Here is a 72089-nt window from a genome sequence, read left to right on the forward strand (position 1 = left end):
CCCAGGCAAAGGAAAGAAAAACAAAAACAAATAATTGCGATTACATCAAACTAAGAAGTTTTTGCACAGTGAAGGAAACCATCAACAAAACACAATGACAACCTACTGAACGGGAAAGGATATTTGCAAATAATATATCCAATAAGGAGTTCATATCCAAAATCCATAAAGAATTCATACAACTCAACACCAAAAAAATAGTAATAATAATATGATTAAAAATGGTCAGAGGAGCTGAATAAAATAGAGGTAGCCAACAGAGACATTAAAAGGTGTTCCACATCACTAATCATCATGGAAATGCAAATCAAAACCACAATGAGATAGGACCTTACACCTGTTAAAATGGCTAGTATCAAAATGACAATGAGTGTTGGTAAGGATGTGGAGAAAAGGGAACCCACAAGTGAATGTGAATTGGTGGAGTCACTATTGAAAACAGTATGGAATTTGCTCAAAAATTAAAAATAGGGGTGCCTGGGTGGCTCCAGTTAGTTGTGTCCAACTCTCGGTTTATGCTCAGGTCATGATCTCACAGTTCGTGAGTTCAGGCTCTGTCTTGGGTTCTGTGCTGCCGGTGTAAAGCCTGTTTGGAATTCTCTGTCTCTCCCTCTCTCTCTCTCTGACCCTCCCCTGTTCTCTCTCTCTTTCTCTCTCTCTCCCTCTCTCAGAAAAATAAACTTAAAAAAATAACAAAAATTAAAATACCATATGAACCAGTAATACTTCTGGTATTTACCCAAAGAAAACAAACACACTAACTTAAAAAAAAATCCATATATATATTCGTATATATATTCACCCATATGTTTATTGTAGCATTATTTACAAAAGCCAAGATATGAAAACAACATAAGTGCCTGTTGAGAGATTAATGGATAAAGAAAATATGGTATATACACACAGCATAAAAAAATGAATGAAATCTTGCCATTTGTGACAACATGGATGGATCTAGAGAGCATTATGTTCAAAGAAACACAAATACCATATGATTTCATTTATATCTGGAATCTGAAAAATAAAACAAACAACAGAAAGAGACACATAAATATAGGAAAAAAGCTTCTGGTTGCCAGAGGGGAGGGAGTGGGGGATGGGTGAGATAAGTGAAGAGGATTAAGAGGTACAAACTTCCAGTTGTAAAATAAATAAGACATAGAAATGAAAATTACAGCATGGAGGATATAGTCGGTAATGTAATAACTATGTATGGTGACAGGTGGTAACTATACTTACTGTGGTAAGAATTTCATAATGTATATAACTGTCAAATCATTATATTACACTACTGAAACTAACATAATATTATATGTCCACTATACTTCAATTTAAAAAAAAAAGAAAAAATAGTGTTCTAACAGATAAAAGAGACTGCTCAAAACACAAGGCAAAAACATAAAGTAAATGAGTCTATGAGAATAAAAATATGTATTTCTGAATAGGGATTATGAAAAATAAAGATAACTTTGGTAAAATAATTTACAAATCATTAAAATAAAATTTTCCTGTGTTTTAATTGGGATTCTAATTGAAAATGTCACTTAGAAAGTTAATTCTCCCCATTTAGTTATCCATACCCTTTGTGACAAGACTCTGAATGACCTCTTATTAAATGCTATATATTTCCAGTTTTAAACTGAGCTAGACTTCTGATTTGCTTTGGGCAGTGGAACAGTAGTAAATACTATATGAGAAAAGACTTCAAAAGTCCCTCTTCCAGGTCATGTTAAAATTCTGTCATCAGGTGGATAACTCCAAACTATCCTTTTGGAAGTGAGAGAACACAGGTCGGAGAACACCGTGCAAGCTGTGACCCCTGAAGATTAAACCTGTTCTCCAATGAACCTGAATCTGTCAGCAACTACATGAGTAAGTCCATCCAGACTGGCAGAATCACCCAACTGTGCCCAAACAAAATTCCTGATCCACATATTAAATACATGATTATTTACTTAAGTGACAAAATTTTAGAGTAGTTTGTTTGGCGTCAAAGACTGGCAATCAGTATCTTCCTCGTTTTGTCATATAAAATGCTTTTCCTTCATTTCTTTATTATAAAAAAATGTTGTAGACATTTTATATTCTGTCCCTGAGAAGTGTACAATTCCCTATCTAAATTCTTTTTTTTTACTGTGATAAAGCTGTTAACTTTATTTTTTAATATGAAATTTATTGTCACATTGGTTTCCATACAACACCTAGTGCTCATCCCAACAGATGACCTCCTCAATGCCCATCACCCACCCTCTCACCCTCCATCAACCCTCAGTTTAGTCTCAGTTTTTAAGAGTCTCTTGTGATTTGGCTCGCTCCCTCTCTTTTTTTTTTCCCCTTCCCCTCCCCCATGGTCTTCTGTTAAGTTTCTCAGGACCTACATAAGAGTGAAAGCGTATGGTATCTGTCTTTCCCTGTATGACTTTTTTCACTTAGCATAACACTCTCCAGTTCCATCCATGTTGCTACAAAAGGCCATATTTCATTCTCTCTCATTGTCAAGTAGTATTCCATCGCATATAAACCACAATTTCTTTATCCATTTGTCGGTTGATGGACATTTAGGCTCTTTCCATAATTTGGCTATTGTTGAGAGTGCTGCTATAAACATTGGGGTGCAAGTGTCCCTATGATTCAGCACTCCTGTATCCCTTGGGTAAATTCCTAGCAGTGCTATTGCTGGGTCATAGGGTAGATCTATTTTTAATTTTTTGAGGAACTTCCACACTGTTTTCCAGAGCGGCTGCACCAGTTTGCATTCCCACCAACAGTGCAAGAGGGTTCCTGTTTCTCCACATCCTCGCCAGCATCTAGAGTCTCCTGATTTGTTCATTTTAGCCACTCTGACTGGAGTGAGGTGATATCTTAGTGTGGTTTTGATTTGTATTTCCCGAATGAGGAGTGACATTGAGCATCTTTTCATATGCCTCTTGGCCATCTGGATGCCTTCTTTAGAGAAGTGTCTATTCATGTTTTCTGCCCATTTCTTCACTGGATTATTTGCTTTCTGGGTGTGGAGTTTGGTGAGTTCTTTATAGACTTTGGATACCAGCCCTTTGTCCAATATGTCATTTGCAAATATCTTTTCCCATTCTGTTGGTTGTCTTTTAGTTTGGTTGATTGTTTCCTTTGCAGTGCAGAAGCGTTTTATTTTCATGAGGCCCCAATAGTTAATTTTTTCTTTTATTTCCCTTGCTTTTGGAGATTCGCCAAGTAAGAAATTGCTGCGGCTGAGGTCAGAAAGTTTTTTTCCTGCTTTCTCCTTTAGGGTTTTGACAGCTTCCTGTCTCACATTCAGGTCCTTTATCCATATTGAGTTTATTTTTGTGAATGTTGTAAGAAAGTCGTCTAGTTTCATTCTTCTGCATGTTGCAGTCCAGTTCTCCCAGCACCATTTGTTAAAGAGACTGTCTTTTTTTCCATTGGATATTCTTTCCTGCTTTGTCAAAGATTAGTTGGCAATACTTCTGTGGGTCCAATTCTGGAGTCTCTATTCTATTCCATCGGTCTATGTGTCTGTTTTTGTGTCAATACCATGCTGCCTTGATGATTACAGATTTGTAGTAGAGACTAAAGTCTGGGATTGTGATGCCTCCCGCTTTGGTCTTCCTCTTCAATATTACTTTGGCTATTCAGGGTCTTTTGCGGTTCCATACAAATTTTAGGATTGCTTGTTCTAGCTTTGAGAAGAATATTGGTGCAATTTTGACTGGGATTGCATTGAATATGTAGATAGCTTTGGGTAGTATTGACATTTTGACAATATTTATTCTTCCAATCCATGGGCATGGAATGTTTTTCCACTTCTTTATATCTTCTTCAATTTCCTTCATAAGCTTTCTATGGTTTTCAGCATACAGATCTTTTACATCTTTGGTTAGATTTATCCCTAGGTATTTTATGCTTCTTGGTGCAATTGTGAATGGGATCAGTTTCTTTATTTGTCTTTCTGTTGCTTCATTATTAGTGTGTAAGAATGCAACTGATTTCTGTACATTGATTTTGTATCCTGCGACTTTGCTAAATTCATGTATCAGTTCTAGCAGACTTTTGGTGGCATCTATTGGGTTTTCCATTTAATATCATGTCATCTGCAAAAGTGAAAGCTTGACTTGATTTTTGCCAATTTTGATGCCTTTGATTTCCTTTTGTTGTCTGATTGCTGATTCTAGAACTTCCAACACTATGTTAAACAACAGCGATGAGAGTGGACATTCCTGTCGTGTTCCTGATCTCAGGGGGAAAGCTCTCAGTTTTTCTCCATTGAGGATGATATTAGCTGTGGGCTTTTCATAAATGCCTTTTATGATGTTTAAGTATGTTCTTTCTATCACGACTTTCTTGAGGGTTTTTATTAAGAAACGATGCTGAATTTTGTCAAATGCTTTTTTTGCAATGATTGACCTGATCATATGGTTCTTATCTTTTCTTTTATTAATGTGGTGTATCACATTGATTGATTTGCGAATGTTGAACCAGCCCTGCAGCCCAGGAATGAATCCCACTTGATCATGGTGAATAATTCGTTTTATATGCCGTTGAATTCGATTTGCTAGTATCGTATTGAGAATTTGTGCATCCATATTCATCAGGGATATTATATTGGCCTGTAGTTCTCTTTTTTTGCTGGGTCTCTGTCTGGTTTAGGAATCAAAGTAATGTTGGCTTCACAGAATGAGTCTGGAAGTTTTCCTTCCCTTTCTATTTTTTGGAACAGCTTGAGAAGGATAGGTATTATCTCTGCTTTAAATGTCTGGTAGAATTCCCCAGGCAAGCCATCTGGTCCTGGACTCTTATTTGTTGGGAGATTTTTGATAACTGATTCAATTATGCTCATTATGGGTCTGTTCAAGTTTTCTATTTCTTCCTGTTTGAGTTTTGGAAGTGTGTGGATGCTTACGAATTTGTTCATTTCTTCCAGGTTGTCCAGTTTGTTGGCATATAATTTTTCATAGTATTCCCTGATAATTGCTTGTATTTCTGAGGGTTTGGTTGTAATAATTCCATTTTCATTCATGATTTTATCTATTTGGGTCATCTCCCTTTTCTTTTTGAGAAGCCTGGCTAGAGGTTTATCAATTTTGTTCATTTTTTCAAAAAACCAACTCTTGGTTTCATTGATCTGCTCTACAGATTTTTTAGATTCTATATTGTTTATTTCTTCTCTGTTCTTTATAATTTCTCTTCTTCTGCTGGGTTTGGAGTGTCTTTGCTGTTCTGCTTCTATGTCCTTTAGCTGTGCTGTTAGATTTTGTGTTTGGGATTTTTCTTATTTCTTGAGATAGGCCTGGATTGCAATGTATTTTCTTCTCAGGACTGCCTTCACTGCATCCCAAAGAGCTTGGATTGTTGTATTCTCAAATTAATTTGTTTCCACATATTTTTTAATTTCTTCTCTAATTGCCTGGTTGACCCATTCATTCTTTGGTAGGGTGTTCTTTAACCTCCATGCTTTTGGAGGTTTTCCAGACTTCTTCCTGTGGTTGATTTCAAGTTTCATAGCATTGTGGTCTGAAAGTGTGCACGGTATGATCTCAATTCTTGTATACTTATGAAGGGTTGTTTTGTGACCCAGTATGTGATCTATCTTGGAGAATGTTCCATGTGCGCTCAAGAAGAAAGTATATTCTGTTGCTTTGGGATACAGAGTTCTAAATATATCTGTCAAGTCCATTTGATCCAATGTATCAGTCAGGGCCCTTGTTTCTTTATTGATCCTGTGTCTAGATGATCTACCCATTGTTGTAAGTGGAGTATTAAAGTCCCCTGCAATTACACATTCTTATCAATAAGGTTGCTTATGATTATGATTAATTGTTTTACATATTTGGGGGCTTTCATATTTGGAGCATAGACATTTATAATTGTTAGCTCTTCCTGATGGACAGACCCTGTAATTATTATATAATGCCCTTGTTCATCTCTTGTTACAACCTTTAATTTAAAGTCTAGTTTGTCTGATATAAGTATGGTTACTCCAGCTTTCTTTTGACAATCATTAGCATGATAGATGGTTCTCCCTTCCCTCACTTTAAATCTGCAGGTGTCCTCAGGTCTAAAATGAGTCTCTTGTAGACAGAAAATAAATGGGTCTTGTTTTTTTACCCATTCTGATTCCCTAAGTCTTTTGGTTGGAGCATTTAGTCCATTTACACTCAGTGTTATTATTGAAAGATATGGGTTTAGAGTCATTGTGATGTCTGTAGGTGTCTTGCTTGTAGTGATGTCTCTGGTACTTTGTGGTCCTTGCAACATTTCACTCACAGAATCCCCCTTAGGATCACTTGTTTGGCTGGTTTAGTGGTGATGAATTCCTTCAGTTTTTGTTTGTTTGGGAAGACCTTTATCTCTCTTTCTGTTCTGAATGACAGACTTGCTGCATAAAGGATTTTCAGCTGCATATTTTTTCTGTTCACCACTTTGAAGATTCCTGCCATTCCTTTCTTGCCTGCCAAGTTTCAGTAGATAGGTCTGCCTCTACTCTTTGTAAGTTAGAGCCTGTTTATCCCTAGCTGCTTTCAGTATTCTCTCTTTATCCTTGTATTTTGCCAGTTTCACCATGATATGTCGTGCAGAAGATCGATTCAAGTTATGTCTGAATGGAGTTCTCTGTGCCTCTTGGATTTCAATGCCTGTTTCCTTCCCCAGATCAGGGAAGTTCTCAGCTATGATTTGTTCAAATACCCCTTCAGCCCCTTTCTCTCTCTTCTTCTTCTTCTGTAATTCCTATGATACGGATATTTTTCCATTTGATTGCATCACTTAGTTCTCTAATTCTCCCCTCATACGCCTGGAATTTTTTTATCTCTCTTTTTCTCAGCTACTTCTTTTTCCATAATTTTGTCTCCTAATTACCTATTCTCTCCTCTGCCTCTTCAATCCATGCTATGGCCACCTCCATTTTATTTTGCACCTCATTTATAGAATTTTTTAGTTCCTCATGACTATTTTTTATTCCCTTGATCTCTGTAGCAATAGATTATATGTTGTCCTCTATGCTCTTTTCAAGCCCAGTGATTAATTTTATGACTATTATTCTAAATTCTCATTCCGTTATATTGCTTAAATTGTTTTTGATCAATTCATTAGCTGTCGCTACCTCCTGGAGTTTCTTTTGAGGAGAATTTTTCCATTTCATCATTTTGGGTAGTCCCTGTGGTAGCTCCAAACTGCAGAGCACTTTTCCTGTGTTGTCTGGAGTAACTTGTGTTGGTGGGCGGGGCCACAATCAGATCCAATGTCTGCCCCAGCCCACCACTGGGGCCACAGTCAGACTGGTGTGTACCTTATCTTCCCCTCTCCCAGGGGCAGAACTCACTGTGGAGTGGCGTGGTCCCCGTCTGGGCTGCTTGCACACTGCTAGGCTTGTGGTGCTGCTTCGATGGGCTCTGGCCAACGGCATATTAGCCAGGGTGGATCTGCAAGGTGCACAGGGGTAGGAGGGGCGGGCTTAGCTAGCTCTGCCATCAGTGGTCCCCTGCAGGAGGGGAGCTGCAGCACTGGGAGGGAGGGAGGCCCCTTGGAGGGATGGATCCACAGAAGCACAGCATTGGGCATTTGCGTAGTGCCAGCAAGTTCGGTGACAGGAACTAGTTCCCTTTGGAATTTTGGCTGGGGGATGGGAGAGGGAGATGGTGCTGACCAGTGCCTTTGTTCCCCCGCTGAGTTGAACTCTGTCTTCCAGGGCTCAGCAACTCTCTCTCCCTGTGTCCTCTCGCCCTCCCCACTCTCTGAGAGCAGAGCTGTTGACTTTTAACATTCCAGATGTTAAGTCCCACTGGCTGTCAGAACTCATGGACTCTGGCCCCTCCGCTTTTGCAAGGGGCTCTGCCTTGCCAGGTGGGCTGCCCCTCCATCCTCCCGCCAGTCCATGTAGCACGCACCACCTCTCTGCCCTTCCTAGCCTCTTCCTTGGGCCTCTTGTCTACGCTTGACTCCAGAGAGTCCGTTCTGCTAGTCTTCTGGCAGTTTTCTGGGTTATTTAGGCAAATGTGGGTGGAATCTAAGAGATCAGCAGGATGAGGTGAGCCCAGCCCTGAGCCAGCTCCAGGAGGAGCCCAGCCCCTCCTATGCAGCCATCTTCCCTAATCCCAAAGCTGTCTAAATTCTTATTCATTAAAATCCAACTGATTTTTTTACCTATTGGTTCTCACTATGGTACTGTGATCCATTTTGGTTTCATTGTCTCTTTTTTAAGTGTATTTTTGTGTTTTCTTCTTAGTTGTGAGCTCATGTCCCTTGGATTTTCTCTGAGAATGCTTTGAAGACTATATTGAAAAGTCATTTCTCCAAAGAGAATTTGTGTTTGCTCCCTGTAGTTAATGCTTCTGGAAAGATAACTTGAATGAAATCTGAAATTTGAAAATGTTAAGAATCACAGGATGTCTGATTACCCTTACAAATTGTCTAGGGAGATAGGTTTTGTTTTTGCTTCCTCTATTAGAATTAAAGTTAAGATAGCCACCTTTCTATTGGAAATTATATTCACTTTTTACAATTACACTGAAAATCTTATATATGTGGATAATCATTTTTATGTATCTGCTATGGACTCCCCACCTTGTAAAGGCCCAGGCTTTATTTTCTGTCATCTGTAACTCATGCAGTCATTAAAATAGAATTTCACTGCTGGTATTTAGAGGTGGGGTGTTTGCTAAGTAATTAGATCATGAGGTTGGAGCCCTCATGAATAAGATTAGTGCCCATGTAAGAGACACTAGGGATCTCTCTTTCCTCCATGTGAAGGGAGAGTGAGAAGTCAGCTGTTTACAAGCCAGGGAGAAGGTTCTTACCAGATACTGGATCTGATGGCACCATAAACTTGGATTTCCCAGATTGTAAAACTGTGAGAAATAAAGGTCTATTTTGTAGGTCACCCAGTCTACAATGTTTTTGTTATAGTAATCTGAACTGCTTATGATAAGATGGTAGAAAATCTCTGGTAAAAACTGTCTTGATGCTTGACTATCTACTATAGTTTCTGTATTTACATTGTTTTTAGCCTCTAGAAATTCTTTTGTGACAATATAAAACTGAACTTTAATGTTCTTACAGAAAGGTTGTTCATAGTTTATTTTCTACCATACTGCCACTAATAGGTTACTCATTGACTCTGCTTGGCTATCTAATAAATGATAGTAAACCACTGATATTCTTCCATTACCTTGCCTTCTCATATACTAATATGTACATCAGGTTTTGTCTTAAATCAGATTATTAATATATTTAGGTTTTTTAGGTTATTATATATATGGTCAATGTACAAACAAATAAGACAAGAGTTGCAAAATGTCCAGCTGTCCTAAACTCTCAGGCCATTGACTTTCAATGATGCTTGAAAAGCCAACATTCTAATCAATAATTTCTTTAATAACTTTTATTGCGATTCTTCCTAAATATGAGAGAAGGGCAATGAATAGGGAGAAACTAAAGACACACATTTATTTGCCTAACTATTTTTCCTAGGGCTGGCCCTACATATAACAGTGTATATTTTTCATTAAATAGAATAATAAAAAATCAAATGCAATTAACTGAACTAATATGAAGGGACAAGATAAATGCTATATCCTAATAGAATTCCAATGCTAACAACTTCAAGCCATAGCTGTCTTATTTGTGGACTAGAGCAAATAACATTAAGCTAAAGAACCAACTAATGGATGATTAATGTTCCTTATTCAATTAGATGAAGGAAAATAACAATGTTAGTTGTTAGCAAGTCACCAGAGTAGAGGGAAAAAAAAACTTTGACAAGGATAATTTTTCTGAAGTTTTATTTCATAAAGATGGTGAATATAATTACCCAGAGAAATGGAATTTTGTTCTATTATTGACTGTAAATTTTCTTCCTAATTTTATATGAAAATATATTTTATGATTTATGGTTGCCTTCACAGATACACATAAGCTTGCATCTAGATTATAAACTTGTGTGTACATAGTACACATTACATTTAAGAATCTTTTTCAAGATCTCAGAAAAAAGCCTTTATACACAACTTTGATTAAAGGTACACTTGTGAAATAGTCTTACATAAAGGATTGCTTTTTTTCCCTTTATTTAACATTATCTTTGGTATAAATTTTGTATAATTCTCTTCTTTCTGACATTACGAGGTCTGACATGGAAAATCAAATTTTCTTTAATACTGTATATGATAATCTATTTTTGTGCATAATTATGTGATCAAACAGAAATAAGAGAGTGTCCCAGAAAGAGATTAAAATTTTTTCGTGCTGAAATAGTCTCCAGGGTTATAGTATATGACAGACCTTATAATCTATACTAAATAAAATAAAACACTATGTGGGCAAGTACTTAAATGTTAATGGACTCCTCTGCTTTTTTCTTCCCCACAAACCCTACTAATCATCATCTGTAGGTTATGAAGAAATGGTACATGGAAAGGGCGATTACCTCTTCTCTATTTAACATGAATGATTGCTGACTAAAAAGTTTATATATTACATATATAAACAATCGATGCATCATTACTGTTACTGCCTTATACTGTCAATTACAGTTATCTTTAAGAGCACTTTAAGTAAATACACACAGACATACACACACACCCTTTCAAAGCTTCATTTATTCCATTCCAAATGTTCTTAATTTCTCCATGCAAAGGCAAGTTGCTGATGTTACGGACATTCTTTTGCCTGCAGAACTTTAACCTATCTTGTAGAGTAAGTCTGCTGGCAATGAATTACCACAAGTTTTGTTTGAGAAAAGTCTTTACTTCTCCATTTTTGAAGGGCATTTTCTCCAGATATAAGTTTCTAGGTAGATGAATAGACATTTTTCCAAAAACATACAGATTTCCAAATGACACATGAGAAAATCCTCAACATTACTAATTATCATGAAAATGCAAACCAAAACCAGAAGGAGATACCATCTTACACCTATCAGAATGGCTAAAATAAAAAAGACAGGAAGTAAGTGTTGGTAAGGATGTAGAGAAAAAGGAACACTTGTGCACCACTGGTAGGAATGTAAATTGGTGCAGCCACTATGGAAACCAGTATGGAGGTTCCTCAAAAAAATAAAAATATAAATACCATATGATCCAGTAATTCCACTACTGGGTATTTAACCAAAGGGAAAAAAACCCACTAATTTGAAAAGATACATGCACCCATGCATTTATTGCAGTATTATTTATAAGAACCAAGACGTGCAAGCATCCTAAGTATCCATCAATAGACAAATGGATAAGGAAGATGTGATGTATATACACAATGAAATACTACATGGCGATAAAAAAAGAAATAGACTGTACCATCTGCAACAACATGGAAGGACATAGGGGATATTACACTAAGTGAAATAAGTCAGACTGAGAAAGACAGATACCATATGATTTCACTCACAATGAATCTTAAAAAAAAAAAAAAAAAAGGAGTAAACTAAAGACCTATAAATACAGAGAACAAACTGATGGTTGCCAGAGGAGGGGTGGGGGTGGGGGGGTGGTCAAAATGGGTGAAGGAAAGTGGGAGATGCTGACTATCAGTTATGGAATCAATAAGTCACAGGAATAAAAGTTCAGTATAAGGAATAGTCAATGATATTGTCACAGTGATGTATGGTGACAGATGGTAGCTATACTTGTGGTGAACATAACAATATATAAACTTGCCAAGTCACTATGTTGTACACTTGACACTAAAATAACATAGTTAAATATACTCAAAGTAAATTAAAAAAATAAAAATAAATAAATTTCTAGGTTGAGAATTTTTTTTTATTTCCTTAAGCAATCCAGTGTTTTCTTGCTCACATGGTTTCTGATGACAAATCTATCATATTCTTATTTGTATTAATTTGTAGAAAGATTTCCTCACTCATTCCAGATAGCTTGAAAATTTTGTCTTTGGTTTCTATATGTTTATTTATTTATTTTGAGAGCGAGTGAGTAGGGCAGAGGGAGAGAGAGGGGAGAGAGAGAATTGCAAGTAGGCTCTACGCTGGCAGCACGGAGCCTGATGTGGGGCTTGAACTCATGATCTGACCTGAAACCAAGAGTTAGACGCTTAACTGACTGAGCAACCCAGGTGCCCCAAGTTTATGCACTTTTAATGTAATATGACTAAGTGTAATTTGTTGTTGTTGTCGATGCTACTGGTATTGTTTGTGATATTATTTTCTGCTTGGTGTTCTGTGATTCCTGGATCTGTTCTGGTATAAATAATTTTGGCTAATTTGTAATTTTTTTCCTTAATATTTCTTGGGCTTCATTCCTGTTTTATTTTCTTTCTGGGATTCCAACTTCACATGTTTTAGCATTTTATATTGTCCCACAACCCTTGGATTATTTGTTCTTAGTTTTATTCTTTTTCTCTCTTTGCATCTCATTTTGCATAATTTCTATTGACCTATCTTTAGGATTTGTTATTTCTTTACCTTTGTCAAATCTACTACCGATGAGCCTGTTGACTATATTCTTCATTTCTTTTTTTTTTTTTTAATATTTATTTATTTTGAGACATAGAAAGAGAGCGTGTGAGCGGGAGAGGGGCAGAGAGAAAGGGAGAGAAAGAATCCCAAACAGGCTCTTCACTGTCAGTGTAGACAGAGCCCAATGTGGGGCTCAATCTCACTAATCATGAGATCATGACGGGAACTGAGATCAAGAGTCTGATGCTTACGTGACTGAGATTCCCCAAGCACCCCAAATATTCTTCATTTCTTATACTGTGTTTTTACATTTAGCATTTTCATTTATTCTTTCTTTAGATTCTCTTTACTAAAATTGTCTATTTGAACTTGTGTTCTGCCTGCCTTTCTAATTAGAGTCTTTAACATATTAGTTATTTCAAACTGTCATGTTTATAATTCTAATACCTGTATCATCCCCAAGTTTTGTTATAATTATTTTTTCTTTTCAGACTTTGAAGTCGTTTGGCATGTATTGTAATTATTTGTTAAAAGTAAACACATTGTATAGGACAGTACATACTGAGGTAAACATGATTTTTAAAAGTCTGAGATAAAAGACAAAATGAAGTATGTGGTAAATATGTGAGTAAATTCTATGATTACTAACTATATAAAAAGTAATACAAAGCATTTTTAGATTTAAAATGATAAAATTACATAACAATAAAATTATATAATATTAGAAATATAAATAAAGTGTTCTAAAAGACTGGTATTTTAGGGAGGACATGAAGACATTGATTAATTTAGACTATAATGTGTTAAGTAATCACATTATAGTATCAGTTGTAACCTGTAGGAGAGAGACAATATAAAACTTCCAGACTGAAAAATGAGGAAAAGTAGAAAAATAAAAAAAACTCTCTGACCTCAAAAAGAGGCAAGAAACCAGGGATAAAAAATAGAACATGTGAGACAAATTAAAAGCCAAAAATAAATTGGTAGATATGACCTCCAAATATTTAGCTACATTAAATGTAGGTGGACTAAAATTGCAGTTAAAAAACAAAGATAGTAAAGTTTATAAAAATCTATCCAGCTGAGTTGTCTATACAAAAAGCAATTCTATAAATTGAAAATAAAAATGAAATATTACATACTATGAAAACACCAACTGAAAGAAGAAAACTGGCATAGCTCTATTAATATAAAAAAATGATTTTCATATTAAAAAACTGCTAGATAAGAAAAGCTATTTTATTTCACAAAGATATTTAAAATGGATAATATCTGAGAAAAAATATTTAAGCTTGTAATAAAGATAAATTTTTAACCACAGTTAGAAACAATGTCACACCAATGTAGTAACACAATTATAAATTCTGAAACATATCCCACAGGATGTTAAAAAATGGAAAAACTTTGATAGGATTTAAAAATGGTACCACAATTTCAGAAAACAATATTTCTTTACCTTGAAAAACTGAAGGCTAATTTTATTACCATAAATGTCTGCCCCAACACTTCTATGCCTAGTTATATGTGGAGAAAATTTAAAATATACATCTGGAATTTCAAGGCCATTAAAGTAGACTTATTTATATTTAAAAAATAACAATAAAAAGAACCCAAATGTGCATCCATGGTGGAGCCAATAACTTGAGATTTATACATCTAATCAATATTTTAGAGAAAAAAAATAGGTAGTAGCTATACTCTAAAATGACATTCCTCAATTTTGGTCTGGGAACATCTGGAGTTTCTAGAGATCCTTTCAGGGAATCCACTAAAAATAAGAGAACTATTTTTTAATAATACTAAAAATATTTTAGCTGTTTTCTGTTCTCATCTAATGAGTATACAGTAGAATATTTTTAAAAGCTACATAACATGTGATTAAATCATTGCTTTGATGGCTAATGGTATGTGTACTTCTTTGTGTATATTTTTAACTTAACCAGTTTCCATCTTTAGTAAATTGTGAATAAAAAAGTTAATAGTTAAGTATTTTATATCCAAATTGTGTTCATTCTACTGATTGCCATGGGACCAGTGAAAGTTGTTTTCACTGCCTGTGACTCACACTGCCTGTGACTCCCCTTGTCCCCACCTCCGCCCCACCTCTTAAAATGGAGTGGGTCAAACTAACAAATGTATAAATTCTAAACATCAACTTATTAGCTTAGCTCAGCCAAATTACTCAAATATAAAGAACTGGGGAAAGTGTGTCTTCAGTTATTTGTCCCTAAAATGATTCATTTCTAGCAACCAAAGCATTCTTAAACAAGCACCAATTAATTTTTCAAATAATATGAATAAGATTGAGTTCATCGAAAATTACATTTCACAGGGGTGCCTGACTCAGTGGGTTGGGTATTTGACTTCTGCTCAGCTCATTCGAGCTCTGTGTCGGGCTCTGTGCTGAGAGCTCAGAGCCTGGAGCCTGCTTCAGATTCTGTGTCTCCCTCTCTCTCTACCCCTCCCCCGCTCATGCTCTCTCTCTCGCTCTCTCTCTCTCTCTCTCAGAAATAAACATTAATTTTTTTAAAAAAAAGTTATATTTCACTGTGTGAATACTGTTAGGGCTCCAACATGATAGAACATCTAAATCAAATTATCAGTGGTTTGCCAATATTAAAATTAACAAGTTAGTTTTTCACATACCTGTTGACTCCTCCCTATGTTAGTTATTCAGTCTATGAGCCTGTGACATTTCTTAGTTAAACTGTTTCTGGCATGCTTATGGAATTTTGGTTTTATAGTAAAAAGATAAAAAGAAACCTCTGGTATGTTACCTAGTTGAAGACAGAGGATTTAGAAGTAGATAGATGCAAATATTTTAAACATTTTTGTTTGATAAGCATGCTTACATATCTAAAATTTATTTTTAATAGTGTATATCAGTGTGCATTTTACATTATTTAAGTTATGATCTGGATCTTTGAGCTAGTTCTGTAAAACGATGACATCAAATTAATTAAGATAATGTGTGGGAAAGACAGCAGAGTGCCTGGAACATACAGGTTCTCGAAATTTTCTGTAGAAACTGAACACAAAATACATGATTTTTAAGCCAAGAAAATACACTGAAGAAATTATAAAATGATTTGTATTTAGTATCACTAAGTATTTATAACTACATTTACTTATTTATCCTGACAGAGCACATGACGTCTCTAGATCAGAGACCGGATTGTTTATTACTCACCTATCATCTTATTGCCAGCTCCCTGAGGCTCAGTCCCCATGGAGTGGCATGATAGAAACCTGATGTTACCCTGCACATGCACTGAGGCTTCACAGGACAGGAATCCCAACATTATGAAATGAGAAGCTTATTGAAGGGAGCTGCACATCTGTTCCTCCTTATTTCCAGAGAGAAAGGGACCCTAGCTCTGAAATCAAATGCTCTGGAGAAGGAAAGGTCACTAGATTTTCGTTAATTTTAATGTAGGGAAGGGTAGGGAGATCACTCCATCTTACTTTCAAGTCATGTTTGCTCTTTAATCATCTAATTTACTTTGCTCAGTAAGCCCTAATTATACAGAAATGTAAAAATATTCTTGGAATATGGTCTCCTCCTAAAAAGAATATTATGAAATATTAGAAAGGCTTATATTTATGAAGCTAGATCTCTCGAGCATTGAGTAATTCAGAGTAAGTTCAGCCAGTTTGTGATCTAGAAAGATTAGATCACTAGATTTAGCCCCATTGTTCATATGAGAAACTGAGGTCAAGAGATGCATAAGAACACAAAATTGTGAATAGTCTAAGATATTTGCAAGGAACAGTCACATAAAGTAAAATATAATATTCTGCATTTCTATACGTACTAATTCCAAAAGTATGAATTGAGGTGACATTTAAAACTTATGTCAGTCAAGACTATTATACTTCAGAAAGATCTTCCACTCCTGCAAAGTTTAATGGCTAGTACAAATGTACTGAAATTCACTGTAATTATTAGTAACTGTGTCAGTGTGTGCAATATGTGCATTAGTATGTTTCATATTAAACCAAACAAAAAAAGGACACTGCTGTAAAGAGAATTTCCATGTTCTGGATGTCATTCTCAATTGATAATCTGTTTAAAATTCACATCTTATACCAATGTAACTCAATGGAAGCACAAAATGTAACATAGGTTTATTTGTCCATTTGAGTTTAGCCATTCTAACAGGTGTGATGTGATATCTCATTGTGGTTTTAATATGCATTTCCCTGATGATTACTGATGCTGAACACATTTTCATGTGTCTATTGGCCATTTGTGTGTCTTCATTGGACAGTGTCTATTCAGGTCCTCTGCCCACTTTTTAACTGTAGATTACATGGGTTTTTTTTGTGTGTGTGTGTGTTGAATTGTGTAAGTTCCTTACATATTTTCTATATTAACTCCTTATCAGATATATCAAATATCTTCTCCCATTCAGTAGGTTGCCTTTTTGTTTTATTGATGATTTACTTTGTTGTGCGAAGTATTTTATTTTGGCATAATCCTAACAGTTTAGTTTTGCTTTTGTTTCCCTTCCCAGAGAAGACTGATCTACCAATATGTTTCGATCTACAAATATGATTCAAAGAAATTATTACCTATGTTTTCCTCTAGGAATTTTCTGATTTCAGGTCTCACATTCAGGTCCTTAATCAATTTTGAGTTTTTTTTTTTTATGTGTGGTATAAGAAAGTGGTCCAGATTCATTCTTTTGCATGTAGTTGTCCAGTTTTCCCAACACCATTTGTTGAAAAGATTGCCTTTTTCCCATTTAACATTCTTTATATTTAATAGAATGATTTTTGTGTCTTTTCACTGGGAATTTTATTTGAATATTATACACCCATAGTTTAAAACAAGCTATATAATTTATATTTACATCTGTAATTATATTTAATATTTAATAAGCCTAAAAATCAAGAAATTTCTTCTCAGTTTTAAGTGGTCAATTAATATACAATATACTGTTAGTGTTGAAGGAGTACCATTATTTAAGTATTTATATTTAATATATGACATGAACAAATATTTGATCAGAATATTTAAATCCCGGATGGAAACAAATAATAGTAGTTAAAGAGAAATAACTTAGGAAAAACACTTCAGGATTAGCAGGATTTTTAAATTATAATTATAAAGACAGAGCTCATGATAAAACATAATAATTTTACTTAATTTTACCAATGTGCTTAGAGTTTCATCAACTTTCTTTTTATTATTCCAGCATGCTTCTTTCATCTTCTCTGTATCATTTTTCTGAGAATATGCTTTTGGTACTTATGTATCACAATGGCAATGGGCATTTTAATCCCAATTAGTCTAGTTCTGTCTGTTATTTTCCGTAGGACATGACAAAGTATCCTCCTGAGATATATTCTCCAAGTGTAACTTTTATCTCTTATACCTGTGGGGACTTTATAGGAAGCAGTTTAATTCTATCATTCCCATAGAACCACAGAGCCTCCATCCCTTAGGTTAAATATCAGGCTAATCATTAAAAGAATGAAGACAAAGAGCTTATGCTTCCTAGAGCCAGTGCATAAATAAACATGAAGACTTAAATGAAAACTCCTCAGATACTTAGGATGTTGGAAAGTAGTTAACAGTAGAAACCTGCTAGCAACATAGAGAAGTTCTTTAGAAAAAGCAGGGTGGCCTATTTGAGTCATTCAACTGAAAATTATTCTTGGCCAGCCAAAGCCAAAATGGTCTACAAAAAAACAATTCCCTCAACCAGTGCAGTAACTTGGGAAGAGAAGAGGGGTCAGAAGACAGGAGGCAGAAGAAAAGAATTACATTCTTTTTTTTTTTTTTCTTATTATTTTTTCTTACTGTTTTCTTATTTTTCTTTTTTATTTATTTTGAGAGAGATGGAGACAGCATGAGCAAGGGGAAAAGCAGAGAGAGAGGGAGAGAAAGAGAATCCCAAGCAGGCTCCATGCTGCCAGCACAGAGCCTGACATGGGGCTCAAACTCACGATCTGTGAGATGGTGACCTGAGGGGGAACCAAGAGTCAGACGCTTAACCAACTGAGCCACCCAGGTGCCCCAAGCATTATAATCTTAAAGAGCAGCAACTGGTGTTTTACAAGTCAAGGCTTGAAGAAGAGCTATACCATCTTTTTTTTTAATATTATGCAAATATAGTTGACATACAATGTTATTTTAGTTTCAAGTGTATAACACAGCGAATGGGCAAGTATACAAATTACACAATATTCACCATGGTGAGTGTAGTTACCATTTGTCACCATACAAGATTGTTACAATATTATTGACTACATTACCCGTGCTGTACTTTTCACCCTTATCACTGATTTATTTTATAACAAAGTTTGTACCTCTTCATCTCTACCTCTTTCACCAATCCCACCACTATGATGTCGACATTTATGTGAATCTGTTCAGTGGTAGGAGACACAGAAATAACTACAAAAAGAGAATTTTTTCCTCAAATATTTGATATGATCACTTCCTCCTTTTCTTGAACAGGGTGGGACATAGTTATCACTATAAAAGTAAGGAATTTGTATATAGCAATTCATTTAATAATTACAACATCCTTAACAAGGAGGTATTATTTTTATAACTGTATCCAATTTAGAGAGGAGAAAATTGAGTATCTTTTCTTGGGCCACACAATAAGAAATAAAAGATATCTCCACATTTTTCAATATGATGAGATAAATACTGAGAATGCCCACATAACTCAAAAGTAAGTAGATACTGGGGCGCCTGGGTGGCTCAGTCGGTTAAGCGTCCGACTTCAGCTCAGGTCACAATCTCGCGATCTCGCGGTCCGTGAGTTCGAGCCCCACGTCGGGCTCTGGGCTGATGGCTCAGAGCCTGGAGCCTGCTTCAGATTCTGTGTCTCCCTCTATCTCTGCTCCTCCCCCGATCATGCTCTGTCTCTCTCTCTGTCTCAAAAATAAATAAACGTTAAAAAAAAAAAAGTTTAACAACAAAAAAAAAGTAAGTAGATACTGAATAAAGTATATTATATTTTATTTTTTATTTTTTATTTGAGAGCCAGAGAGAGGGAGAGGGAGAGAAAAAGGGAGAGAGAGGGACAGAGACAGAGAGAAAGAGGGAGAGAGAGAGAGAAGAGAGAAAGAATCTTAAGCAGGTTCCATGCTTAGCATGGAGCCTGATGCAAGTCTTGATCCCACAACTGTGGGATCATGACCTGAACTGAAATCAAGACTTAGACAGTCAACCAACTGAGCTGTGCAGGCACCTGGATAAAGTATATTTTAAAGCATTTATGCACACATATTAATATCACAATAGCATATTTTAAATCATAATAAGAACTAATTAAAAATAATTTATTACTTAATTTTATTTTTTGATGCTTACTTATTTTTGAGAAAGAGAGGGACAGAGCATGAGCCAAGGAGGGTCAGAATCTGAAGCAGGTTCCAGGCTCTGAGTTGTCAACACAGAGCCTGATGCGGGGCTCTAACTCAGGAACCATGAGATCATAACCTGAACAGAAGTAGGATGCTTAACCGACTGAGCCACCCAGGTGCCCCAAGAATAATTTAAATAACCATTTAAAAACTCAGCAAGGACCACCTTCACCTCCAACAATCTAACAAATTGAGGAGAAACTGGAGCCAGTAGCAATTAAGATAAAGAAACACTAAAAGCAGGATTTTCTTCAAAACAAAAGCCAATATCAAATATTATCAGAATGCTTTTTAAAAATTTTTACTTTTAGTAATATTTATAAGTGAGTTAATAGGTTGTATGAAAAAAAAATAAAACAATAAAGGTGTGAAAAAGATGTATTAGGTGATAATATCCAAATAAAGCTAAGGGAACTATAATTATCAGAATGTATAAACTATAAAATAGAAGAACAGTGTTAGAAATAAGATTACTAAATTATGATACAAATCATCAGGGAAAAAATATAACTATTGCCTGGAATGCAGGTAGCTGCAAAATATATTAAGCAAAAATTGACAGAAGGAAAAAAAATAGGATAGCAGATTTCAATATAATTTATCAATGGGTCATTTGAAAAAAATATTGATAGACATTGTATTCAAGAATTGGAGAATTCATATCTTCATGTGCATAGAGAATGTACAAAGGCATACAGCTTCTTTCCAAATATCAGATAATTGTTATGCCAAAAAATATACTCTTAAACCACTATGCAATGATAAATAATAAAAATAATCAAACCACCATAGAGTTCTACATAATTCATGTATCAAAGAGAGAGTCATTGTGGGCATTAAAAAATAAGCCATAAAATGTTTTGATAAATTCATATTTGATAAAGCTAGTATTTCAGAGATTATGTTCTTAAATGTTTATACTGGAAGAGAAGATGCTAATTAATAAGCACCTAAATTATCATACTAGAAAACAAACTATATACCTCCCTCCCCCCAAAAAACATAGAAAAAAGTATAGATGTCAAAGCATAGTAAATATACCACAGGGGAAAAAAACATAAGGTCAAGTGCTTATTCTTTAAAATGAGTAATAAAATAACATTGCTTAGTCTTACAGATCATGAGCAGAGAAAGAATTCTCAAATAAAAATAACAAGTTGATCATTTTTCTAGTAAGCTGGTTCTCTCCTCTTTGATTTTGTCTCCTCCAACCTACCTCTGCTACTTCACTATTATACCCCATAAGTGGCTTTCAGTTTTGCTACTATACCCCATGTGAGACAAACTCATGACCAGGATATACATGCACAAACATTCACACAGGCACATGTATGTGAAACAAGTTATAAACACTACTTCCAATGTACTAAATTTTCTACAATATCCTAAAATGCTAGCCATGACCCAAGAAACTGATCTTATAACACACTAATATGTTGTGATTTTTATTTGCAACACTTCTATAATCTGAGTTCCAAGTGTTCCACTCTGTAAAAAATCATTCCTATCTTTCCAGCCCACTCCCTTTTTATCCACCCCTCTGACAATTCTTTGCCCATTTTTCCAAAAATATCCCATGGATGCTATCACTCATACACTTTGCTTACCACTTTCACATCTTCATATCCCTCTGTGCCGAAATGTGATCTTGTGGTCTATCATTCCAATTATACACTGCATGTACAATCAACCTTCTTGCCTCCTCTCTTTCTCATATTTATCTGGAATAAGTCCACATCGTACTAGATGAAACTCTCTATTTTCTGCCTGAATCCATGCAGATGTATTTGGTAGGGAAAAAACACATAACCGTATTGACTGGATACATGCTAAATTTAGGATTATTGACAATAATCTACAGTTAATAAACTGAATCAGAGAAATTCACATTTATTGCTAAGTTTTCACTGTCTGTATTGAAAGAATTCCATGTCTTTATTGAAACCTATAATATTAAGGTTTAAAAATCAAAACATATTACATTAATATAATAATGGTAAAAAATTATATGTCCTAATTTAAGAAAGGATGAATTGATGCAGTGGAATGCTGGCTTTATTGGAGCATCTTTTCCCCCTGGATCTGTCTCATCAGTTCATTTTAATAATGTCATAGCAGGCAATCAATGTGTTGTCTCCATGTTAATGGGCATAAAACTTGTTCCAGCTCCAGAATGCATGCGTAAGGCTTTATGATCTGGGATTTATTGAGAAAATTGCAGTAAAAGTATTGATGTTCCCATCAGTTTGGGTCTAAGCCTATAATTAATAGCTAGTTTCCTTTCATTTCAATGGAGACAATCAAGTGCTAAGCTAATTAAGTAGAGGTAAGCCATAAATTACTGTTCAACTTAAGAAAAAAAATCTTGTTTTGAAACAAAAGGCATTCAGAAGTTTAAAAGGAAAATGCATTTACAATACTTGACATTTAGAGATATTTCTCCTAAAAATGTGAAACACATGGCTTACTTTTTGAAACTAATATGATGCACTAGAAACTATGATTGATCTTTAGCCGAAACAGCCATTCATTAGTTGATAGCACTTTCTAGATAATCAGAACTAGTGGTTTTGATGATTTTTATTTTTCACTGCACATAATTTTGTGGTTTCACTGGCAATGTGTTACCTTCCTGGCTGAGAAAACTGTTTTGTCATAAATCCATGTCTGTTTTACATGTCATGATCACAATTAATAAGATTCTTAATATTGATATATTTAGTTGATACTATTAAATTTGCTGTTTTGTTTTTATATTACCTAAACCTAATAAAATATTATTTTAATTAATACAAAACATTTAATAATTAAACTACTTGGCATTACACTCTAGAATCTCAATTTGTTTCATCTTAAAGCAGCAGTTTCTAGTTTTTCCCACATAACACAACTAAGGGATTATACCAACCCACACACATAGGGGATGAAAAAGTAGTTTGGCTGTAATGGCCCAATTAAATAAATAAATAAATAAATAAATAAATAAATAAATAAATCTATTTGAGTCCTTTTGTATTGAATGCCTACCTAATACCTATTTACCACAACCTAGGCATGATACTGACCCTCTTAACTTCTACCAGACAAGCCTCTTGGCCGTAAAGAATAATGAAAGAAAAAATTAGAAAACTGTACAAATCTTCATAGAAGTCATTTCTAGAAAGTTTTGATTTGCATATTCACAGATTTTAAAATATTATACTCATTTATTATGTTTCTTGTCACTACTAGAAGCAACAACTTCAATTCCCTAGTTATATTTATAGTCAAATATCTCAAAGCCTCATTATGTTGAGATACTAAATTTACCAGTCACCCTGACAATTTGAAACTAAGTCTGCTATACCAATACATTCTCTTCTCAACATCACTATTACCTATTCACCAAAGTTTGCTTGGGAGAGATCCAGTTTCTAGGTGAATTACTATTATTAGTGCCCTCTTTCACTACGAACCTTGTGCCAGATCTATGCATTTTCTCAATCCTCTATCTTCCTTTTCTATAAGGTCAACCTAGTATACACGGTCTATTCTATATGGTCAGCCTAGGTCTATGCATTTTCTCAACCCTCTACCTTCCTTTTCTGAAAGTCCTAAGGGATCAGGGAGAATTGGTGAGCGCAGTTTCAGAAAATTTTCCTACTCTTGCCTTTAGCAGTATTCTACTTTCCTAAAGTTGGCATTCCCATTGCTGTTTCCGGCCATCTTGCTCTCTCTGCATGTACACATGATCTCACTGCACCTAGCAAACATTCTCCCTCAGCAGTCCACACAGGAGCACAGACCACTGGGGTCATAATCCTCACAGGAGGTTTATACCTCTACCTCATGCTCTTAGATTACTGTTCTATTCATGAATCATGTGGACCTAACTTACCTGCCATCAGATCATTAGGGCTTAGCTCCTTCCTGTATGTATATGTGTGTGTGTGTGTATATGTATGTATGTATGTATGTATGTATACACACACACACACACACACACACACACACACACACACACACATGCACACATTTGCAGTGGGTCCCAATGCAGTCCCCAAACTAGTTGCTACCCTGGTTGCTCTCTGTATTTCATGAAAAACTTCTTAGATTATATAGATACAGAAGGCTGGGTTCAAGTACAGGTTAATGTTATTTCCGGAGTCACTGCTCTTTTCTCCAAGGTATAAATTCAGTTGGTGATGCTTCCTTGTAGGTCCAAACCACTTTCTCTATAGAGATTTCTTTCTTTCCAACAGGGCCTTTCAGTCTCTCTTGAATTTTAAATACCTGTGAGATCTTAAGTTTGGCAGACAAAACATTTGTGCAAAATTTGTATTTCTTTCTTTCTCACTTATAAAATTATTGGTCTCAATGATATTTAAGAAGTAAGATCTACATATGTTTTAAATAACATTGAAACATAGCTTTGCCTTAGCTCTGTATTGCTATTCTGGCCTCTCATACTAGCCTGCAAGAAAAAAAAAAAAGAAAGGGATAGAAGTACTTGCCTTTCATCTGCAGATGCCCCTATGATTATTCAAATACACACACATCCAAATACACATGCATGCACCATAATGACATTTTCCACCTAATAGATACTGTAATTATTATGTTTGAATGTTGTGCTAGTGATATGAGATATGATAGTTCATCTTCTGATCCTCTGGACAATACTGTTACATTATTTTTAGAACCTTTGTCTAGCATATGCAAATGCAGTTGCAGTGTAGATAGCCTGGTTTGCACTTGATTGGTCAACATTATATATAATAAATATAATTTTATTTATGTATGTGTATATACACATACACAAATATGTATTAAAATAATTTATAAAATATTTATATATGTAAACTACAAAGTTATAAATATTTATATATAAAATACATATTCACATCAGTTTTATAAATACGGTCTCCCACAAAGGACTTGTATCTTGCCTTCTAACCCAATAATAAGAAAACAAGCCAGCTTTAAAAACTGGAAAAATATAGGGGTGCCTGGGTGGCTCAGTTGCTTGAGCATCTGACTTCAGCTCAGGTCATGATCTCATGATTTGTGGGTTCAAGCCCCACGTTGGGCTCTGTGCTGACAGCTCAGAGCCTAGAGCCTGCTTCAGATTCTGTGTCTCATTCTCTCTCTGCCCCTCCCCAAATTGTGCCCTGCCTCTCTCTGTCTCTCAAAAATAAAAAAAAAAAAAATGTAAAAAAAAAACTGGAAAAATATTTGAACAAACTGAAGAAGACATTTGGAGAGCAAAATATCACATGAAAACGTTCTCAACATCATTAGTTCTCTATAATGTAGAAAATGCAAATGAACTCTATAGTGAAATTCCATGACAAACCAATTAGGGTAGCTAAAATTAAAATCATACTAAGTGTTGGCAGGGATGTGGAGTAACTCTAATTCTCATACACTATGAGTGAATGTAAAATGGTACAATCGCTTTGGAAAAAGAGTTTGACAGTTTCTTAAAAAGTTAAAAATACATCCATCATAGGATTCAAACATTCTCCTACTATTTATAAAAAAATGAAATTAAAAAAATATATATCTACACAAAGACTTGTACACAAATTTTAATACCAGTATCATTTGTAGGAGCCAAATCCTAGAAACAACTCTAATGTCCATCAACAGGTGAAAGCATAAACAAATTGTGGTATACTGTTATCATGGTATGTAATAAAAAAGGAATGAACTACTGATACATGTGATGACAGGATGGATCTAGAAAGAATAATGCTGAGTGAAAGAAGCCAGACGTCCATATTTCAATACCACCCAGACACCCACACCTAATATAGTTCCATTATATACATTCTAAAAATTGAAAATGCATTTTTATTGACAGAAATTTGGTAAGTTTTGTCAGGGACAGGAAAAGTTGGGAGAAAGAAATTAAAAAGGGCAAGGAGGAAAACTTTAGAGATGGATGAATATGCTCATTTTCTTTACTGACATTATGATTTTAGGAATATATACATATGTTAGAATTTATCAACTAATAAACTTCAATTATGTGCAGTTTAATGCCAATTATACCTTAATAAATTTTTAAAATGTAAAGATGCAGAGTCCAGGATTAGCATTAGTATCTTTGTCGTCCTCCTTTGAGATTTTTGGACTTCATTAATGAATTTCAAATAAAAACACTAATACTAAGTGTTTTTTTAATTGTTGGTTCAATTTATTCTTTTTTTTTCAATATATGAAGTTTATCGTCAAATTGGTTTCCATACAACACCCAGTGCTCATCCCAAAAGGTGCCCTCCTCAATACCCCTCACCCACCCCCCTCTTATGTGGATCCTGAGAAACTTAAACAGAAACCCATTGGGGAGGGGAAGGAAAAAAAAAAAGAGGTTAGAGTGGAAGAGAGCCAAAGCATAAGAGACTCTTAAAAAAACGGAACTGAGGGTCAATTTATTCTTAAACATATTGCCAGTCTTGATTTCTTTAAATTTGGTCCCAAATATACATATTTGATCAACAGAAAAGCTTTTGTTAATAAAATACAATTTATAGGAGTTTTTATTATAGAGCTGACCCTTGATCAATGTGGGGGTTAGAGGTGCTGACCCTCTGGGAGAGTTAACATTCTTCATATAACTTTTGAGTCCTCAAGAGCTAAATTACTAATAGCCTACTGCTGACCAGAAATTTACCAATAATATAAACATAATATTAACACCTATTTTGTATATTAAACGTATGATAGTGGCACCTGGGTTGGCTCAGTAGGTTGAGCCTCCAACTTTGGCTCAATTCATGATCTTACACTTTGTGAGTTCAAGCCCTCACTGGACTCTATCCTGACAGCACAGAACCTGCTTTGGATCCTTTGTCCCCTCTCTCTCTGCCCCTCCCCCACTCGTGTTCTCACTCTCTCTAAAAAATAAACACAAAAAATGTTTATATAATACATTTTTTGTGTACTCTTAGAGTAAAGTACAATAGAGTAGAGGTTAAGAAAATCATTAGGAAGAGAGAACACATCTCCAGTACAATAATGTATTTATTCAAAAAACTATATATAAGTGGACCTGCATAATTCAAACCCGTGTTGTTCGAGGGTCCACTTTAGCTACAGTAAACTAACAATAGAATTCTAAATACAATATAACTTGCAAATAATTTATTAAAAATGCATACAATGAAATTCATGTAAACTTTAAGACCCTTCCATAAGTAAAGTACAATTTTTTCTTTCACTTTTCTAAAAGCACAATAGTGAAGGGGACACACTTTGAAATCATATAATTTTTTCAAATTATTTGGGCTATATCTATCCTTATTGATTCCCCAAAGAAAAATATTTAGAAACATCAATGAAAACAATATTATTGATATTATTTGAGATAATATATTAATAATCATTACATTTTAGATATTTTTCAAAGGAACTTAAGCCTAAAGACATCACTCATTCATTCCTACTAAGCAGTTTATCCATTCCACTGCCAGCAAACAACAGGAAGTTGGAAGACTCTAGCTTTGAAATTAAGCAAACCTTGGCTGAAGTTTAGACTCATGACTTTTAGACATGTATATTCTAGCAAGTTATTTAGTCATGACTTGCTTCCTCCAAAAAAAAAGAGGACTTATTGAGATTACATTAGCAAATTTTAGACAGAAAAATCTCTCAAGTGCCTAGCACAGGATCAAAATTAAAAGTACCAACTAATAATATTAAAACATTTGTAAATACACATTTTTAAAATACCAAAATTGTCTGTAGGTTTAAAAACTCATGAAAAGTAAAAGTTTGTTTTAGTGTTTCTTCAAACTCTCATTTGCTTAATCTCAGTACCTTGGTTATTTATTTTTTCACATTGTGATGATCTCTTTCATGGGGAGGGAAACAACTTACTTAAACTTTCAAAGTGTATTAACTCACTCAGTGTCTCATTTTATTATCAAAATGTTTGTACGGTTTATTTCTGTTTGCAAAAAATATATATTTATTTTTTAATTTATGTTGAGAGAGAGAGAGAGAGCACATGTCGGGGAGAGAGACAGAGAGAGAGGGAGAGAATCCCAGGCAGGCTCCATACTGTCAAGACCATGAGATCATGACCTGAACCGAAAATAAGAGTTGGACACTTAAAGACTGAGCTACCCAGGTGCCCCACAAGTTAAACTTTCAAGGCAAAACATATACCTTGTAATTTACTATGTATTTGTGAGTGATGGTTTTTCTTTAAGAGGCTATTTTATCATAAGAGATACCAGGAATTTAGGCAAACCAAGGCAATGTTATTTTCAAGCAAATTAGCCTCTTGCATATATCAAATAGTAAAGGGTGTAATATAATCCATCATATAAGGCAAACCTACTATCTGTAGAAAACAGTAATTCTAAGGACTATTAAAGACAGACAAAAGAAAAACAGAAAAGGAGAATATTAACACAAAATATTCAAATGGCAATTGTAATCTTATTTTTGAAGTACTTTCTTGGAAAATTTTGTTACTTAATTCCAGGCTCAACCTAAGACCTTCAAAACAGAAATGAGTGACCCTATCCTAAATTGCTATTTCATGCAGATATTCTAATTGGAAAAAGACACATTCAGGCAAATAACAAGAAAAGGCAAGATTTGTGCTTGAAAAGGGAATATACCATATGTGTATTTTAAGTAATAGTATCACTTTGCTCTCTGTTAAAAATGTACAAATATATATTGTGAAATTAGTTTAGTATTTCCCTTTTTAAGGGCTGATTATTTCACAGAAATAATTGTACTTCTCAGTGCTATAAGCCATAAATAAAAGTATTAACTTAGAATTCTATTCATAACATGACTTATTATATATGATGTTTAGCTAACTACAAAATTACAATTTTACTGGCACATCAATGAATAGAAGGTATTATTATAGTTTAGTTATCTTTCTTTAATCAACTAAAAGCCACCATGTGCAAATGTATTGTCTTCTTCACTTACAGAAACTCAAACTACAGTATAACTTCGGTTTGCAAGCATAACTCGTTCCAGAAACATGCTTGTAATCCAAAGCACTTGTATATCAAAGTGAATATCTCCATAACAAATAACAGAAACTCAGATGATCCATCCCACAACCCAAAAATATTCATATAAAAATGATTACAATACTGTAATAGAATACAAAATAATAAAGAAAATACAAAATCCAAATAAACATATTAACCTACACTTACCTTTGGAAACCTTCATGACTAATGTGAGGGAGACTAGAGAGAGGAGGGTTATTGTATAGGATGACTCTCACTATCACTAACAAAATCACTGCTATCTATTGGGCCAATGGAATCTTTCTTTTCATGCAAATTTAATAAGAAACCTATCTAATGGCACTTGCTTTTGCCTCCTTTTGAGGATTTCGTGGAAATGTGACATCACATGGGTAAACAGATTCATCGCTGGCTCACACTGCTATTGCCTTATTTGGGTAGTGCTTTTCTACAAAATGTTGCACTGTTTTCCACATTTTACACATCTCCCTAATCTCATTTGAAGTGAGGGATCCCTCCATCTTTTTCTCCTCCTCCTATGCAGGTGAGATACAGACAGAGACTTCTTATAAAATCTTGCAGTTTCACCCACTCGCATACCTCATATGCACTTCTCAATCATTTCCTTCTTAACTTCCACTGTAATCATCTCCTTCTTACCACCTTTCTTTTCAAACTTTTTCTGCATGGGGGTCACTATGTACACTTGCATGGATGCTGACTACTGTATGGTATTAATGAACTCTTGTCAAATACCGTATTTAATGTAACTGGCAATAAGGCACCAGAGGAGAAAGGGTCTATATCTGCAGGCCGCCTGACCTAGAATGAAGTAAAGCATTCCTAAGCTTACTCTTGTATGGAAAAGCAAAGGACTGTCCATAGATGCTCTGAAGTGACAAAAAATACACTAGTGCCAGTTTTGGGCACCATACAATGTTCTGAAAAGTCACTGATTTCTGCCAAACACAGTAGCCTTAGACTGAGCATGCAAGCATCGGAGACAATTACCCACAATCCCAGAGAGAGAGAGGGAGAGAGAGAGAGAGAGGGAAGGGAAGGGAAGGGAAGGGAAGGGAAGGGAAGAGAAGAATCACTGGCTTGGTTGTGATCATGTAACATTCAGCACCATGTACTCCTTGTACATGTCCCTCTAAGACATCGCAAGTTTATCAAGTTAAAATTTATTAGAAATGTTTGCTCGTCTTACTAAACACTTGAAGAAAAAGTTATTTACAATCCAAGGTCTTACTGTTTATACTTTGGGCTCTGAGCTTACAGTGATGTCCTATTAAGATTTTGTTAAGATTTGAACAATATGTGATCAGAAAATTTGTAATTCTGCCAAAAAGAAATCCTAACAAAATTGTGAAAAGCAAATGTGTAAAACGAATATACACATGAATAGAAACAAAACGTGTTCACATTATTTTGTTCAACCTGTCTCTTCCAAGACTAAACACATATAAGACAATCTGCTGAAGAAAATTAAAGTCTCATAAAAAATTAATAAAAGAAAGAACACATATATTGGTGAACCATTGGAAAGTTGCTTTGTTATAGATTTTTAATAAAATGTTTAGTGTATCATGTCAATTATTTTCCTTCCTATACCCTGAAGTAGTCATTATTGGTAACTAACCTTGTTCAAACATATAGAAACATCTATACACGTGTAATCTTTTTTAAAATGTTTATCTATTTATTTTTAAAAATTTTTAATGGTTATTTGTTTTGGGGAGGGCAGAGAGAGAGAGAATCTGAAGTAGGCTCCATGTTCTGAGCTATCAGCACAGAGCCTGAACAGCTTGAATTCATGAGCCATGAGACTGTGATCTGAGATGAAGCTGGACGCTTAATCAACTGAGTGTCCTATTTATTTATTAGCGAGGGGGGTGGGGAGAGCAGGGGCAGAGAGACAGGGAAAGAAAGAATCCCAAGCAGGCTCTCTACTGTCAGCACAGAGCCCGACGTGGGGCTTAAACTCACAAACCATGAGATCTTGACCTGAGCCAAAATCAAGAGCCAAAATCAGTTGCTTAACCGACTAATCCACCCAGGCACCCCTCTTTTAAATTGAAAATATAGCATGTCCATTTTCTAATTATGTTTAATATATTACAGGACACTGATAATATATATTTTTTGGAGTATACCATCTTCTGTCCAGAGTTATGCCACTACCTGCACCACTGATCATATCCTTTTTGATATTTGCTCCTATGTTTTGCTTTGTTTCTTTCACTGATGCTCAGAATTGTAGAGTTAGGGTAAAGCTAGTTGCTATAATAAGTGAGCTACAACATATTACTGGCTTAAACCAATTATGATTAACTTCTAACTCATCTAGTGATACAGGGTGAATAGAACAAAACAGAGGGCAGCTTCCTCCACACAGTCATTTGGGGACCCAGGATGACTAAACTTCTGCTGTCTTGGACATATGTCTTCCAAATTTCCCTGAAGATATCTTCTATTGCAAACCAATTAGAAGGTGAAAGGGCATGGATGATTGATTACTTATGGGAGATATTTACAATCTAGGATAGAAATAGCACATATCCTCATATAAACAGCTCTACCAGCAAGGGGACAGGAACATGTAGTCTTTGTCTGTTAATCTGAACAATTCTACACGGTAGAACAAGAAACGTAAGTTTTTGTGAACCTTTTTATTCAAAGTTTAATAGATAAATTTGATATATTCCAGGAAGATTGAAATATATCACATTCCCTACAGGAATGTATAAAAGTGCCTTTTTCCTTATATTTTGATTAGCATTTGGATATTGTCAATAGTTTACATTGTTGTCAAATGTATTATATAGGTGAAATGTGTTATATATTGTGAAATATATAATATATATTATATATTATGCATTTTCAGTCTGTTGGTAAGTTTGTGTATGTCTCATTATAAAGGGCATTAGCATTTCTTCTTCTGAAATCCATCCTTATACCCTTTGCCTAATATATATCTATATCTATATCTATATCTATATAGATACATATAATTTTGTGCATGAAAAAACTTATAAATTAGAACATTTATTCATTTCCAGTCATATGGGACCCAAATACTTCCAGTGTACTGAATTTACTTGTTTCAATGATAGATTCCATATTCCTGAAATATTGATATAAATTTATTAAACTGTAAATATTGAAATGCAACGTCAATAGAATAATTAATTCACTGCACTAATAGGTCCTCTTGACAAACACTTTCATCAGGAGATGATGTTCCATGTGTAATTTTATTCTTCATGTTCAGGGCTTTCTGAACAAAGAGCACTGTCACTTCAAGGATGATTAAATGGTCACACACCTTGGAAGTTAGAGATCGTGAATAAAGTTTAGTATCTTTCTTATCTCCCTCAGTACCAATTGCTTATATTCCAGGATAGAGACCTTCTTCTTCCCCAAGGGAAGATTTGTTTACCTTCCAGAAGAAAACAAAAACAAAAACAGAAACAAGAGCCCTCCCTTCTCTTCAGAGAGGAGGATGGACGAATGTGCCAGCAACTGCTATGTGAACCCAGAGTTCCATAGTTCCAGAGGCCCTCTCTCCTGATGCAAACCCTCCACACATGCAAGGGTCACCTGGTTCTCATCATGCCCTGTTTTGGGGATTGGGGTTTGGGGCCTGAGGAACTGACGTAAGCTTCTCTGTGAGCCCTAGGTCTTTTCCCAGACTTAGAGGTTTGTGTGTGTTGGGTTGCAAATAGGGTAGTATCTAGTAATCTGTAAAGTTTCAGACAAACGTTATCGCGTTTTCTCTCTTTTATAAAATAAATGGTAAATAGAATATCAGTCTTATCTAATAAAGTACAAGGCTAACTCCCATGCCTTATACTAAAATTAGTACTGTTACCTTGTATGTGATAGCCCAATGTGTTTTAACTCCATGATGTAATTTAACACTCTACAATAAAAGAAAAAAATTGAAATATAACTTAACAATAGGAATTTTGATCTGGAGAACAGCAATGTAAATCTAGAAAAGTGGCATAGATAAGAGAGCTAGGAACTTGGGACTGCAATAAAACTTTAATTTTGTTTTGCTCTTTCCACTTTCTTTAAAAGACCATTTCTGTACTTCTAAGAGGTTTACATTACTTTTTATATACCAAACTAACAAAGCCATCTGTGATTTTCTTCTTGTACTCCTTAAAAATAGTCTCTTGGCATGTAATCAGAAACTAATTCATACTAGAGTTGAGTCTTATATTTCTAGTGAAATTTTTTAAAGAACAAATTAGTGTAGTTATCTAAACTGGACCCTAGTTCATCCCTTTGCAAATAATGAGGAATCACCAAGTATTTCCAGGGTCTTTAAAGTGAAGTCAAGATGAATCCAAGAAATAAGCTGAATGTATAATATCTCCTTGGAGAGTCAGAGAATCTTCTTTGAACACACCTAATTGCCATAAAGTGGAACATTCCTGCTGCCAGCTACATTAGGTAAGTTTACATTTAAACTTTGTCCTTTCTGAGCGCTCATAAAAAATAACTAAGAATAGTACAACAAGCTTTAGACTCCAGAGTATAGCAGAAAAATAAATTGTTTCAGGTAGCAAACAGAGGAAAGTGATATTGCCTCCAGTCAGTCTTGTGAGATCCTTGGACACAGCCAACTGTCGACAACTGTATGTTTCCATGCTCACAGTTCTATGGTAAGGGAGATCTTTGGAAGGTTCATTTCTCAATACTCCAAACTAGGTTAACATTGCCTTATGCTATGAATTTCCAGTGGATTATGTTTAGTGAAGTTACATATAGCATTGCATATTTCATATTTGATACTGATTAAGTACTAATTACATAATTTTATAGGACACTGTAAAACTGGGACCAGTTTTAAGGACTGTAATCATGACTTCATGATATTCCAAATTAATGTAACTCTGTGATCATGGAAGTTATGTATAAAATTGTAATAAGTGCTTTTCTGTGATATCTATATCTATATCTATATTTATATATCTTAAAGGATGATTAAATGGCCACACACCTTGGAAGTTAGAGATAGTGAATTTTCCAAGAGCCATTGGCTCCTATTCAAGTAGTAATAATGTTTAGAGGTACCTTTCTTATCTCCCTCAGTACTAATTGCTTATATTCTAGGATAGAGACCTTCTTCTTCCTCAAGGGAAGATTTTTTTTTACCTTCCAGAGGAAAAAAACCAATATCCCTCACTTCCCTTCAGAGAGGAGGATGGACAAGTGTGCCAGCAGCTGCTATGTGAACTCAGAGCTCTGAGTGACTGGTAAAACTGGTAAAATATAATATATACTATTAAAATATATTTCTATAAGCATATATTAATTAAATTAGTGTTTTAAGTAATATACTATAAATACATAATTATACATGATTATGTATATTTTTACCAGTTTAGAAGATGTTCAGTTTAGGCTGGATGTTTCCAATACCCAGTGCTTCTACTAGAAAATCAATGAAAATTAAATATGTATGTCTCTTTGATTCTCCAATAGGTTATTTTCCATTCTCTCTCTTAACATTTCTTTTAGAATTTCTCAAATGTTTAAATGCCAAAGACAAGTAGATTGAAGGTGTGTATTTGTATAACATAAGTCCTTAGAATGCCAAGGATATAAACCACTAAGTATTTAATCAGTGTTAATTTATTCTGGGAAATGTGTTCCTTGTTTCAAAACTCTGATGAATATTTAGTCTTTATATGAAAATCTTGCCTACAATATGCAATTATTTCCTGTAATTTTCCTTTTACCTGATTATTGAGAACTTAGGACTATATCACAGTATTATGTGATCATTTTCATGCATAAAATTTTCTATCAGATACGGTAGAGGCCTTTTTAGGGCTTTAGAAAGAAAATTATGAAATGGAAACAAATGTTTATTGGATAAATTCTATATTATACAAAGTGTGTTACACAGATTATTGTAAAAATCTTTTTAATGGTATTATTATATCTCCGCTTTTAGGAAAATAAAGCTTAAAATTGTCAGCAAACTGGAATCAAACTTTGGACCCTTGACTCCAAAAGCTCTATATGTTATCTTTTCTTAAAGAATCAGTATAAATTATGAGTTTATGGACATTTCCAGTTATAATTTTGTATCATTTTTATTATACTGCATATTGAAATTCTTACCTTAGCAAATTGAAATGCCCAGATAATCTAGAACCATTTCTCTCTTGTTCAATATGCAACAGAGTGAGACTTAAGATAGTGACCAGACTATTGATAAAATTAATTAAAAACTAAATTCAGAGCACTTAGTTATTATGACATAAATGTTGGCTTCGACTTGGAATACTTTGATCAGTTAGTGGAATTACAAGTGACATAATTGGGCATGACTGGTGACGATTGATAAGAATCGTAGCTATGCACAGTTAACTTATAAAAAGTTAAAATACTACTACTGTCTTTTCTGCATATCTGAAACCCTGAGAAGGAAGAAGGTAATGCAGTATTTTCTGGAACACACAGAAACGGAGCCAAACTTCTACTCTCCTCTCCATGGGACAGTGAGGCTGAGGCTATCTCTAACTAGGAATACTTTACCCCATCCCACTGCATCTTGGGCTGACATCGTATATCAATTCTTTTAGGAGCAATAAAACTACCTACCATTTGCAATGACATGGATGGAACTAGAATGTAGTATGCTAAGGAAAATCAGTCAGTCAAAGACACTCATATGTGGAATTTTAAGAAACAAAACAGATGAACATATGAAAAGGGAAGGAAAAATAAAATAAGATAAAACCAGAGAGGGAGGCAAACCATAACAGACTCTTAACTATAGAGAACAAACAGGGTTGCTGTAGGGAAGAGGTAGGATGGGCTAAACGAGTGATGGATATTAAGGAGGGCACTTGTGATGAGCACTGGGTGATATATATAACTGATGAATCACTAAATTCTACTCCTAAAACCAATGCTACACTATATGCTATATGTTAACTAACTTGAATTTAATTAAAATCTTGGAAGAAAAAAATTACTTGAAATTATATGCATATATGTTTCTTTTTTTACAATGAAAAAATAAAATAATTATAAACAGGTCACTTATATGCCTATTTTGGATAGTTCCTAGGGAACAGAAATGCATTTTTATAAATTTGTTGCCACTTTCAGGTATTTGGAAACTTACTAATTTGGAAAATTAAAAAAAAAAATAAGCCCTGTATTTGACTTTAGGACCCCTATACTTTAGAAAATTTTGTTATAAGTTGCTTGAGAGACATTTTATACCATGTGTGACCTATAAAGAGTTATTCTGGGGGTGCCTGGGTGGCTCAGTCGGTTAAGCGTCCGACTTCAGCTCAGGTCACAATCTCGCAGTCCGCGAGTTCGAGCCCCGCCTCCGGCTCTGGGCTGATAGCTCAGAGCCTGGAGCCTGCTTCCGATTCTGTGTCTCCCTCTCTCTCTGCCCCTCCCCTGTTCATGCTGTGTCTCTCTCTGTCTCAAAAATAAATAAACGTTAAAAAAATTTTTTAAAAAAAATAAAGAGTTATTCTGTGTTTTGGTTTGGTTTGGTGCATTAGGTTCTAGAAAATATTTGAGTTCCCTTGGCTAGCTAATAAAAGTATAGTTAAAAATGGAAATGATGGTAGTAAGAGATAACATTACATCTAAAAAACTTGAGTCAAATAAAATTATTGTTGGATCCATGATGTTACTGGACTTTAGGTTTTAATATCAATATTATCTAATATCTTAAAGCTATGTTGTCACCTGTACAATAAATTATATAGCAAAAATATTGTGAAATGATAAAGTATTATAAAAATTTACTCTGCTTGTTGTTAATAAAGCCCATGATATTTGATTTAGATGATAAGTAATTGCTTTCATGGTATCTGAGTTAGGTGCTAAAAATATTTAGTAGATAATAGGCCTTCTGTCAAAATTCATCAGATATTCTTTCAACCTATGAATTTCCAATTCATATCACCTCCTCCTGGGCTGATTAATTGAAAACCATTGAGCTGAAATATTGTTGCTCATCCTCTCTGCACCACTGTTTTATACACATGATTTGATCTGCATAAGAGAAAAAAATCCACCATAGATACTATTTCAAAAGTAGAGCATATAAATAAAATCAGTTCATATACTGAGGACCTAATTAATCAACTAAACAATGCTAGCTAAAATAGAAAACATGATAGAGGGGTGTGTGTGTGTGTGTGTGTGTTTCTCTTTAAAATACTCTCAAGATTTATATTTATTCATTGTCTGATCTAATAGCTTATAGAATACATAACTCCTGCAGATCAATACCACAATTTACAGACCTGTCACAGTGCATGAAAGAAAAATCATTTAAATTACTCAAGCACTCTTATAGGAAGCAATTTTGAATTTAAATAATAGATTCCAACCAAAACACAGGTTTGTCAAATGCATTTTTAAGCATTTAATGACTGTTTTTTATGAGCTATAGCACAAGGTAAAAAGCTCACCTTTTGAGTAAAAGCGGTGTTCACATAAAATTATTTGAGTTTTTAATTAATGTACATTTGATACACTTTTAAGGTTTCTAAAACTCTTTCATATAATAATAGCCAATGAAGATTTGTTGTTCTAAGCTCCATTTTATAAATCATTAATAGGAATATCAGAGAGTTTTAATAACTCACTTCAATTCACAGGACCTAATTACAGCAGATTAAACACTGATATTCAGGGTTTTCATTCCACATTCAATGATCCTTCTATTTTACCACATTAAGTAGTCCTGTCACATTAAACACAATGTATAGTAGTCATCTTGAACATGGAAATGCATTTAAACATGAAAATGATATACTTTTGCTTCTTTCAAAAAGGAATTCAAAATCCCATTTGCAGAATTTGCAAAATAGCAGGAAAACAATGGAAATGTGGCTGAGTAAAAACAATAGCAAGGAAGAAAGAGTAATGTGGAAACTTTAAGAAATGAAGAAAAAGAAAAGGAGAACATAAGAAATTTATGTAAGGGAACCCAGAAGTTATGGTCATTCATTATAGTGTTTATTACTTTACCCAATATCAAAGTCCAACACCTTCTATCTGGTAAAATGTCTCTAAATATATGTCCATAATTAATTTTTAAAAAATTTTTAATGTTTATTTTTGAGAGACAGAGCAAGAGCAGGGAAGGGGCAGAGAGAGAGCGAGACACAGAATCCGAAGCAGGCTCCAGGTTCTGAGCTGTCCACACAGAGCCCAACGCAACGCTTGAACTCATGGACCATGAGACGATGACCTAAGCTGAATGAAGTTAGATGGATAACCAACTGAGCCACCCAGGTGCTCCATAATTATTATCTTTGTATAAAATATTAACAGTAAACTTGGGCATCTGGTGGCTCAGTCGGTTAAGTGTTCAACACTTGATTTTGGCTCAGGTCATGATCTCACCATTTGTGAGTTTGAGCCCCACACCAGGCTCTGCACTGACAGCACAGAGCCTGCTTGGGATTCTCTCTCTCTCTCTGCCCCTCCCCTGCTTGCTCTCTCACATTCTCTGTCTTCTCTTTCTCTCTCATAAAAAAAGGGGGGGGTGAGAGAGAGAGAGAGAGAGAGAGAGTAAACCAAGTACACAGGGCAAAGCATTCATTCATCAATCTATTCATTTTTTAGGGCAAACCCTTTAAAAAAAAAACTACACACTGGCAAATATTGTGAAACTGCATAATGCCAGTGATGTTAAATGTCTTAAAAATCTCAGATGCCTCTAAAAATTGCAGAGAATATGTTACTTAAGTAAGAGCAAGTTTGGGGTTATTATCAGCAAATTTAGACAACTGAAGAATGCCTTTGCATTTCTAAAGAAGAGGAACTTTTATCTAATATTCTATACCAAATCAAAATATCAAAGATTTTTTTTCTATGGGCAGATTTAGAAAACATTAGCTCATAGAAACCTCAAGGAGTAAACAGAGCAAAATAAAACACTTCAAACAGAGCAGCTGATTATATGAGAAGTTTGAGGACATACTATGTACAAAATAAAGTAAAATCATGCACACGCACGCACACACACACACACACACACACACTAGTCTACACATAAGAAAATGTAATATTTGTCTGTGAGCACCATTTACATCAAGGGATTGGAAATAACTTTATTCAGTTCCATGATTTATATTTGAGCTATAGACAAGTAATTCTTTTTTTAATTTATTTTTTAACATTTATTTATTTTTGAGAGACAGAGTGTGAGTGGGAGAGGGGCAGAAAGAGAGGCAGACACAGAATCTGAGGCAGGCTCCAGGCTCTGAACTGTCAGCACAGAGCCTCATGCAGAGCTCCAACTCACAAACTGTGAGATCACGACCTGAGCCAAAGTTGGATGCCTAACCGACTGAGCCACCCAGGGGCCCCATATAGACAAGTAATTCTTAACCCTGTCTTCAAAGCAATTAAATTAGAATGTCTCATATCAGGGCCTAGTCACAAGCTTATTTATAAAAGTGCTCTAGATTTTTCTATTATGTAGGTAGGCTTGAGAAACACCCAAATTATAATATAAAATATAAATAAAATTTAAATTTTTAAAATTATAAAGAGAAAAATAAAGATGACAGAGGCTAAGAGTCTAAAGTGAGGAGGTATATCAAAAGAAAGTTTAGAAGGGTATACCCATTAAGCTGTTCACTGCCTGGGTCTCTCCCAAATGGTTAAGAGTTCAGAATCCACCCTACATAGTGCCTGTACATGTAAGTTGCTAAATATTTTTAACACCAACCTTTAGGTATTAATATTCACATCTAACAAAATAAGGAATTAATATACTCTCTTAAAGTCTAATAGAAAACATGTAAAAACTGGCAAAAAATATTTCAAGCTGCACTATTAACAGATAAAAACTGAACTATAGTAGTAACTATATTGAAAGGATGTAGAAAGAGTAACAAAGGAGGATTTTAAGTAAGCTAACATATATAAAATAGTTATATAGTATAAAATAGCATAAAATAGTATAAAACAGTTAATAGTTAATAGTATAAAATAGTTAAATAGAGAACCTAGTAATATAACTATTGTGTAAGATTTAAAAATTAGGTAGGGCTTAAACATGTTTGCCGTTTAAAAAAGGGGACTGGGGCTGCAAAGTGAGTCTTTCATTATAAGTCTACACTCTCAGATTCTTAACCATGTGCATATATTAATTAAATGGAAAATAAAATATAGTTTAAACATTATATGTTGAACTTAGTTTGCAGATTAAAAATATGAAGTTATTTGAACTTTAATCTCTCATTGTATAAGGACCCTGAATGTGAATTCATGCAAAGATGTTACAACATATGTGGACAGAAACAGATAGAAGCACTTCTTATCCACTTAGCATGTACAAGAACTGATCATCCTCTCCTTAATGCACTGCCAACTTTTTGTAAGTGATTTCTCTGCATGACTATTACTAATACATAACAAAATATGCCTCCTCTACTGGGAGAATTCAACTCCAAGAATTACAAAGGGTCTATTTTTTTTTTTTTTTTGTATTATTGGTATCGTTCAGTATCCTGGTTCTTTTGCCAAGGAGAAATATTTCATGTAAAGCAAAAGATCTCTTCTGTAAGACTGCACGATGATCTCTCATTTTCTTCTCAGTTGTGATTTCCATTACACCAAAGATACACATGATGGAATTGTTTTTCTGCTGATGGTTACACTGGTGCAGACATTTCTAATATCTTGGTTACTTATAAAAATATTATGACTTCTAATATAGTATAATTGCTTTTACTTGCAATAGAACACAGCAGGGATATACGACAGTGAGGACAGAGGCTTGGAAGATTGGCTTTACTAAAAATCCTTTCAAAAGTTAGCTGGTTGAAAAATATACCCAACTCGGGTAAGAAGTTATTTTTTGGCCCAAATAATGTAAGTCTTTGGAGAAAGAGACAGAGAGAGAGAGAGAGAGAGAACAAGCACATTATCAAAAGAAATAAAAATCTCATCTAAGCCCATACTTCAAGAAATGGTAAAAAGACTGCCATTCACACTCTCTTCTCTCTCACCAAAAAAGCATTAACACTCAGTTGATTTTCTTTGAATTCTTTGACAACTCATTCTCAGTCTTTAATGCTAATCCCAGTTCTTCCTTTAAAAGCTGTCAAAACTTTGGGCACCTGGGTGGCTCAGTTGGTTAAGCATCTGACTTTAGCTCAGGTCATGATCTTCAAGCCCTGTGTGGAACTCTGCTGACAACTCAGAGACTGGAGCCTGCTTTGGATTCTGTGTCTCCCTCACCCTCTGCCCCTCCCACTGCTCATGTTCTGTCTGTCTCTCTCTCAAAAATAAACATTAAAAAATTCTTTAAAAAATGCTGTCAATACTGATGGCTGCATCCTACATCTTGGATTCTTCCTGATAATCAATCCACTATGATGACTCCCTTTAGGTATGGTTCCTCTTTGGGTATTGCTGACTCTAAAAACCATTTCTAGTTCTAGGCTCATGTAATCATTTTGCTTGCATCTTAGATATATATCAAATTCATTAACTGAAAATTCATTTATATTCTGCAACAAACAAAGACCTAGGTTTTGTTGATTTCACCCATTTAATATTTCACAATTCTGTTTCCTCCTCTTCACTGCCACTATCCTACCCCAGCTATTATCACCTATCACCTGAACCAACGTAAGAACTTTCTGCCTTTTTTTTTTTGTTTGTTTATTTATTTTTGAAAGAGAGACAGAGAGAGAGACAGAGTCCAAGCTTGGGAGGTGGCAGAGAGATAGGAAGACACAGAATCTAAAGCAGGCTCTGAGCTGTCAGCACAGAGCCCAATGCAGGGTTTGAGCTCACGAACCATGAGATCATGACCTGAGCGGAAGTTGGGAGCTTAACCGACTGAGCCACCCAGGCTCCCCATTCAGGCTGGTCTTTCTTATCCATTCCTATGTGGACCTGCCCATTTACTGCTATTTGCAGCCAAAATACACAATACAAATTTTATATATCTATGTAAAATTGTATATATTTATATGTAAAATTTTCCTAATACCAGAATATATACACATGTATATTTCCTTTTCAGTGGAAAAATGCAATGGAAAAAAGTGAGTGGAAGGTTTATTTTGCTTTGTTTTAACAATGAAACAACAAAAAGACTATACTATAGACACTCTTGAACAAAGAGAAAGGAGATTAGTGATTAGAATAAGAAAATCACCTATACACAAAAAAACAAAAGCATGAATTAGGACAAGAAAAAAGAAGTAGGAGACATTTTGATTCATAAATGACAAACTGATGGCAGATAAAACATGGCTACTGAAAAAGCAGTTGAATAAAATGAACATTTCTCACTGGAAAAGTCACTTCTACAGATGCTTGGGATTAGCAGCAGATTAAAGGCATAGAGGCAAATAATCATTTTGGCTTTAGTCCTGTGCATTTGCACCATTTCTGGCAAATTTAACATGAAGTGTGAAACTTGGGTTTGAAACTCAGAGGAGAATTAGATCTAAAACTACAGACTTGACAGCTAGTAGAATTTTGGCAATTAAAGTCATGAATGATTTCCTCCAGGAGGAGAATATTACAAGAAAAAACCAAAACTGTAACCTTGAGGAATACCAACAAATGAAGAGTTGGTGGAAGAAAAGATGTAAAATGGAAGCCTAGGAGTTGAAAAATTTTGTTTAATGAAAATGAAACAGTTTTTGTTGTTGTTGTTTGTTTTTTGGGGTTTTTTGGTAGCATACTAGGTGAACAAATATCTATTTGTGCAGTAATGGATAAGAATTGAAGATGCAGAGGCAATCTTCTGAATTTAATGATGACAAAGAAAGCAATGGATTTAGTAAATGGCTGCAGGTAGAACTTTTTTTTTTTTTTTGAAAGCTGATTGTAGTTTTTCTTGATTGCAAACCTGCAACTGGCCACCTGTTGGGTGTGCTTAATCCTTGATGCTCGCCCACAGTCAGACCTAGAGTAGCTGAGCCAGAGCATTTTTCTATTTTACGTCTTTTGCAGAAAATCAGCAATCAGAATTTGATATCATATTTTTTTTTTACCTTGGGTTGCTTTGTATCTAATTAGAAACTGACAACTTTGAAGAACTAGTATTGCATTCTTACTCACCTGAATATTTTAAAACTGAGTTGTGAGTGCTAAAAGTTTAGTGTTTTAATACAGTATATAATTTAGCTAGCTTTCCACTTAATTTAAATAGATTTTGCAAAAAAAAAAAATCTAAATAGTAAGTTTATATCATTGTCAACATTTGTCATACAAAGTCCTACAAAACAATCTGTGTTCACAGACAATAACTAGATGACTATGAAAAACAATTATTATAAGGTGGTTTATTCTTATCCTTTTAAAGATGTGGCTTCCTAAGACAAACAGTTTTTTATAATGGTGATAATTTATGTGATTAAATGTTTTCTTATACCAGGTCATGAAATTAATTTTCATCTTAATTAGTGCCCACAGCAATGATTATATTAATAATCCATTTAGCTAATTGCATTTTGCTAAGTTAGTTGTGCTGCATTTTGGGCATTGCTAATATGTCAAGGTCAGCACGTCTCCTCATCAGTATCCCACAACCAATGTAAGGTAACAGTGAATAATATAGTTTATATTTGAGAATTCTAGATTATCTATATACCCATATTTCCTTAAGTGGTATATATTATTATCTTTAAGGGTCTAAGAGTCAATTACCTCAAGTTTCAAGTCTTTTTTTTTTCTTCTCATGATTGAAGGGTTTATTTGGTCCTAAAAAGCCTCCCATAGGCTAACCAAATTTACAAAACACTATTACGTTAAAGAGAAGGTCAATATATTCATTTACCATGAAAATTATAACTACCTAGAATACCTTCCTCTTGTTTCCCATCAATATATTCCTTTCCCATTAGAAGAAAAACTTATTGAGGAAGACAAGTTAAGGTCATGAAATTATTTTGAAGAACCTGAAGACAAAAAGAACATGATTGGAAAGAGTTAAGCAAATATCATAAAGCCATAAATCCTCAAAGGCATAAATAGATTAGGCCCTGTTTTCCACTTTAGACAAACTATATAATATATATAAATCCATGAAAAGATCTTGGAGATCTTATTCTCCTTGGAGATTTGCAAGAATCGAGGTACCACCCTTCCATTTAGTATACTTTCTGTTTCAAGGCTTTGTAACCTCAGGTCTAAGTTGTAAATATTCACCTCTAAATGAAAGAACTGAAGTCTTTTCATCTTTCCCCATAGGTTATATTACCTATATATTTTGTCACTTCACTCAATTCTCTTCAAAATCTATTTTTTCCCACTTCATTTTTGGTACATGACAGCAAAGACGGATGCAGTGTGCTGAGTTTCAGCCTAAAGTGACTGAACCTATTTATGCACTCCAAATCCCAGTTGGCAGAGGATTGCTCACTTTGCCTTTAATGGTAAAACTTGCCAAATTTTGTGTTTTATTGTAGTTTCCAGAAGTGGAAAGTACTGAGAACAGGGTGGTTAATTCAGAGGAGTGAAAGTAAGGACAAGTTACTCTAAAATGTGGGAGAAGGGTTGGCAGAAAGGATGCACAGGACATTTTCAATGAAAATGGCAAATGCAGCTTTTTTGTGGGAGTAGGAAGATTTAATTTTTTCCTTAATTCTTGTTCACTAAAGACTAGGTATTAATTATTAAACTTTTCAATTCAGAAAGAATACTTTAAAAATTAAAACATGATTTTTGCACTTTTGGTTTCAGCTTCAGTATGCAACTTGCTTGGAAGCCATTGCTCCCAAACTTAACACAAGAAAAAATTGAACAAGTTGAATATCAATATTTTTCCTGAAGAACTAAGATCACAGGGCAAATTGTCACCCCCAAACTACACCCAAAACCAGGGAGAAAAGTGCACCCAGAGAGTCATAGCTAAGATTCTTACCCAGAACAGAAGTTGCTAGCCATAAACTGGTAGAAACACACACATGGTGGTTGTGATGAATTTCTGGAGGTTCAGTGTGGAGAAATAAATCCTCTTGCCAATGCCAAAAAAGGGTAAGAGTATACATTGTGAAATTTTCCCAAGGACGTTTCCAGACACAGGGCTACTCTCCATAGGAAACGACTTTTCCTTTTCCTAGAGTAGAGCCTCATGTCAGGAACTCTTCTCATTCTAGCTCCCTATAGCCCTTCTGTCTCAAAGGGGGAAAACAAGTCAAGGAGCAACAAAGGTATAAAGGAAATAGTATAAAGGAAATAGACTGGGGATGAAAAGGCCAGGGATGGGAATCAGAAGTGGGAGGGTGGTGGTGGGTAGAGGAACACTTGTCAAAGTCACAGCCCAGAGTCATTTGTTGACAAAAAGAGATTTATTTGCAAGATTATGGGAAGCTCCTCCTTATCTTTCAGACTTTATTATCACACTAACAGGGCTCCAGTATTATCACAATGGATTAAAATTGAAAGAGCTGTAAGATACAGATTATTAGAAGGAACAATTAGGAAAACACAAAGTAAGTATGGGAGTCAAAAATAAAGGCACTAAAGGAATTTGAAGTCTCTGACACCTATAGCTATAGCAAACATTAAACACAGCCCAATCCCTACACAGGTGGACATGTATTCTCACACTAAAGATCCGAACCATCAGAACCGAACTCACATATGAGACAGATGTTGGGATTATAATAAAGATAACTTAAATGAGCATAATTAATATGCTAAGAGCTCTAATGGAGAAAGTAAACAACCAAGGACAGATGAGTAATATAAGCAAATAGATGAAAACTTAAGAATTAAAAGGAAATACTATAAATCAAAACACAGGAACATAGATAAAAAGTAATTTCAACAAGATCATAAGTAAAGCTGACATAGCCAGAAATCATGGCTTGAAAACAGATCAATAGAAACACATACAGTTGATATTCTAAGAGAAAATTAATACACACACGCACACACACCCGCATAGAATAAAACATCAAATAATACAGGACAATTTCAAAAGGTGTTACGTAAGCAAAATTAAAATAACACAAGGAAAAGAAAGGACAAAATCAAAGAAATATTTGAAGTAGTAATGACCAAGAACTCTCCAAAATTAATGACACCAAACAGTACATCAAGAAAACTCAGCCAACAAGCTGGATCAAAAAATAAGTAACAAACCACCCCATCTAAGCATGTTATATTTAAACCCTAGAAAAACAAGGAAAAAAATATCCTACCTATAGAGATAGAAGAATAAAAATTAGGGGCGCCTGGGTGGCGCAGTCGGTTAGGCGTCCGACTTCAGCCAGGTCACGATCTCGCGGTCCGGGAGTTCGAGCCCCGCGTCAGGCTCTGGGCTGATGGCTCAGAGCCTGGAGCCTGTTTCCGATTCTGTGTCTCCCTCTCTCTCTGCCCCTCCCCCGTTCATGCTCTGTCTCTCTCTGTCCCAAAAATAAATAAACGTTGAAAAAAAAAAAAAAAAATAAAAAAAAAAAAAAAAAAAAAAAAAAGAAGAAGAAGAAAAATTATATCGGACTTCTTATCAGAAACCATGCAAGGAAGAGGAAAATGAAATTAAACATTTGAAATGTTGGAATAGGGGACTGGAGGAAATAAACTAGAATTCTATAGGCAGCAAAATTATCAGTCAAAAGTGAAAAAGAAATACTTTCTCAGACAAACAAGTGACAAAATTCATTGTCAGAACTCCCTGACAAAACAAAACTTTTTATGCAGAATGAAAATGATACAGATTAGATACTTGAATAGTCATAAAGAAAGAGTAAGCATTGTATGATAAAAGTTAAATAAATAAATAAACAAAAAACAAACAAACAAATAAATAAAAATGTTTTAGACATCTGGGGAAGATGGTGGAGTAGGAGGACCTTAAGCTAACCTTGTTCCATGGATACAACTAGATAATACTCACATGCAGTGTAAATAATCCAGTAAATGACCCAAAGACTAGCAGAACAAACTCCACAACTAAAAGCAGAGAAGAGGCCACACTGAAGAGGGGAGGAAGAGCAGAGACTTGGTTTGGGGTTAAATAGCCTCACAGGTCTGTCCTTGGGAGGCAGGGAGTCAAAGTACAGAGAAGGAAGAGATACAGACCCCCACACCAGGAAGCCCACACGGGGAAGATCAATTCCCATAACTTTTGGCTTTGAAAACCAGAGGTGTTGGATTTCATGAGTTCTTACAACCAGAAACTTAAAACCCAGAATTTCAAAAACATCAGTGGCCTTGACTGGGAGAGGATTCTGAAAGGGAAGAGGAAATTGAGTCCCCACCCTTCAAGAGACAGCATAACGAACAGACCTTGGAGATACAGCATAGAAGCAACAGTTTGAAAGGTACCTGAGGCCTACTGGAGGGAGAGTTATTTGGATAATTATCCCTGGGGAAATCCTCCAGGAGCAAAGGAACTAGCAGGCACCATTTCTCCCCCACCCCCAACATAAACACACCTGCAGTTCTTGCTACCCAACTTGCTAGCACTGACACACTGCCTACTCCCCTCAACACTGTGCTTCCACCAATCCACCTTCCAGACAGACTGCCTAAGTCCTGAGACTACAGGGCCCCTCCCTCCAAGGACCAGGGGTTGCAAAGCTTGCTAGAACCACTTCCCTGCACTTCTATGGATCCATCCCTCCAGACAGGCCCACTTCAGTCCCAGCACTGCAGGATCCCTCCTATAGAGGACCAGAGATGCTTAAAGCTTACTAGCACCACCACCCTGTCTCTTGGCACTGTGCTTCAGATCCATCCTCTCCAATCCTCTCTTAGCTAAAATTCATACAGGGTGGTCCCACAGGCCTAACAGGGTGCAAGTAGTGGCTATGGTGGTCAGTACAACTCCAAAGTGACTCCTGTCCCAGAGAGAGGGAAAGATAATTACACACACCAGTCAGACGCACCAGCAGATAGCTGATGTGATGGCAGGCACCCACCAATAAAAGCTTCTCAGGGGACAACACAGGGAAAGTGCCAGAAATTTGGTGCTAGTGCATCTCAGGCAAATACGTGGTCTGACCAACAGAAGGCCAACCCATCCACAGACTGGCCCAATAACACCACAGGAACCAAACGCTGCCCAAATCAGGCAAAGAGGACCATTGCTGCCAACTAGACTAAAGGAAAATGTGGCTCAGCCTCAATAGCAGTGCACACACATCATATATAGGAAACACCCCTGAACACTCCAGGTTCCAGTGAACAAGGTACACTGCATGACAGGACACTATAGGACCTATTCTTCATAAGGCCATTACTTCAAGTTCAGGAGACACAGCTGTCTTTCCTAACACAGAGAAACACAGAGAGAGTTAGATGTAATGAAAAGACAGAGGAGTATGTCCCAAACGAAACAAAAACAAAAACAAAAACAGGTCAAAATCACAGCAAGGGGCCTAAGCAAAATGGAGATAATATGCCTGATAGAGAATTCAAAGTAATTATCATAAGGATACTCACTGAAGTTGAGAAAGGTGGAGAATATCAGTGACACCCTTAACAATCAGATAAAAAAGAACCAGAGATGGGGCACCTGGGGGGCTCAGTCGGTTAAGCATTTGACTCTCAGTTTCAGCCCAGGTCATGATCTCACGGTTCATGACTTCAAGCCCTGCATCAGTATTATGATTCTCTCTCCTTCCCTCATTGCCCCTTCAGTGCTCTCTCTCTCTCTCTCTCTCTCTCTCTCTCTCTCTCTCTCAAAATAAATTAACTTAAAAAAAAAACAAAAATCAGGCATGAAGAATACAACAAAATAAATTAAAATTCAGTAGATAGAATAAGTAGTAGACTAGATGAAGCAGAAAAACAAATCAGCAACCTGGAAGACAGAAAGTAATTAAACTGAAGAGAGAGGGAAAAATATATGAAAAAACAAGTAGACTTAGGGACACCATCATCTGTAACAGCATTAGCATTATAGGGATCCCAGAGGAAGAAAAGAAAGAAAAGAGGGAAGAAATTTTGAAGAAATAATAGCTGAAAAGTTCCCAAATCTGAGGAAGGAAAGAGGAATCCGGATCCAAGAGGCAAAGAGATCCTCAACAGTATCAACCCAAGGAGGTCAACACCAAGATAAACAGTAATTAAGATGGCAAAAAGTAGTGGTTATGAGAAAATTTTAAAAGCAGCAAGAGAAAAGAAGGCAATTACATACAAAGGAACCTCCATAAGGCTCTCAGCAGATTATTCATAAGAAACTTTGATGACAAGAAGGCAATGGCATAATACATTCAAAGTGCTAAAAGGAAAAAAAAAACTCTTCAGTTAATACTCTATTCAACAATGCTACCAAAATAGGAGACATAAAGAGTTTTCCAGACAAAGATTAAAGAAATGCATGACCACTAAATCAGCCCTACAAGAAATGTTAAAGTGGACTGACTGGAAAAGAAAGATCATAAGCCAGAGTAAGAAAAGTAGGAAGCACAAAAACAGTAAAAAATAAGTATATCTGTAAAACACAGTTAAAGGATGCACAAAACAAAAGTATGTAAAGTATGACACTATATAACTAAAACATGGGGAGGAAAGGAGTAAAGAATGGGTTCAAACTTAAATGACCATCAATTTAATATAGACTGTTATATACAGAATGTTATATACAAACTGAATGGTAACCACAAATAAAAAACCAGCAACAGATGTGTAAGAAATAAAGAACAAATAATCCAAGTGTAACATTAAAGAAAGCCAACTAATTGTGAGAAAAGAGAGCAAGAGAAGAAAGGAATGAAGAAAAACTACATAAACAACCATAAAACAGGTAACAAAATGGCGATAAATGCATACCTATCAATAATTACTTTATTTTTTATTTTTTTTTCAACGTTTATTTATTTTTGGGACAGAGAGAGACAGAGAATGAACGGGGGAGGGGCAGAGAGAGAGGGAGACACAGAATCGGAAACAGGCTCCAGGCTCTGAGCCATCAGCCCAGAGCCCGACGCGGGGCTCGAACTCACAGACCGCGAGATCGTGACCTGGCTGAAGTCGGACGCTTAACCGACTGCGCCACCCAGGCGCCCCAATAATTACTTTATTTTTTAAAATATTTATTATTTTTGAGAGAGAGCACACATGCGTGTGAGTGGGGGAGGGGCAGAGAGAGACAGGGAAAGAGGATCTAAAGCAGGCTCTGTCCTGAGGACTTAGAGTCCATTGCAGGGCTTAAACTCAAAACCATGAGATCATGACCTGAGCCAAAGTCAGACACTTAACCAACTGAGCTGCCCATGTGCCACAATAATCATTTTAAATATTAATGGATTAAACACTCTAATCAAAGTACACAGGGTAACAGAAATGGAAAAACCAAACAAAGAAACAAAAAAGCAAGACCCATCTATATGCTGCTTAAAAGAGACTCATTTCAGACTTAAAGACATATACAGATTGAAAGTGAGGAGATGGATAAGTATTTATCACGCATGAATCTGTAAAGAAAGCAGAGGTAGCAATACTTATATTGGACAAAATAGACTTTAAAACAAAGAGACAAAGAAGGACAATATATAATCATTAAAGGGACAATCCAACAAGTAGCTGTAACAATTGTAAATATTTATACACCCAACAGTAAAACACCAAAATACTTCAATAGTTAAAAACAAACATAAAGAAAGTAATAGATAGTAATACAGCAATACTAAGAGACTTTAACACCCCACTTACATCAATGGACAAATCATCCAAACAGAAAATCAACAAGAAAACAATGGCTTTAAATGACACAAAATACTAGATGGATTTAATAGATGTATTCAGAACATTCCATCCCAAAACAGCAGAATACACATCCTCTTCTACTGCACATGGGACATTCTCCAGAATATATCACATATTAGGACACAAAACAAGTCTCAACAAATTAAAAAAGACTGAGGCTGGGGCGCCTGGGTGGCGCAGTCGGTTAAGCGTCTGACTTCAGCCAGGTCACGATCTCGCGGTCCGTGAGTTCGAGCCCTGCGTCGGGCTCTGGGCTGATGGCTCAGAGCCTGGAGCCTGTTTCCGATTCTGTGTCTCCCTCTCTCTCTGCCCCTCCCCCGTTCATGCTCTGTCTCTCTCTGTCCCAAAAATAAATAAACGTTGAAAAAAAAATTAAAAAAAAAAAAAAAGACTGAGGCCATTCCATGCATCTTTTTTAACCACAACGCTATGAAACTAGAAGTCAACCATAAGAAAAAAAAATCAAAAAAGAGCACAAGTGAATAAAGGCTAAATAAGATGCTACTAAACAGTAAATGTCAATCAAGATATCAAAGAAGAAATCAAAAAACACATGCAGGCACATGAAAATGAAAACACAATGGTCCAAAATCTTTGGAATTCAGCAAAAACAGTTCTAATAGGAACTGTGGAACAATACAGGCTGGCCTACCTTAGGAAGCAAGGAAAATCTCAAATAAATAACCTAACCTTACACCTAACGGAGCTAGAAAAAGAAGAACAAAACTGAGAACCAAAACAGGGAAGGAAATAATAAAGATTAAAGCAGAAATAAACAAAATAGAAACCAAAATACAACAGAACAGATTTATGAAACCAGGAAATGGTTCTCTGAAAATAACAACAAAATTGATAAACCTTTAGACAGACCCATAAAAAAGAGGAAGATTTGAATAAACAAAATCAGAAGTGAAAGAGGAGAAATAACTGACACTACAAAAATATAAAGGATTATAAGAATATTGTGAAACATTGCATTCCAACAAATTGAGCACCCTAGAAGAAATGCATAAATTCTTAGAAATATATAAATGCTTAAAATTGAATCAGGAAGATATAAAAAAATGTAAACTGACATATTATCAGCAATGAAATTGAATCAGTAATCAAAAACTGCTCAGCAAACAAAACTCCAGGGCCAGATGGCTTCACAGGGGAATTTTACCAAACATTTAAAGAAAAGTTAATACCTATTCTTTCTTCTCAAACTATTTCAAAACATAGAAAAGGGAGAAAAACAAATAAATTCATTCTATGAGGCTTGCATTATCCTGACACAAAACCAGACAAAGACACTACAAAAACAGGGACTATAGGCCAACAACTCTGATGAACACAGATGCAAAAAATAGCCAAAAAATATTAGTAAACCAAATACAGCAATAGGTTAAAAAATCATTCACCACCATCAAGTAGGATTTATTTGTGGAATGCAAAAATGTTTCAATGTTTGTAAATCAATTTGATATATGACATCAATAAGAGAAAGGATAAAAACCACATGATCATTTGAATAGATGCATAGAAAGCATGTGACAAAGTGCAACATCTATAAACCATAAAAGCCCTCTGCAAAGTAGGTCTAGAGGAAAGATACCTCAACATAATAAAGGCCTTGTATGAAAAACCTAAAGCCAACATCATATTCAATAGTGAAAAACTGAGAGCTTTTCCCCTAAGATCAGGAACAAGACAAAGATGTCCACTCTCACCACTTTTATTCAACATGGCACTAGAAGTCTGAGCCACAACAATCAGACAATGAAAAGGAATAAAAGGCATTCAAATCTGCAAAGAAGTAAAACTGTCACTATTTGCAGATGACAGGATATAATATATAGAAAACCCTAAAGACTACCAAAAAACTACTAAAACTGTTGAATGAATTCAGAAAAGTTGCAAGATAAAAAATAAGTGTAAAGAAACCCATTGCATTTCTACACACTAATAATGAAGCAACAGGAAGAGAAATTAAAAAAAATAATTCCATTTATAATTGCACCCAAAATAATAAAATACCTAAGAACAAACATAACCAAGGAAATGAAAGACCTATACTCCAAAAGCCATAAAATGTCAATGAAAATAATTAAAGACACAAATGGAAAGCTATTCCCTGCTCATAGATTAGAAAAACAAATAGTGTTAAAGTGTCCATATTACCCAAAGCAATCTACAGAATTAATGAAATCCCTATCAAAATACCAACAGGACTTATCAAAGATCTAGAATAATCATACAGTTTGTCTGGAACCACGAAGACCCAAAATAGCCAAAGTAATCTTGAAAAATAAATCAGCAAAGCTGAAGGTATCACACCAGGTATCAAGTAATACTACAAAGCTGTAGTACTCGAGTATGGTAATGGCACAAAAGCAGACACACAGTTTAACAGAATAGGACAGAAAGTCCAGAAAAAAGCTCACAATTGTAGAGTCAACTAATCGTTTCGGGTTTTTTTCAAGTTTATTCATTTATTTTGAGAGAGACAGAGCAAGCCCGTGACGGGGGTGGGGGGGGTGGGGGGGGAGGCGGGAGGGAGAGGGAGAGGGAGACGGAAGGGAGGGAGAGGGAAGGGAAGAGATCCCAAGCAGGCTTTGTGCTGTCAGCACAGAGCCAGATACAGAACTTGATCGCACAAACCGTGAGATCACAACCTAAGCCAAAATCCAGAGTCGGATACTTAACCAACTGAGTCACCCAGGTGTCCCAAAGGTCAATTAATTTTTGACAAAAGAGCAGGTAACACGCAATGAGAAAAAGACAGTCTCTTCAACAAATGGTGTCAGGAAAACTGGACAGCTACATGCAAAAGAATGAAACTGGACCACTTTCTTAAACCATACAAAAACTTATTTCAAAATGGATTAAAGACCTAAATGTGAGACCTGAAACCATAAAGATCCTAGAAGAGAGTACAGGTAGTAATTTCTCTAACATCTGCTGTAGCAACATTTTTCTAGATATGTTTCCTGAGACAAGGGAAATAAAAAATAAATAAATAAACTATTGAGATTACTTCAAAATAAAAAGCTTCTGCACAGCAATGGAAATAATCAACAAAACTAAAAGACAACCTACTGAATGAGAGAAGACATTTGCAAATGGCATATCTGTTAAAGGGTTAGTATCAAAAATATATAAAGAATTTATACAACTCAACATCCAAAAAACAAATAATCCAATTTAAAAACAGACTGAAGACATGAACAGACATTTCTCAAAAAAAGACATATGGATGGCCAACAAACACATTAAAAGATGTTCAACATCACTCATCATTAGGGGAATGCAAATTAAAACTATAATGAGATATCACTTCACTGTTGTTAGAATGGCTAAAATTAAAAACAAACAAACAAAAAACCCCAAAAAACAACAAGCGTTGGTGAGGATATGGAGAAATAGGAACACTGTGCACTGTTGGTGGGAATGCAAACTGGGGCGGGCACTGAGGAAAATAGTATCATGGTCTTCAAAAAGTTAAAAGTAGAACTACCCATAATCCAGTAATCACACCACTGGGTATTTACCCAAAGAATACGAAAACACTAATAGGAAAGGTATATACATATTTACGTATATTGCAGAATTATTTACAATACCCAAATTATGAAAGCAGTCCAGTGTCTATGATAGATGAAGGTATAAAAATTATGTGGTATGCATGTATGTATATACACATACACAATGGAATATGACTTAGCCAATAAAAAAGAATGAAATCGGGGCGCCTGGGTGGCGCAGTTGGTTAAGCGTCCGACTTCAGCCAGGTCACGATCTCGCGGTCCGTGAGTTCGAGCCCCGCGTCGGGCTCTGGGCTGATGGCTCAGAGCCTGGAGCCTGTTTCTGATTCTGTGTCTCCCTCCCTCTTTGCCCCTCCCCCGTTCATGCTCTGTCTCTCTCTGTCCCAAAAATAATTAAACGTTGAAAAAAAAAAATTTATAAAAAAAAAAAAAAAAAGAATGAAATCTTGCCATTTGCAGCAACATGGCTGGAGCTAGAAAGTATAATTCTAAGTGAAATATGTCAGAGAAAGGCAAATACCAGATTTTTCCATTCATATGTGAAATTAAGAAAGAAAAAATAAGGATGAAAAAGACAAATCAAGAAACAGATTCCTAACTATAGAGAACTGAAGGTTATCAGAAGGGAGGCGAGTGGGAGGATGGGTGAAATAGATGATGGGACTTAAGGAGCACACTTATCATGGGGAGCATTGAGCAATGTATAGAATTGTTGAATCACTGTATTGCATACCTGACCCTAATATAACACTGTATGTGAAATATACTGAAGTTAATATAAAATCTTAAAAATAAACAAAATTGGACGGGAGGAGGGAAGATGGCGGCGTAGGAGGACGCTGGGCTCACCGCGCATCCTGCTGATCACTTAGATTCCACCTACACCTGCCTAAATAACCCAGAAAACCGCCAGAGGATTAGCAGAACGGAGTCGCCGGAGACAAGCGCAGACGAGAGGCCCACGGAAGAGGGTAGGAAGGGCGGCAAGGCGGTGCACGCTCCACGGACTGGCGGGAGGGAGCCGGGGCGGAGGGGCGGCTCGCCGGCCAAGCAGAGCCCCCGAGTCTGGCGGGCAAAAGCGGAGGGGCCTGACGGACTGTGTTCCGACAGCAAGCGCGACTTAGCGTCTGGGAGGTCATAAGTTAACAGCTCTGCTCGGAAAGCGGGAAGGCTGGAGGACAAAGGGAGGGAGAGCTGCTGAGTCCCCGGACGACAGAGCTCAGTTTGGTGGGGAACAAAGGCGCTCGCCAGCGCCATCTCCCCCGCCCATCCGCCAGCCAAAATCCCAAAAGGAACCAGTTCCTGTCAGGGAACTTGCTCGCTCCGCGCAAACACCCAACTCTGTGCTTCTGCAGAGCCAAACCTCTGGCAGCGGATCTGACTCCCTCCCGCTGCCACAGGGCCCCTCCTGAAGTGGATCACCTAAGGAGAAGTGAGCTAAGCCTGCCCCTCCTGCCCCCGTGCACCTTGCCTACCCACCCCAGCTAATACGCCAGATCCCCAGCATCACAAGCCTGACAGTGTGCAAGTAGCCCAGACGGGCCACGCCCCCCACAGTGAATCCTGCCCCTAGGAGAGGGGAACAGAAGGCACACACCAGTCTGACTGTGGCCCCAGAGGTGGGCTGGGGGCAGACATCAGGTCTGACTGTGACTCCGCCCACTAACTCCAGTTATACACCACAACACAGGGGAAGTGCCCTGCAGGTCCTCACCACGCCAGGGACTATCCAAAATGACCAAGCGGAAGAATTCCCCTCAGAAGAATCTCCAGGAAATAACAACAGCTAATGAGCTGATCAAAAAGGATTTAAATAATATAACAGAAAGTGAATTTAGAATAATAGTCATAAAATTAATCGCCGGGCTTGAAAACAGTATACATGACAGCAGAGAATCCCTTGCTACAGAGATCAAGGGACTAAGGAACAGTCACGAGGAGCTGAAAAACGCTTTAAATGAAATGCAAAACAAAATGGAAACCACCACAGCTCGGATTGAAGAGGCAGAGGAGAGAATAGGTGAACTAGAAGATAAAGTTATGGAAAAAGAGGAAGCTGAGAGAAAGAGAGATAAAAAAATCCAGGAGTATGAGGGGAAAATTAGAGAACTAAGTGATACACTAAAAAGAAATAATATACGCATAATTGGTATCCCAGAGGAGGAAGAGAGAGGGAAAGGTGCTGAAGGGGTACTTGAAGAAATAATAGCTGAGAACTTCCCTGAACTGGGGAAGGAAAAAGGCATTGAAATCCAAGAGGCACAGAGAACTCCCTTCAGACGGAACGTGAATCGATCTTCTGCACGACATATCATAGTGAAACTGGCAAAATACAAGGATAAAGAGAAAATTCTGAAAGCAGCAAGGGGTAAACGTGCCCTCACATATAAAGGGAGACCTATAAGACTCGTGACTGATCTCTCTTTTGAAACTTGGCAGGCCAGAAAGGATTGGCACGAGATTTTCAGTGTGCTAGACAGAAAAAATATGCAGCCGAGAATCCTTTATCCAGCAAGTCTGTCATTTAGAATAGAAGGAGAGATAAAGGTCTTCCCAAACAAACAAAAACTGAAGGAATTTGTCACCACTAAACCAGCCCTACAAGAGATCCTAAGGGGGACCCTGTGAGACAAAATACCAGAGACAACACAACAAGCATAAAACATACAGACATCACAATGACTCTAAACCCGTATCTTTCTATAATAACACTGAATGTAAATGGATTAAATGCGCCAACCAAAAGACATAGGGTATCAGAATGGATAAAAAAACAAGACCCATCTATTTGCTGTCTACAAGAGACTCATTTTAGACCTGAGGACACCTTTAGATTGAGAGTGAGGGGATGGAGAACTATTTATCATGCTACTGGAAGCCAAAAGAAAGCTGGAGTAGCCATACTTATATCAGACAAACTAGACTTTAAATTAAAGGCTGTAACAAGAGATGAAGAAGGACATTATATAATAGTTACAGGGTCTATCCATCAGGAAGAGCTAACAATTATAAATGTCTATGTGCCGAATACCGGAGCCCCCAAGTATATAAAACAACTACTCATAAACATAAGCAACCTTATTGATAAGAATGTGGTAATTGCAGGGGACTTTAACACCCCACTTACAGAAATGGATAGATCATCTAGACACATGATCAATAAAGAAACAAGGGCCCTGAATGAGACATTGGATCAGATGGACTTGACAGATATATTTAGAACTCTGCATCCCAAAGCAACAGAATATACTTTCTTCTCGAGTGCACATGGAACATTCTCCAAGATAGATCATATACTGGGTCACAAAACAGCCCTCCATAAGTTTACCAGAATTGAAATTATACCATGCATACTTTCAGACCACAATGCTATGAAGCTTGAAATCAACCACAGAAAAAAGTCTGGAAAACCTCCAAAAGCATGGAGGTTAAAGAACACCCTACTAACGAATGAGTGGGTCAACCAGGCAATTAGAGAAGAAATTAAAAAATATATGGAGGGGCGCCTGGGTGGCGCAGTTGGTTAAGTGTCCGACTTCAGCCAGGTCACGATCTCGCGGTCTGTGAGTTCGAGCCCTGCGTCAGGCTCTGGGCTGATGGCTCGGAGCCTGGAGCCTGTTTCCGATTCTGTGTCTCCCTCTCTCTCTGCCCCTCCCCTGTTCATGCTCTGTCTCTCTCTGTCCCAAAAATAAATAAACGTTGGAAAAAAAAAAAATTAAAAAAAAAAAAATATATGGAAACAAACGAAAATGAAAATACAACAATCCAAACGCTTTGGGACGCAGCGAAGGCAGTCCTGAGAGGAAAATACATTGCAATCCAGGCCTATCTCAAGAAACAAGAAAAATCCCAAATACAAAATCTAACAGCACACCTAAAGGAAATAGAAGCAGAACAGCAAAGGCAGCCTAAACCCAGCAGAAGAAGAGAAATAATAAAGATCAGAGCAGAAATAAACAATATAGAGTCTAAAAAAACTGTAGAGCAGATCAACGAAACCAAGAGTTGGTTTTTTGAAAAAATAAACAAAATTGACAAACCTCTAGCCAGGCTTCTCAAAAAGAAAAGGGAGATGACCCAAATAGATAAAATCATGAATGAAAATGGAATTATTACAACCAATCCCTCAGAGATACAAACAATTATCAGGGAATACTATGAAAAATTATATGCCAACAAACTAGACAACCTGGAAGAAATGGACAAATTCCTGAACACCCACACTCTTCCAAAACTCAATCAGGAAGAAATAGAAAGCTTGAACAGACCCATAACCAGCGAAGAAATTGAATCGGTTATCAAAAATCTCCCAACAAATAAGAGTCCAGGACCAGATGGCTTCCCAGGGGAGTTCTACCAGACGTTTAAAGCAGAGATAATACCTATCCTTCTCAAGCTATTCCAAGAAATAGAAAGGGAAGGAAAACTTCCAGACTCATTCTATGAAGCCAGTATTACTTTGATTCCTAAACCAGACAGAGACCCAGTAAAAAAAGAGAACTACCGGCCAATATCCCTGATGAATATGGATGCAAAAATTCTCAACAAGATACTAGCAAATCGAATTCAACGGCATATAAAAAGAATTATTCACCATGATCAAGTGGGATTCATTCCTGGGATGCAGGGCTGGTTCAACATTCGCAAATCAATCAATGTGATACATCACATTAACAAAAAAAAAAGAGAAGAACCACATGATCCTGTCAATCGATGCAGAAAAGGCCTTTGACAAAATCCAGCACCGTTTCTTAATAAAAATCCTTGAGAAAGTCGGGATAGAAGGAACATACTTAAAGATCATAAAAGCCATTTATGAAAAGCCCACAGCTAACATCATCCTCAATGGGGAAAAACTGAGAGCTTTTTCCCTGAGATCAGGAACCCAACAGGGATGCCCACTCTCACCGCTGTTGTTTAACATAGTGCTGGAAGTTCTAGCATCAGCAATCAGACAACAAAAGGAAATCAAAGGCATCAAAATTGGCAAAGATGAAATCAAGCTTTCGCTTTTTGCAGATGACATGATATTATACATGGAAAATCCGATAGACTCCACCAAAAGTCTGCTAGAATTGATACATGAATTCAGCAAAGTTGCAGGATACAAAATCAATGTACAGAAATCAGTTGCATTCTTATACACTAACATGAAGCAACAGAATGACAAATAAAGAAACTGATCCCATTCACAATTGCACCAAGAAGCATAAAATACCTAGGAATAAATCTAACCAAAAATGTAAAGGATCTGTATGCTGAAAACTATAGAAAGCTTGTGAAGGTAATTGAAGAAGATTTAAAGAAATGGAAAGACATTCCCTGCTCATGGATTGGAAAAATAAATATTGTCAAAATGTCAATACTACCCAAAGCTATCTACACATTCAATGCAATCCCAATCAAAATTGCACCAGCATTCTTCTCGAAACTAGAACAAGCAATCCCAAAATTCATATGGAACCACAAAAGGCCCCGAATAGCCAAAGGAATTTTGAAGAAGAAGACCAAAGCAGGAGGCATCACAATCCCAGACTTTAGCCTCTACTACAAAGCTGTCATCATCAAGACAGCATGGTATTGGCACAAAAACAGACACATAGACCAATGGAATAGAATAGAAACCCCAGACCTAGACCCACAAACGTATGGCCAACTCATCTTTGACAAAGCAGGAAAGAACATCCAATGGAAAAAAGACAGTCTCTTTCACAAATGGTGCTGGGACAACTGGACAGCAACATGCAGAAGGTTGAAACTAGACCACTTTCTCACACCATTCACAAAAATAAACTCAAAATGGATAAAGGACCTGAATGTGAGACAGGAAACCATCAAAACCTTAGAGGAGAAAGCAGGAAAAGACCTCTCTGACCTCAGCCGTAGCAATCTCTTACTCGACACATCCCCAAAGGCAAGGGAATTAAAAGCAAAAGTGAATTACTGGGACCTTATGAAGATAAAAAGCTTCTGCACAGCAAAGGAAACAACCAACAAAACTAAAAGGCAACCAACGGAATGGGAAAAGATATTTGCAAATGACATATCGGACAAAGGGCTAGTATCCAAAATCTATAAAGAGCTCACCAAACTCCACACCCGAAAAACAAATAACCCAGTGAAGAAATGGGCAGAAAACATGAATAGACACTTCTCTAAAGAAGACATCCCGATGGCCAACAGGCACATGAAAAGATGTTCAGCGTTGCTCCTTATCAGGGAAATACAAATCAAAACCACACTCAGGTATCACCTCACACCAGTCAGAGTGGCCAAAATGAACAAATCAGGAGACTATAGATGCTGGAGAGGATGTGGAGAAACGGGAACCCTCTTGCACTGTTGGTGGGAATGCAAATTGGTGCAGCCGCTCTGGAAAGCAGTGTGGAGGTTCCTCAGAAAATTAAAAATAGACCTACCCTATGACCCAGCAATAGCACTGCTAGGAATTTATCCAAGGGATACAGGAGTACTGATGCATAGGGGCACTTGTACCCCAATGTTCATAGCAGCACTCTCAACAATAGCCAAATTATGGAAAGAGCCTAAATGTCCATCAACTGATGAATGGATAAAGAAATTGTGGTTTATATACACAATGGAATACTACGTGACAATGAGAAAAAATGAAATATGGCCTTTTGTAGCAACGTGGATGGAACTGGAGAGTGTGATGCTAAGTGAAAGAAGCCATACAGAGAAAGACAGATACCATATGGTTTCACTCTTATGTGGATCCTGAGAAACTTAACAGGAACCCATGGGGGAGGGGGAGGAAAAAAGAAAAAAACGAAAAAATAAAAGAGGTTAGAGTGGGAGAGAGCCAAAGCATAAGAGACTGTTAAAAACTGAGAACAAACTGAGGGTTGATGGGGGGTGGGAGGGAGGAGAGGGTGGGTGATGGGTATTGAGGAGGGCACCTTTTGGGATGAGCACTGGGTGTTGTATGGAAACCAATTTAACAATAAATTTCATATAATAAAAAAATAAATAAAAATAAAAATAAAAAAATTAATAAAGTTTAGTAATAATATTTCAAAATTTATTAATAACAAAATATCACTGTTAGCTAAACTGACGTATTAGTGTTTTTCTAAATATGTGTAAACATACCTTATTATACATATGTTTTATATATTTATATATATAATATATCACTGACATATTATTAGTTTATTTGGTATTCAAAATATATAAATATATATTACCGAAAGAGAGAAAAGGGAATAAGAACATAATTAATAAACTGTATTCAATACAACTTTATTACTGTAGTTTAATATTGAGTGATTATAGCATATGGATTATTATGCCTTTCCTTAAACAGAGTTTATGGTCATTTACTCCCAAACTGCCAAGTTGTCCATTTACACTTCACTCTTACACTGTACTACTTATGTTATGAGGTTCCCATTATTATTTTGAAGATTTGACTAGATATTCCTTAAAAACAATATCACATGCATTTTCTCAGAATCATTAGCATACCTAGCTCAGATATCTTTCTTCTTAGCACTGTCCTAAAATCTTTGATCCTATTTTGCATATTACAGAATCCAACTTTCAATACAAAATAGCTACCCAAGAAGCCTTTTTTTTTTATACAATTGAGAGTCCATATGACTTTGGGTCAGATTTTTGTATCACATCATTTGGAATCCTCTTTTAACGTTCTCATCCTGGGTTCTGAAGTCCCAGGCCACTACTAAATTCTATATGCTTATGAAGGATTGATTTGATTTGCCCTACCCATACCATTTGAGTGGAAACTATGCAGTTATCAACAGACAAGTCTAAGGTCCCTGGGTGGCTCAGACAGTTGAGTGTTTGACTCCTGATTTTGGCTCATGTCATGATCTCAAGGTTCGTGGGATCAAGCCCCAAGTCGGGTTCTGAGCTGACAGTGCAGAGCCTGTTCGGGGTTCTCTCTCTCCCTCTCTCTCTCTCTGTCCCTCCCCTACCTGCTCGCTCTCTCTCTCTCTCTCTCTCTCTCTCTCAAAATAAATAAACATTTAATAGTGAAGTCCACATCTTTAGTTTTCAACAATCTCTATGTTGCCATTTCTCAGCCCCTAAATATGTCATTACCAGTAAATGGAATGAGTGTGGTCTAATTTGTTTGTTTGGTTTTTACAATTTATATCATACTCAAAAGTACCTCAGCTCCTGTGCTTCAGCTCATTTTACACTGAAAGCCACATTCTATACAAACCTAGAATGCTGCAACAAAAGTTGATGGTGACAGAAGACACAAGACTCCTGGATCAGAGACAATGGGGTTTATTTCTCACAGTATAACAAGATGCATGAACTTCATGTTCACACCAACTCATCCTTGTGCCCTAAGTGTCACAGAAGCAACAATGAAGAGCCAGCTTTTCTATAGTAGGATGTGGTACCAATTACAAGATCATAAGGCATAAGATCAAATCCAAATTCTCTCAGACATAGCTTTATAAAGTATCTTGGATGAGTAATCACTATTATGCGTAACTCAAGCTTCCAATTAGATTATCTATTTTGCTAAAAGAGTCAGAGTTTCTCATTTTCCCACCCAATCTCTCACTGCCATTTCACCAAAAGTGAAATATATAGAAACCTCACAGGAAAGTTCCTATCAGTCTATACAAAGTTTTATCGTAAAAATCCTCCATTAAATCACCACTTCGATAATTCAGCCAACTGCTCTCCATTTTTATAAGAGAGCTTTCTCAATCCATCATTGCCACTCTATTTATGTGTAATAGGACACTGAAAAGCCAGGAGATAAGCTGCTCAATGAAAGCAATTTGCTCAATTGATCCTAAGATGTGGCTTCTCTCAGTGAGGGTCACAAACTGGATTTGTATACATATATAGCCCACACATTTAAAAGAGATCAAGAGTGGGGGGACAGAAAATCAGACAACAGAGAAGAAAAGATAAGAGCAATGAGATTAAAAGTGTCTCTTTAGACCCAACTACTGTGTGTTTCCACACCTTACATTTAAGTTATTCTTTATAAATTGTATATTTCTGTGTATCTCCGGCAGCTTTCTGAATTATTATATATCCAAAGGTCCAACTCAGTAAAAATATGTTAGGTCATGTTAACTGATGCTGCAATTTTAGATATAGACTCCTGTGGGCCTCTATCATTGCCCACTCCTTAGAGGATAGACAAGTTACTTTAAAGGATCTTTTACGAAATTACAAAACCAAGAATGGTTCAGAGTGGATGATGTGAATGACAGGTAGAACTGCCATAAGCAGATTCCGGGCTTGGGCTAGATGCTGTTTAAATTCCTAGGAATTAGACTATTCAGGATAGAATTTGAGTGATCTATGTTCTTTCCATTTACAGTATCTCACTGTAGATTAATCAACTAGGATAAATATTAGAATAGTATGTTAGAAATGCAAATGAATGTCAGAATCCAAAAATAGAGAAAAATGTAGCTGTTTATAGACCTCATGATTCTGGAAAAGGACAAGCACAATAATTGGAGCTACCCAAGGTAAAATGTGAAAATGTTCAAAATGCAAAGTTATTCTTTATTTATTTTTGAGAGAGAGAGAGAGAGAGACAGAGACAGAGACAGAGACAGAGACAGAGACAGAGTGTGAGCAGAGAAGGGGCAGAGAGAGAGGGAGACCCAGAATCAGAAGCAGGCTCCAGGCTCTGAGCTGTCAGCACAGAGCCTGAAGCGTGTCTTGAACCCATGAGCTGTGAGATCACGACCTGAGCTGAAGTCGGACATTTAACCAACTAAGCCACCCAGGTGCCCCTCAAAATGCAAAGTTAAAAAAGCATGAGGTCGGGGCGCCTGGGTGGCACAGTCGGTTAAGCATCCGACTTCAGCCAGGTCACGATCTCGCGGTCCGTGAGTTGGAGCCCCGCGTCGGGCTCTGGGGCTGATGGCTCAGAGCCTGGAGCCTGTTTCCGATTCTGTGTCTCCCTCTCTCTCTGCCCCTCCCCCGTTCATGCTCTGTCTCTCTCTGTCCCAAAAATAAATAAACATTGAAAAAAAAATTAAAAAAAAAAAAAAGCATGAGGTCAATTAAAGGTTTGAACCCTTTGGAAAACTAAGGCAAGAAGGTAGGAGTGGACAAAGACTGGAAAATATCTTAGAAGTAAGTTTTAGAATAATTTTTAAGGCAGTAAAAATAGTCTGCATGATACCAAAATGGTGGTACCTGTCATTGTATTTGTCCAAACCCATAGGATGTGTAACACCAAGAGTGAACCCTAATATACGCTCGGGACTTTGGGTGATTATGATGTGTCAGTACAGGTTCACCAATTGTAATAAATGTACTACTCTAGTGGGGGATGTTGGTAATGGGGGAGGAAATGTATGTGAGGGAAAAAGGTATGTGGAAAATCTCTGTACCTTTCTCTTAATTTTTCTATGAACCTAAAACTGTTCTTAAAAAAATACAATCTTTTTAAAAATGACTAGGTTTTAGAAATTATAAAACCGTGAATTTTTCCAAAGGGATGGACAACCTGTTCTAAATGCAAATCTCTTTGTTGCCCTTGGATCTGGAAACTGGTATTCTAGTGATCAAGTAGTCACAGATTCCAGCTTCAGAAAGACAGACATAGATCAGAACTCTTAATGGCAAGAATCAAAGTGACAAGAATGACAAAGAATTTATGGCCATATTAAGATTGCTGCAGAAATTATATTTTTGTCTTGTGTTGGATCATCTTCAACGTCCTATTTTAGAAATAAGATAAAGAGGATATATAGAAGGAGATACAGTTAATAAGCAGGAAAGTAGTTATGAATTTATTGTTATAGTCCATTCAGAGTAGTTACAATGGCAATAAGGACGGCAAGTGAGGATGGTAAGTGGCAATCAGATGGATTTGAGGAGGTATGTCTACAGAATTTGGTAATTTATTGTACAATAGAGAGGGTATAATTGAGAGATCAAATCTGAGTAAAGTGGAATGAATGCAGTGTCTTTTATTAATCTGGATGTACCATGCAAAATGAGACACTGTTTGGGGAATAAGAAAGCTAGATAATGAGTCAGTAATGCATATGTTTAGTGTGAAATGGTTTTGATACAACTAGATGAAAAATGTCTAGTGGAAAACTGAAAGAAGATAGACTTACAACACAATAATTATGTATTTACACTTAGGAGTCATTATTGCTTAGGTTATAGGTGAATTTGTTTAAGATTTCTCTTGATGAGGACATACCATGGGGAAAAAATAAGACTGAGACTAAGAAACCAGAAAGTACTACCTTTTAAAAGTATGACAAGAAAAAAAGTACCCGCTGATGGAAACTGAGAAGAAATTAAGCAAAAGAGGAATGTCTTAACAGCCAGGACAGGAGAGGCAATTGGCTGTCTATGCTGAATTTTTTAATCTGTAAAGTGTAAGGTATTTCGGTTTGTTTCCTTAATATTTAAAAAAAAGGAGTAAATATCAACAAGTAGTATAAGAAATGGACCTTACTGTTCTTCCTTTTCTCAAAGACTCATCTTTTCTGCCACTATGGAAACTAGATTTAAGAGGGCATTTTCTCATCCTAAGCAATCTGTTCCAAGCCTATAAATAAGATACATTTTGGGGCACCTGGATGGCTCAGTTGGTTAAGCATCTGACTTCAGCTCAGGTCATGATCTCATGGTTTGTGAGTTCAAGCCCCACGTCGGGCTCTGTGCTGACAGCTCAGAGCCTGGAGCCTGCTTCAGATTCTATGTCTCCCTCTCTCTCTGCCCCTCCCCCGCTCAATTTCACGTGCTCTCTCTCTCTCACTCACTCAAAAATAAACAAACATTAAACAAAATTCTTAAAAAATAAAAAAAATAAGATACATTTCCTGGGGCACATGAAAGACTCAGTTGGTTAAGCCTCTGACTCTTGATTTCATCTCGTCACGATTTCATGGTTTGTGAGATCAAGCCCCACTGTTGGCTCACACTGGATACGGAGCTTGCCTGGGACTCTATCTGTCCCTCTGTCTCTGTCCCACCCCCCCACCTCTTCCCCGCAAAAAAGATACTTTTTTTTGATATATTGCACACAGTTGAGATTTTACTAAGCTTTACTAAAGTGTATGGATTAGGAAAAGGTAAATGGGTACAGCTAACAATGAGCAATTAGTTAATTTGACTTTTATTTTGTGGCCCACAACATGCCAACTTCTCTGCTTAAAACTCTACCTGCTTTTATGTAGCAGAAAATATTTGTATCCACAATAACAGAAACAATTTCAAATATACCCTTATCCTCAAAAGCCACAGAGTCCTTTTACTTCTGCCTAAGACCCATCCTCTAGAACAGATTTCCTATATGAAGATCCACTTAATAATTGACAGTGATGATTGCTAGTCCAGAATAACCTCAGGAATAAGCCTACTCAAAACAGCATTGTCTTAACACACAGTAAGAGCACTTAGCTTCCTCAGAATCTCTTACCATAACAAGTATTCTATAAAACTCTGTTTATAACATCAAATTAAAGATGGTATGACTTACACAAATACCTTTAAAAATGATATAATTATATAAAATATTAAATAAAATGTATTTTATAATAAGTAATATGTATTTCACTAAATAAATGCCCAGCATGAATTAATTAGAAAATATAACAAAGTAGCCAGTTGCATGCACCTCAGCACAGGATCTCTGTGAATGTAACAACTGCAAATGCAGACAGGTTCAAATATGCCGTGTGTAATTTATATCTAGTTCCATGGGTGGTGCTACGGTTGGTGATGCATGTTTATGAAATGGTCAGTGCTCTTGGAAGTCCCAATCAAAGTCAAATATCCTTTCCCTCAGTGTACAGAATTATAATATTCTTTGGAATTTCAATGTATCCTGAAAACATGAAACATTATTTGTGTTTATATGTAAAAAAGAGTTAGGTTCTAGGTTCATATTCTGAGGAGTTTTTCACATACATAAATGTCCAGTATGGCGTTTACCTTAGTTTGTAACAAGTGAATCATGTACAGAATTACCCTGTGCTCTACAATAACCAGGACACCCCTCCACTACTGCCAATAGTATTCCCCAATCACTGTAATAATAATACCTCCCAAATTCCCCAAATGCTCTTTAATGAGTTTTACACTATCATAGAAAATCCATATCTTAGAGCTGCAATCTGTCAGAAAACACAATTGGTCTATTATCACTAGAAACTTGGCCTTCATTGGTAGCTTCTACATTAAAGCTGTGTCATAATACAGCTAAATAAGCCTAATATTCATTCATGAAATAAATACAATGAATGACAAAAAGGTTTCTTTACTGACAGCATTAAGGATATTAGCAACAGTACATTCAAGAGAATAAAGGGAGAAAAGGTAAGATTTCAGCCAGAGAAATCATTTTAAAAGGCTGAGTAATCTAAGCCAGAAAGAGTGTATACATATACAACTCATATTGTTTAGGTACTGAGGAAGAAGAAAGTATTGAACATTTTCAAATCTACTGGGTGAAGTGATGCTAATGAAACTAGACATATTAAATAATAATATAAAGATTCCTGGAAAAATGTGTATTCAACACAAATTTAAGCTTCATTTTTAAAATGTTGTGTTTTCCATAAGAGAATCAACTGCTAACTTATCATTTTTCTACTTCTACCCAGCTTTGTCTTTAATCTCTTCCTTGTGTGCTTTTGTCTGGCTAGTATTCACATATTACATGTATGATCTCTTTCTGATCCTTAAAATAATGCCTTCATGAATGCATTATTTATTTAAGCTTTAGGGAAAAAATACTTCTAATTTTCAAAATTCATTTAAAATTGCACTTCTCACTTTTAGAGTCATTAACAAGTTTGTCTAATTTATTACCATTTGAAAAACTGATGAGCAGATTTTCAATTGCTCTGTTTAGGTTACTAATAAGTATAGAACTCCAAGATTAGATTAATCTTCAGAATTTACTCTTCTGTAACTTGACCATCTAAGGATAAATCTCTGTAATTCTCCTGAGTCACCCTCACTTCAGTTGTTCACCATTGTAAATTGACAATGAGAAAAGGTTTCTCAGATAAATAATCTCAGTGTAATTACCACTAAATGGAAAGCTTTCTACTGATACTTTTGGGTCTACTCTGGTTGAGAGCTATCTTAAGAGCTAAAAAAAAACCAAAACCAAAAACAAAAACAAAAAAACTCATCATGTATTCATTGCTTATTTATTATTAGGGATAGTGATCAATTTTTGACTTGGATTATTTCATTCATTCTCTATAACAACCTTATGATCTTCAGTATCTCTATTATCCCTTTAATATTTAAAACCAGAAGTCAAATGCAGAATGTCTGAATTCTGAATCCAAATTACTTCAAAGCATGCTTCTCCAGATACCACTGAAAAAAAATTTAGGTGCTTCAATCTTCTCATTTCTTATATTTCATAGTTTTGTTTGGAAAATAAAATGAGGCAACAAAATAGTAAATTGGTAAGTACCTAATGTGTTTCAAGTTTCTAAAATAGCTGCCCATACCATAAAGAATACAGTCAATGATGTTGTACTAGCAATGTATGGTGACAGATGGTACCTACACTCTTGGCAAGCGAAGCAGAACATATAGAGAAGTTGAATCACTATGTTGTACACCTGAACTAATGTAACACTGTGTCAACTACACTGAAAAAATAAAACATTCATTTTTTTTTACTCCTTTGTCCTTTTCTGGGAAACATGCATTCAATAACCATTTTATGTCCAATTTGTGTTTATGTCTAGTTCCTTAGTATTTAACAACAGCTTTTTCATGATGTCTAATAAAATGCTAACAAATGAATTCTTATAATTTACTGTTAGAAAGGTTACAAAATAAGTTCAATATAATATAGAAGTATAGAATGGAGGACCTAACCAGACCTAAAGCTCAGAAGAAACATCCAGGAGGAAAGCATGTTTAGTAACCCACTTAACAGTTGGGCTGGAGTCACTAAAGATGTAAAGTATTGTGTTGCTCTGCTAACTAAGCAAACCTTCTCTGTTTTTTAGTGGGCATCTCCATGAACACGTAAGCTATTTTCCAAGCCCACTTGCAGTTAGGTGTGCCCATGAGCTCCTGTTCTGGTCAAGGAACTATTCGATGAAGTTAGACTTGGTGTGTTGGGGGCATGGTGGGGGTTGCTTTTAAAAAAAAAAATCCCTTTTAAAAGACCAGCTGCATAAGAAAAATCTTTTGTACACCTTTTTACAGTGAATAGTACATTTCTTTTTCTTTCTCTCTTTGGGAAAGTCTTCTGAAAATATCCACTTTCTTTTTCTCCTGAACATAGAAATGAGTCTCTAAACAGATAGAGCATAATACAATTTGCCCACAAAGGAAATTGGAATTAAGAAAATGAGGATGATTTTGCTAATCATATTCTCCTTTCAATTAATTGTATATTAAACAATTGGTGAGTGTTGATGGAATTATGTATAGTCTAGGGAGAGGCTGCTAATCCAAGCATCTGTGCCTTTTCTTTTTCTGTAAAATAAAGAGCAATGAGAGGGTGAGTATCTGTGTGTTGTAAATTCCTATGAAAACTGCAATTCTTGGGGATAGAAGATTATAAATTCAAATGAACTCTGTTTTAGTACAAAATAAAGTAAGTCCCAAGCAACATGTCACAATAATAAGAGAAAAGTAGTAGAATGAAACTCACTAGATAAATGGAAAAAGTAGGAAATATCTTATTCTTCTGTGGAGAGGGGATAAAGATTAAATAAAAAAACATCTGTTACTTGTAAGTCGTGTAAAATGTGACTGTTTATATCCCGACATTATTTTAACAGTCTTATATCTGAAGATGTGAATTATTCAAAGAATACTACTTTCAGTAACATAGATATTCACATAAGTATTTAACCCCTGTATAAGCTTTTTCCAATAGTTCCTTGTATCTAATTTAAGATTAGATAAATTACAACACATGATAGCCCTTTATTATCTGTTTCATGAGTTCTGAAAATTTGCTAACCACACAAAAGAATCTGAGTTGAATGTAATACACCTCTATTTTAAAGTTTCTACAATTTCTTAAATCCAATATTGCAGAATCATAATACAATACTTGAACAGTGTTATAGTTATATGTTAACATAGTTCTAAGAATCTATCCAGGTGAATGGATTTTGAACATGAAACATGATAAGGGGTCTATACATAATGGTGAACAACATATGTGATCAGCTTTTTTGTCTTACAAAACTGTTGTGTACCTACACACACGCACATATACTTTAGACACAATTAATGCATTTTGGTAACTACCATGTAGAAAAAGTATTAATTAGATTTTATTTACTTTACTGTTTAGTGAGCCATTGCTATCCATGGCTCAATGATTCGTTTAATCATAAAAGCTCAACACTGAATTACGGAATATATTGAACTACGCATCCAATTAACTTACTTTAAAAATGTTCCCAAATGAGACGGTGTTAATTAACATTTTTGTGATCATTTTCCAATTTATACATATATTTAATCATCACATTGTACATGTCTTAAGCTTTCATATGTTGTGTCAATATCCCAACAAAGCCAGAAAAAAAATAAAAATTAAAAAAAAATTGGATATGGACAGTGTTTATACACAAGAAAACTTTTACAATTTATATCAATGTCACTGAACTTAAAATGCCCTTTTCATAGAACTACAGTGTCTTATCTTACCATTAAATATAATATTTTCGTGTTTTTAATATAGCCAATCTACTTTAACTTTAAAATCACTATAAATATTTACTTAGAATCCAACCCAATTTTATCTGATAAAAACTCTGTATCATTCCCTAACATTCTTTACCTGTTATTATTTAGTAAAATGTTATAAAGCAAACAAAAATCAAGAATTGAAAAAAAATCTTCAGCAAGAAAAATTTCTAAGATATAATAAAAGTTTTAAGAAAACTGAAAAAGTTATATAATCTGCATTAGCCTCTATTTATTCATAGTAATCTAGTTAAGCACTGAGTAGGAGGAGATTCAAATTTTCATTTTAATCAAAATTAAGATAGGAACAATTTAAATAAGAAATATCCAACAACACCCCCAGATATATGAGTTATGTTTTCCTTGGTTATTTACTGCTTCAATTTTTGTCACTTGGGACAAAGAGGAAAAATATAAAATATCAGAAAATAAAATAAGAGATTTAGTAGTTTGTTTGTTTGGTAGAAGTGGATTTTTTTCAAACTCCTTTATAACAGAAAAGTTAACTACAATTCCAATAAATGATCAAAATCAAATAGTTGAATTATCCAAACACTTTTGTTTTATTCATCACTTTTCTCACAAGAAATTCATTCTTCAACAGGCTTTATAAATACAGTACAGTTCTTCTCCACTCAACTCTCAAAGGTAGTAAGTTCCAGTCACAGCCCCATCAAAAGTCTGAGTTAATGCTCTTCTAGTTTCAAAATAAATGTAAAGTCATTTGTTTTGCTAGTCATTTGTATTTACTGTGGCTCAGAATAAGATTAAAATCAAGTTAGACAGCCTCTCAGAACTCATACCTCTATAGAAGACCATGCTACCTCCAGAGATAAGGATCTCCACTCAGAGAGACAAAATCATTCACAAAGACAATTTGAAATACATTAAAACATAAATACCTTAGCATGCAATGTTCCAAAGTCTTATGCTGTACAAGAAACATGCAAAAATGTTTGCTTGGGTAAATTAGCAACAGGTCTATCAAACTGCCCAACTCAACCATAGAAAACCCAAAATATTTCCTGATAAAACATGGACCAGAAAGTGCTAAAACTGTCCTAGATCTAGCCATACTAGATAGACATCACTTTTTTTTTTTTTCATTTAAATTCAGATGTGAACACTGAAGAAACATAAAAGGCAATCTCCAGGGGATAAACATGAAGGGTTGTTAACCTTAATGTTAACCATAATGTTAATCTTAATGTGAAAATGTAGCAGGTCCTGTGTATTGTGGATCCAGTGCAGAAGGTTGTTTTGCCTTCATACAGGGCAACACAGAAGCATCTGGGCCTACATAAGATGAAGACTGGAAAGGAAACCCCAGACAAAGGCCAGGATCTTCAAAGGGTAAAACTCCAGTAAAAGAGTAATTCGTAAGTC

This window comes from Leopardus geoffroyi, chromosome C3 (assembly GCF_018350155.1).
Source record: "Leopardus geoffroyi isolate Oge1 chromosome C3, O.geoffroyi_Oge1_pat1.0, whole genome shotgun sequence".
Taxonomy (NCBI): Eukaryota; Metazoa; Chordata; class Mammalia; order Carnivora; family Felidae; genus Leopardus; species Leopardus geoffroyi.